This window comes from Ziziphus jujuba, chromosome 11 (assembly GCF_031755915.1).
Source record: "Ziziphus jujuba cultivar Dongzao chromosome 11, ASM3175591v1".
NCBI lineage: Eukaryota > Viridiplantae > Streptophyta > Magnoliopsida > Rosales > Rhamnaceae > Ziziphus > Ziziphus jujuba.
This window is the reverse complement of record NC_083389.1, coordinates 20,698,004-20,770,092: the sequence shown is the minus strand read 5'-3', so window position 1 is coordinate 20,770,092 and position 72,089 is coordinate 20,698,004. Positions and strand designations below refer to the sequence as shown.

The 72,089-nt window shown below is 29.8% G+C and overlaps 2 protein-coding genes and 1 long non-coding RNA gene across 29 annotated transcripts; 2 read left to right on the top strand and 1 right to left on the bottom strand.

Moving 5' to 3' along the window:
- The first annotated feature begins 18,999 nt into the window (after positions 1-18,999).
- On the top strand, positions 19,000-34,212 carry LOC107433005 (protein DETOXIFICATION 21-like). Of its 6 annotated transcripts, none has more exons than XM_048465025.2 (10): positions 19,000-19,231; positions 24,265-24,339; positions 28,048-28,329; positions 30,451-30,992; positions 31,522-31,608; positions 31,760-31,816; positions 32,484-32,722; positions 32,882-33,000; positions 33,610-33,696; positions 33,815-34,212. In XM_048465025.2, exons 3-10 carry the CDS (start codon positions 28,066-28,068, stop codon positions 33,902-33,904), a joined length of 1,485 nt encoding a protein of 494 aa, XP_048320982.2. In that variant the 5' UTR covers positions 19,000-19,231; positions 24,265-24,339; positions 28,048-28,065; the 3' UTR covers positions 33,905-34,212. The 6 variants fall into 6 exon arrangements, with proteins under 6 accessions (XP_048320982.2, XP_048320983.2, XP_024922291.3 ...); XM_048465026.2 differs by having other exon boundaries at positions 27,972-28,329; XM_025066523.3 differs by having other exon boundaries at positions 24,217-24,339.
- A 149-nt stretch (positions 34,213-34,361) lies between these two features.
- On the bottom strand, positions 34,362-39,897 carry LOC107419158 (uncharacterized). Of its 22 annotated transcripts, XR_009634850.1 has the most exons (13): positions 38,467-38,752; positions 38,215-38,277; positions 37,993-38,048; positions 37,779-37,868; positions 37,495-37,561; positions 36,929-37,012; positions 36,806-36,847; positions 36,517-36,674; positions 35,580-35,816; positions 35,227-35,303; positions 35,091-35,136; positions 34,874-35,002; positions 34,362-34,794 (listed from the first exon to the last, which is right to left on the bottom strand). It is a non-coding gene; the product is annotated as an uncharacterized LOC107419158 (long non-coding RNA). The 22 variants fall into 22 exon arrangements; XR_009634832.1 differs by having other exon boundaries at positions 35,227-35,816; positions 38,467-38,751; XR_009634841.1 differs by adding an exon at positions 39,711-39,897 and having other exon boundaries at positions 34,874-35,816; positions 38,171-38,277; positions 38,467-38,510.
- A 9,093-nt stretch (positions 39,898-48,990) lies between these two features.
- LOC107432997 (protein DETOXIFICATION 21) lies at positions 48,991-52,719 on the top strand. The gene is made up of 8 exons (XM_048466058.2): positions 48,991-49,278; positions 49,615-50,156; positions 50,416-50,502; positions 50,652-50,708; positions 50,950-51,188; positions 51,299-51,417; positions 52,343-52,429; positions 52,551-52,719. Exons 1-8 carry the CDS (start codon positions 49,012-49,014, stop codon positions 52,638-52,640), a joined length of 1,488 nt encoding a protein of 495 aa, XP_048322015.2. The 5' UTR covers positions 48,991-49,011; the 3' UTR covers positions 52,641-52,719.
- Positions 52,720-72,089: the final 19,370 nt, after the last annotated feature.

Genomic DNA, 72,089 nt, shown 5'->3' with positions numbered 1-72,089 from the left:
TTATCAAAATTTATTTACTAAATAATATAATAAATAAATTAATATAACCCAGATATAAATAATTGAAACTTAATAATAAGCCAATTAATATGTCATTATTCATAAAATAAATTATCATCTATATAATTTGATTTGACAAACATTTTTGTAATAGTGCTTTAGTATTAATTGTTTTATAAAACTATGTAAATAGTAATGCTTTAGTATTAATTGTTTTATAAAACTATGTAAAGAGTAATAGTATAAGTACCATATTATTTACCACATAATGTACCAAATTATGAGTGAATATATTACTGAAGTAATTTTAATGACTCGTCTTGAGAAAATATCTTAATTTGAATTTTGGACTTTTAAATTATTAAGTCTGACTTTCTTTAGAGATCTAATTAGGCTTTGATTCTTATACCATAGCGTAGAGTTTGTCAATATTAATACATAGATCGAAGATATACCTAATTCTGAGTTATGGTTAAAAAATTATGATTTTAAGAAGTTTTGATTATTAGTATTTTATTTGTATCAAAATAAATTAAGTTTTTATCCGTTAGTAACTCAAAGGCCTATATATACTTGGAAAGCGCACCCTAGCTGGAACAAACCTAAAAATAGAATAATTGTCCATAAACAAAACCCCTGTGAACATCTTTAAACCTATCCAAAACCAAGTCAACCTGCATATCCACAGATTAATAGTTTGGATTCGCTGAAATTGATCGACTTCTGGCTATCTAAACACCACACAGGATGGACCATAATCTTCCATAAACAAAACCCATGTGAACATCTTTAAACCTATATGAATATCCACAGACTAATAGTTTGGGTTTGTTGAAATTGATCGACTTCTGGTTGTCTAAACACCACATAGGATGGACCATAACCTTGCCCATCCCAAGACCAACCAATCAAAAAATTTTTGTAGCAAACCAATGGGCGATGCCCAAATCGACATCAGGAAGCCATTGCGACACCACCTCCATTGCGACACCACCTCAAGTAGCTGATGAGTTGGCGATTTTAGGTCATCCCACACACCTATCCTCCCTAAGTTGGACTCTTTAAGCTCGGATCCAACCTTCGTTTGTCAAAATTCTTCATAGTTTGAGAGATCCATCAACATAAATTTTGGCCGAATTTTTCAATGTGATTTCAAGCTAACGTTGATATTTTTGGACTGAGATGGGAAAACAACTATATTACCCATTTCTTTGGCTTTTCATTGATATACAGTTTGTAAATTTTAGACATCATTTGATAATTTTTCTATTTTTGAATTATTAATTTAATAACAAATAAAAATTGAACTATACTTTGACACAATTAGACAAATTAGACAAAATTAGAAGTGAATTAATGTAATTAAATATTAATAGGACCATAGAAAGGTTCAATTTCAAAAAATTGGTTTTCAAAAAGAAAAAATCTCAATTTTGAGTACAGGGTTCTAAGAGTTCACTATATAATTGGACCCTTCAATGCCAAATTTATGTAATTTTAGAGTTGTATAAAGTATTTTAAGATATTTAATATGCAACAATGTCTTAGATTTGATTTTTGGAGCCTAAGGAATGTCTTATTATATTATAGATACCGTACTGAGATTGAAGTAACCTTACAAAGAAATAGAAATGGACATCAACAGTATCTGTGAGTGTATTATAATTTTAAATGATTGTATGCATATTAGCGCAATATATATATATATATATATATGTATGGTTTGATTTAAATGCTTATCATATATATATATGTGTGTGTGTGTGTGTGTGTGCTTTTTTTATATGAATTATCATTTCATATGACTTTTGACAAGTTTTTTAAGTGATTTTAAATTCTTATGAGTTCATGGTGAACTTGGAAATCTTTATATTAAATATCTTGGCATTTGAATTGATGTTGTAGTCTTTTGGAAAATATTTGGTTTTAATAAAGAAAATTGGAAATCTATATTTTGATGCATATATAAGCATTTTATGTTTTAAAATGCTTAAAAGTGGTTTATGGTAAATTATACTTCATTGTTTGTATTTATATTTTTGCATGAAATGATAATGAGAAATTTTTGGAATATTTATATAAATAGTGGGTTTGAACTTTGAATATTAAATTTCAATTTATGTTACTGTATTTGCTTGGGAAAATAGGAAAGATTTTTAATGAATATTATATTTTCGTTTTTAAAGGGTGTATTATACAATACTAATGGTTCTATTTTATGTTTAGTTGTGCGTAGGTTTCATCATTCTATATATAGTTGTGATATAAGAGAATGATAATGAGTTGTATACTATTCTTTCGGAATGATGATGAGTTGTGTGCTGCGATTGTCATGGTATGGGAGAATGATGATTAAGTTCTGTGTCATTCCCTTATTATGTAGATTTCTTTGTATCTCTTTACTATTGTAGTGTTTTAGGGTGCCTTACACCAACTAGTAGTGCTGGAAATATTATATGGTACATTGTATAATTTTCTAAGGGATATACAAATAATAGTGGTTTTACGATGCTTTCATTATTATCGCTTTTATGATTTTGACTATATTGTTTATTATTCATTATTAAATTTATGATTCAGTTGGTTTTTAATGCTTTAATTATAAAATGTTCATTTTATGATATTGATTTGGGGTGAAAGTTGGATTTTGTGAAATGGCTTTTGAGAAAGGAAACTTTTCAAAAGAGTGAAAAATTTTGAAGTAAATTATTATTTTATTTCATTCATTATGCTTGTCTCATAGTTTTATGTTTTTAAATTGTTCCCTAGGCCTCAACCAATAGTTTATGTGATGACTAGTGTGGGAAAGTATGGGGCACTGATAAACTATCTTGTGTCAAATCCCACAATGCTTAAATGTAGATCAAAGATAATCCAAATGTAATAACAATTACTCTCATAATGCCGAAGCTTTTTTAAAGCAGTTGGCTTCAAGATTTGAAAAAACTCTAAAGTTAAACGTATTTAAATGAAAGGCATCTTAGGATGGGTGACTTTCTGAGAAGCTCCGATAAAAAAATCTCATACCATATAGGGTGGTTAAATTAGGAATAATATCGATAAAGAGTGACTGATCTGCTAATGGAGGTGGAGTGTTACAAATGGTATTAGAGTCTAAACTCGACTAAAAGTATACTAGCGAGGATGCTAACCCTATGAGGGGTGGATTGTGATGACCAGTGTAGGCCGGTGCGAGGTACTGACAAGCTACCTAGTATTCAATCACATATTGCTCAAGTGTAGATCAGAAGATTATTCAAATGTAATAATAATTACTCACATAATGTAGAGGCCTTTTCAAAGCAATTGGCTTCAAGGTTCAGAAAAACTCCGAAGTTAAGCATACTCAGGTAAGAGCAATCCTATGATGAGTGATACCCTACTCTAATATCGACAGAGAGTGATAGATCTATCAGTAGAGGTAGGGTATTACAAATTATGTCCATCACGTCTAAGCATCTTCATTGTTTGTATGTCTTTCACTGCTGATGTAGTAGTCTTTTCTTTTGACTCTAACGACAATAAATATTCTTTCTTTTGCCGGATTCTGATGCACACATTATATTGAACACTTTGATATTTTGCATTTGTTCATTTATATTCTTTAGATTACTTTAATGATTAACATAATATATATGACTACTATATTATTCTTTATTAATGATTTTGCAAAACTTCTATTAGAAAATGTTGTGACATTTTATTTATACTATTGGGCAAAATCCAAAATACAAGAAGTTTTATTAGGTTTTCGGTTGGAAATTTAGTAGGGCTCCAAAATGGGACCAATTCGTGTCTAAGAAGGACCCAGGAGCAATCCTATCAGTAATGCCAAAGGTATCAAATAAATCCATCAAGATATATGTCAAATGTCATATGTCAGTATTTTATTCGTTAAATCTTAATATAACCTAGTTATGAATAAATGAAGGCAGTCAAATATAGATATATCACACTTTTGCTACCTTTATTATCATTCATGTAATATTTTGATCCCAGAAAATGCTCCAAATTTGAATTTTTGACCAAGTTTGACTAGGGTTAACAAAGTGGGTTCCACGGTTGACTTTTTACTACGAGAAGAGTTTTACATTGGTCAAGGTATCATGGTAAAGTACTTATCGATATGAGTTCGTAAACTAGTAGTACGCCAAAATCAAAGTTGAAATTAGAAAGTTATGGTAAAAAAAGTACAACCTGGACTGATAGGCGAGCCTGGGTTGACTTTTTATCTATATGGATTTTTATGTTGACTTATATACTATGTGATAATGCTTGTCCATACGAGTCTGTAAACTAGTTGCAAACTTAATTTAGACTTATGGTTGAAAAGTTATGGGTCTCTAAAATCATACCTATCTTTTTTAGGACTAACTTTACTGGTAGTGGAATATTTAAAGGAACTTATGATTTGTGCCATCTATCACCAATTGGAACATGCCATGTGTCACATTTAGAGAGAAGCCGTATGTCATGATCGGAAAGAGCCATGTGCCCTTTGAACAAAAATTTACTTTTTTCTTTTCTTTTTTCCTCCCTTGCCCCCCTTCTCACATGCAATGAGGTTCACCCCTTCTCTCTCTCTCTCTCTCTCTCTCTCTCTCTCTCTCTCTCTCGACCTCATCGGATTCTTGACTTTTCGGCTGACTGTGCATTGCACACACCGGATGAAGGTGGAGCCCACAAGGATTTTGGTCGACAACTCGAAAATCACGGCGAGCCGTCGCCAAACGTGCCTAGGTTGGGCATCTGCCGCCTCCCAACCACCTCTCGGCCAAATTGATCCCCATCCCCACCATTTTTGGACCTCTTGCGCTCGATTCTGAGCTCCATTCAACTTAAATCCCTACCATTTTAGAGATCTGGTGAGCTGAACTTTGACTGAGTTTTCTCAATCATTTTCCAGTTGCCATCGATAATGTTAAGCGCAACAGAGGTCAATCTTGTGTTAATCATCTCTTTAGCTTTCCATTAATACCTTGTTTGTAAATTATGGTGATGTATTTAAAAAGTTGCCATTTTTTAGTAAATTTTATTTTTAATGTGACAATTGTGTTAAATTATGTATATGTGTACATGTTCATGTATAGATATGTGCATGTATGTTTGCAAATGCATATTCTTGTATATATATATATATGCATATGTGGGTACTTCTTAGGCATGTTGTAGATGTATATGTATGCATATATATTTGCATATGTGGATACTTCTTAGGCATGTTGTAGATGTATATGTATGCATATATATTTGAGTATATGAATATATATATATATATATATATATGCTTGTTAAAAGAATTGGATATATATGAATATATATATATATATATATATATGTGTGTGTGTGTGTGTGAGCATATGTGATTATGTATATGTATATATGAGTGTATATCAGTATATATCTAATTATATATATATATAGGATGATTCTACCATCCGGACTATCCGCATGCAGACCAAGAGAAAAGACGAGTGTTTTTGGAAAAATCATCATCTTTTCTCTGTCTATGTGAGAGAAAAGACGATGGTTTTTGGAAAAACCATTGTCTTTTCTCTTGGTCTGCATGCGAACGGTCTGGATGATAGCCGGACTTTACATATATATATATATATATATATATATATTTGTATAAATATGTAAAAAAGCATGCCTATACTTGCTAAAAAGATTTTGTTTATATGTATATAACTATATATGTGTGTGTACATATATATCAATGTATATAGATGAATATATGTACTTGTGTACATATAGATATCTATCTATTTATTTTGGGCTATTGAAAATTTTGAAAAAAAAATTGTATATATTTTAAAATTTTAGAAAATTATTATTTAATTTTATTGTGTAAAATTTATGTGATATAAATATATTTGTTACATAAAAATTATATTTATGATTTTAACAAAATTATTATGGTAATAATTAATTTTATAGAATTACCGAATTTATATGGTTATTTAAAGTAAATATGGATGGAATTTTATAGGTTTAAAAAAATGTATCAAACTAGTGGTATTTTATCAAATTCCGGTATTTATGATATTGTAAATTTTATAATTTCTAGATGCACCATGCATACTGATGTTCTATTGTGTATCCATGATTAACGCATAAGTATATATGACCATCCTATGAGAGCCATGCGCAAGTATATATCAATCGCCCCACATTGACCGCAGGATTCTTGATTATTATATTATGATTTAGCGCGCAAGTTATATACATGGTCGTCCTTTGTGAGCTGTGGTGAGTGAGGGTTGGCAAGTTGTTTACACATTGAGTATTAGTCCTCCCCCCTTTAGCAGCAAGATGGCTGTTTATCATGGATTAGGGCACACTTATATATAACCATCCTGTGGGAGTCATGGGTCTGAAGATTGGTAAATATCTTGCAAAGTGAGCATCAGCCACCCTTCCCTCTATCAAATGATGACTGTTTTAACCATGGCATGTTATTAGCAATTGGTGCCTCGAGATGCTTGGAATATCGAGTACTATCTGACAATACGTGTGAGATCCCACATCGGTTAGGAAGGAAAACGAAAAATGTCTTATAAGAGGGTGTGGATACCTTTCCCTTAAGAGGCCTTTTAAACCCGTGCAGGCCTGGCCCAAAGCGAACAATATCTCATGCGGGTGGTCTGGGCTGTTACAGTTGGTATTAAAGCCAATACCTGGATCGGTGTGCCAGCGAGGACGCTGGGCCCCAAGGGAGGTGGATTGTGATATCCCACATCGGTTGGAAAGGGGAAGGAAGCATGTCTTATAAAAGGGTGTGGATACCTTTCTCTTGAGAGGCTTTTTAAAATCTTGCAGGCTGGACCCAAAGCGGACAATATCTCATGCGGATAGTTTGGGCTGTTAAAGTTGGTATAAGAGCTAGTAACTGAATTGGTGTGCCAGCGAGGACGCTGGATCCCAATGGGGGTGGATTATAAGATCCCACATCAGTTAGAGATAGGAACGAAGCATGCCTTATAAGGGTGTGGATACATCTCCCTTGTGGACACGTTACGTGGTCTCACAGAGATACGTAGAAAACCATGAGGGGTAGGATTGGGCTCACCACCTAGCTTCCAAAACGAACAATATCATGGTTAGGCCCAGGAGATCGGGGCTAGTAGGACTGGCAGGTGAAGAGGTGAGATCGCTAACCACTATGATGCAGTTTTAAACCCATGCGGACGGGGCCCAAAGCAGACAATATCACATGCGGGGGCTATAATAGTTGGTATCAGAACCAGTACCTGGATGATGTGCCAGTGAGGACGCTAGACCTCAAAGGGGGTGGATTGTGAGATCCCATATCGGTTGGAAATGAGAACAAAACATGCCTTATAAGAGGGTGTGAATACCTTCCCCTTGATAGGCCTTTTAAAACCGTGCGGGCGAGGTCCAAAGTGAACAATATCTCATACGAGTGGTCTTAGCTGTTATAGTTGATATCAGAGTCAATACCTGGATCAATGTGCCAGCGAGGATGCTGGGTCCCAAAGGGGGTGGATTGTGAGATCCCGCATCAGTTGGGAAGGGGAGCGAAGCATGCCTTATAAGAGGGTGTGGATACATTTCCCTTGAAAGGCCTTTTAAAATTGTGCTGGCTAGGCCCAAAGCGGACAATATCTCATGCCGGTGGTTTGAGCTGTTACACTACTGGTATATCGTATAGTGCATCAAGTATCTTTTTCATGTATATGTAAACATATATATATATATATATTATGTTATGTCCATATGCACCACACCATAAAGGGATAACGATATGATTCGTCCTATGAATAACTTAGTCTTGTAACTTTATTGCCTTACATATGAGATAAGTGGGTCGGACGGCCATTATAAGCAATCACCCCGGACTATATTGGTAGTAGTATACTTACGATAGTTGACACTATAGAATCGTACATTGGCATGTTATATGATATATCGAACATATCTCCGCTATAAGTGTGCAAATTTCATAGTATATTTATAAATTTTAAAATTTTATTTTATTTTATTTTTTCTAGCTATAATTATGATTTTCTATTATTATCACTATTTGTTGTTGTTGTTACTATTATTATTATTATTATTTTCTATTGGATTATTATTATTATTATTATTTATCATTGTTACTATTATTAATTATTATTGTAGTTGTTATTATTATTTACTATGATTATTATTATTATTGTTATTAATATTGTTATTATTATTATTATTGTTGTTGTTGTTGTTGTCATTACCACTGTTGTTATTATTGTTATTATTTATTATTACTATTGCTATTATTATTTGTGAATTTATTACTGTTATTAATATTATCATCACTATTATTGTTATTGTTATTACTAATATTAATATTATTATTTATTACTGTTATTATTATCATGGTTAGTGTCAACTGTATACTTATCGTATTTGTCTGAATGGACAAGTATGGTAGCTTTAGAAAAAATATTGTAGCATTTGGACAAGTATAGTAGCCTTTGGGCAAATATCATAAATTTTGGGCAAGTATCGTAACCTTTGAGCAAATATTGTAGCCTTTAGGCAAATATTATGCCTTTTGGATAAGATATAGTAGCTTTTGAGTAGATTACCCAAACTCTTAAGACGTCGTAAAATAAGTGGGCGTGCCCATTTATCTCCATGTTTCTTACTTAACTCTCAAGAAATAGCTCCAAATATGTTCATAAACTTCAACTTTTATTAAATATTCTTTAAGACTTTAATTAAAGCTTTTCTTATAAAAAAAAGAATAAAACATATAAAAAACAACTAAAAACTTAAATTTAGATATGCTACATTAGTGAGCCCAATACTCAATATTCGATAACATTGGATTAGTTTAAAGTTACAACCTTGCTCTAGAACAGGTGGGATTATTAGAATTATACTCTTAGAATAAGCTACTCCATTGATGAAGATCCTTGATTAATGATGCTTATAACATTCCAAACTATCGCATTAAGTAATAAAGCCCATTTAGCTGGTTATTTAAATACATGAAAGAGTCCATTAGTTAGCTCAAAGGTGTTTATTAAATCTTAGAAAGCTAAGGTTAGCACCTATAAATTTACCATATTCTGACCTCCAGCCGTATAAAGTTTTATATATTATTTTCCAAAAATTTAAAATCTTAGTAAAAAAATCAAATACCTTAAGAGAAATAGAAACCAGGAGGTTTCAATGCGTTGCTCATATTAATCTTCTTGTTTCCTTTTTGATCGGGTGCATTTACTTGCAAATCCATCACTTGAAGAATAGTTTGGAAGGTATTATAATTTCAAAAAAAAACTTCTTTTTTTTTTTTTTTACTCTACTAATATATACTAGTATATAATAAAATACATATATATATATATCACATGCTTTATTTAATAGTACAATATTAGATTTTGCTGTATGATTACTATAATTTATACTCACATATTAAGTTTATACATGTGGACTAATGTCACAAAACAGAATGTCGTGTTGATAACGTGTTATAAAAGAAAGAACAATGATAATGGAATAGAACATGTAAACATGTGAGTAATTATATTATTCTATATATCTTAGAGGGAAAAGCAGGTTCTATTTATAGATTGTTGCACAACATAAATATTTACAATAATATACTGATAATTAAACTAGATAATAAAAATAAATAGACAGCAGAGATCCACAATTGATAATATGGTAACAAATTTGTTATTTTGTTGCTCATCACTGTCTGAGTAGTTTATGACTTCTACTACCAATGCTAGGGATAAATTTTGAATGCTTCTAGAAGCACAACTCCCTACCTCTCACAAGGTGGTCCCAACCCCTCTCGGGAGCACAATTTATTTTTTATAATGTTTGTGAGTGGCTGCAAACAGCAAGCAAAGTCATGGAAAACATATGAAATACAATGTTCAATCGGATAAGGCTAAATTCAATCCACGTGTCTGACTATGGGTGAGAATATAGAACTCTAGGCGATAAATACACAATTACGATGAATACAAAATTAGATATATATTTATTTTGGAATTGTTTTTTATAATTCTTTTTATTTGAGTTTTTTATGTAATAAAAAACTATTTTAAAACCAAAAAAAAAAATATTGAGTATTGTAATTTTCTTAACGGGAAAAAATATTGAGTACTGTTGCATGCATCAAATTTGTTTAAGAAACATTATGTTACAATAAATTGTTGGTTTAAAAGATAATATATATTAAAAATGAATAAGTAAACCTTTAAACAAATAAATAAAATTTAATATAACTCAATCAAACTATTTGTTATATTATATTGGTAGATAAATAAAATCAGTAAAAAAAAAAATTGATATTTCTAATATTATTGAAAAATATTTTAAGTAGTTAGATAAAAGAACCAATAGTTTGAAGAAAACTATTTGTTAAGGAAAGACTTATGATCTCCACGATATGAAATCCAAAAATAAAATGTATTTAAAAAATTTTATTTAACTTTTAGGAGATCCGAAAACAAACATCAGGATGTCTACAACAATAAAGCCATAAAAATTGCAATTTATATTCTTTTTTAAAAAAATAAATTAGAAAAAACTTAAAAAATATTATTCATCACAATAGATAATCGTTATTAATAAAACTCATATAATATCTGACAATTTAAGTGATTGTGCAAGTAAGTTAACTTTGCTAGGTAGGTTTGATAGTGAAATATAAATACATAATTAAAATGCTCCAATGGTCCCATATTGATCATTGCTTAAACTAATCTTTCAAAATGTATATAAGTTGTTACTTAATGCATAAGAGTTTTGATAAGTTATAGGATTTATGAAGAAATAATGTGAAAGATAACATCTATAACCTTAAATCTACATAATTTTTATGATCGAAAACTATAAATGATTGTCTACTACAATACCTCTTCATAAATTTTTTATCTTATTATATCTATATATATATATATATATATAATCAATCTTAATGCATATATATATATATATATATATAATTACATTAAAACAAGGACAATTTCATTTTTCATGATGTGTGTATGTATGTGTGTCATTGATGATATTATTGTTATTACTTTTATGACAATTTCAATTCATCACCGAATGAAAATTTTAATTTATAAAAGAATTTAAAAACAAATCAAAATATAATAATTTTAATGAAAAGTAAAATACTAAAATTAAAATAAAACTGTTATCCGATAAACTTTCCGCGGCAATCAAGAAAGGACAAGTGCTTTTTGATAGCCCCAAACAATTTAATGAGTGTTTAGAAAATATATTTTTAAAAAATGACAAAAAAGAAAAAAAAAATTTAATAAGACTGACCCATTCACCATCTCATTTATTTTTGTCGTTGTTTGGTCATTAATTAAGACTTTTAAGCAGGAGATTAGAGCACCACCGTTTCATGTTAGGGCTACCATAACATGAATAATTAAATATATATTAATTATAGCATTGTAAATTCATAATCTATATACATATATTTATTAAATTTGATATATTAATTTTTTATATGCAATTATTGAAAACATAAAATGCTTCGATCTGCCAAATAAATAATAAAATACAGAAGCAATATCTAATAAATACACTATTCTCTAATATTTTTATTCTCAAATTTTCACCAAATAAATATCATAGATACCTTATAAATCCTAATCTCTATAAATATGTATCGTATTCATATTTATTCCTAATATCTATATATATATATATACAAAAAGTAATTAATAAAATAATAATAGCACTAATAATAATATAACATATATAATAATAAAAATAATAAATAAGCCAATTGGACTTTTAGAGTGAATATATTCTTCAATCTAACAAGGTTAGAGCCAACTAAAGTATTACAGAGGATACAGAAGTTCAATTGAAAAGATTAATAAATAAGTCAGTCTTATTACTGGCATGTATCAATTCTACAAGTAGATTATATGATTATAACTAGTTCACATAAAATATATAAAATTTCATTTATTTCTCTTGTTGTTTGGTCATTAATTAACACTTTTTAGCAAGAGATTATAAAATCTTCATTGCTAATTATAAATTGTTATCTATGCAGCATGAAAATTGATTAAATATTTGTGATATAAATATATAGTTATTTTTAAAATTATTTTTCAATGATAATATATAAAATATTATTTATAGTTGTTAATTAATTAGATATATTTTATTAATTAAATTGACTTTTTTTAAAAAAAATTATTTTTAACAAAACTTTATGATATGAAAAATCCTTTAAAGAATCATTTTAACAATTTCTTTTTTTTTTTTTTTTTGGTAACATTCAGCTTGATAAATATTTAAACAAATCCAGTAAAAATGTTGTTTTTAAAATAGTTGTCTATTTTGTAAAAGTGGAAACAAAATATCTGCTAAATAGACAATGTCAAATGCTCTTATATAGGACCTTGCAGCTAAATATAAACCCCATTTCTCTCTCTCTCTTCTTTTTATTTTCTTTGGGTGGGCCTGCAAACCAATTAGCTTATCTCTATACTTCTAGCCCCTTGTTATGAAACTATTGCCAACATTTTAGAAAAGGTATTGTCACGAATAGTGATTATTATGGCAGGTCCAACCGTTGGTATGCATATTAAATTGTCATAATTCTTTAAATATTATGGGTTTTTTTTTCCCTCTATATATATATATATATAGACATTCAAATAAAATTTTTAATATACAACATTTTTTTTATAATTTTTTAATTTCATTGAATATTGAATTTTAAAATTATATTTATTAATTATTAAATTTTTTAAAATAAAATTTTAATATGTTATTAAATTTATATTTAACCATTTTGAATTTTAAATCTTAATTTTTTATTTAATCAAGTGATAATCAAAGATGGATTTTAATTTAATAAAATAAAATAGATCTTATTTAAAACTAACTAATATATATATATATATATATACATTTATAATTTTACAAAGTCAAAAAAATTAAAATAAAATCAATTAATAATTATATGTCCGCTGCGTCTCTACCCATTGGTACTGATTACGATTTGTCATATATGGCAATAATAAAGATTTTAAAAACAAACTGACATTCCAATATTTATAAGAGATTATGTGTATTGATTAATGAGATTCATTGTAAACTAATAAAACAATGTTTCCTTCTAAAATTTTAATTGATAAATTGTTATTCCAATACTATTGATATTTATATACATGTGCATTTACTTGCTTTGTTTTATACATATACATATTATTTATTGTAGATATTTCTACATGTCCAATATTATTGATATTTCTTCTCAAATAAAAAGAACTTTGTTTTATGTTGTTTCTTTGTCTTCTTTTGCTATATTGGAAACTTCAAACATAAATGAAATACTTATAATATATAATTAATGGATGGACAAAATTTTTTCGAAAAAAATGAGACAGATTTTCCTGCTTGACTGTTTGCTTAGAAATTAGTGAAAAATATGTAGCTGGCATATTTATCTGCCAGAAACTTTTATTAAACACTGTCATAAAATCATTGACCAGGACAAAGGCAAGTCAGAATTGATTCCCAACCATAATTATGTGGCAAAAGATGGCACGATAATTTAATGTGCTCTGCTGTTTCTACTTTGTTGACTTTGCATCAATAAATGAAGTGGGCCGTGGTTCGGTAAGAGCATCTGGGGATCTCTTTATTTTAAATTAAAGAACACATTTTTCACACCAGTGAGCATTTTTGAAAGTAGAGTGAAATTGTGTAGGGTCCTCTAAGATTAATGTTTATTTGTGTTTTTGCAATTGATTGATGTATATGGACTTCATGTGATAAGAAATTATCCCAATCAAGTCTTTCATTCAGCTCACAAGATGCTCAAAATAGCATTTTTACCTTAGCATTTTTAGAGGGAATACTATCTTAAAAGACTTGGGCATCCATATCCATCGATGATAAATCTTAACAATTACCCTCTCTCTCACTCTCTACATTAAGCTTGATTTGACCCCAAAAAAAAAAAAAAAAAAAAGTGATGCGCTACCCTTTTTTTTTTTTTTTTTTTTTTGGGGAAATAAAAGCAATGTCCGACTTGAGCTTTCAAAATATTTTCATTCCTAAAATATCACAACCAGAAAAAAAAAAAAATTTGGTGAATAGCAAAAGAAAAAAGAAAATTTTTTTTTTTTTGGGGGGAATAAAAAAAGAAGAAGAAAAGCTTTTGCCACCTTTTCTTTTTCTTTTTTTCTTTTTTTTTTTTATGATGTATTGTTACTGTCAAAGTCAGTTTCACCATTAAAAATTAGTTTTTAGCCACAAAAATTGATAATACCTGGTAGTTTATTATTATTATTATTATTATTATTTTGTTAAGTGTATCTTGCTTTTTAAAACTCCTGGAAAGCAAAACAATCTTATGATTAAAAATTCAAATAATCATGTGAAAGGTCAAAATAGAATGCCATGGTAGCAAAACAGTCTGCTGGTTTGGTGGATTTTATGGTGCATAGCATAGAGCTATGGATTATTTTGTGACCCCAAAAAAAGAAAAAAAAAGAAAAAAAAAGATTTGGATTATTTTGATCAATTTCAAAAGTCCTGTGTGAGGTCTGCTAGCTCGGTGGATTTCAATTTTATGGTATGTAAAGGCTTTGGATTATTTTGAAGAATTTCCGGAAGAAATCTATTGTGCTCTGGAGCTCGAATTTGAAAATGTTTGTGAAAATGGATCGACATTTTGATTGGGTGGCATATGTTGCACCCATTTTGAAGATCAATACTATGGGGGCTATGGATGGTAACTTGGGCTGTGTGTGACTGCCACGAAGAAACGTCTTCTTTTACAGTTGTCCATGCTAACTATGCAGTGTATTGGTGATGAGGAGGGTATGCAACTGCCATTCAACCTCGGGTTCGAAAATTACTATTTGCTGGCTATTGATGGGATTTTTTTTTGTTTTTTTTTTGATAAAGGGCTATTGATTAGACTTTTTTTTATTTTTTTATTTTTTTGATAAAGGACTATTGATGGGACTTGGAGACTGACAAGAGCTTTATGGTTAATGGTCCCGTTCCCATTGTTAAGAAGAGTAATTAAAAGCTGCATTTTTTTTACTCATCGTACCAATAATTATGTTTGCACATGAGCTTATAAAGGTGGAATTAAACTGCAACCAACTTGTTATATGTTATTTCGGTTTCAGATTAATATATTTTACCTTTTTCTTTTTTTTTTTGCTTTTTTTTTTTTTTTTTTTGAAAGAATGTTAACCTTTTCCTTAGTAAATAAATAGAATGCCGTTGTGGATAAGTAACAAAAACAAAAACAAAAACAAAATGGTAGTTGGCAAGGAATTTGTAAATCCCACGTTTCTTGCTTTTTATAAAGTGAATAGAAATGCAAAAAATAACAATTTCTAAAACAAGGACAAAAGTGAAACGAAAGAACATGGCTTACAGCCACAAACGTCTATTGCGTAATCTTATTATATATTAAAACAAATAAAGAAAAAAGGTTATATATTTGCATTAGTATATCTTTTTTAATATTTCTCGTTTTGCACTTTCGTGTTTGATTTTGATTTTTCTTTTTCAACCAAAACCAAACGTTTTAATCTATAAGCAATACAAATGTCGGCTACAGTTTACTTTTGGCCATTTGGATGTAGCTTTCATTCTTTGTGAATGACTCAAAATATATATATTTTTTTCATCTAATATTTTAATTTAAACTTTCACATTTAAAACAATTTATTTTTGAAAATTTAAAACTAAATGGATTTAGACCTTCTTGATTCAATCTTAATATAATACAAATCAATCAAAACAAATTAGTTATTTTCATTTTAAGCTAACTTTTTTATATTGTATTTTAATTTTATAAAATTAAAATATCCTAACTAGATAATTACTTCAATTTAGATCCTATTTAGCATAATTTTTAAAATATAATTTATAAAGTTTAAAAACAGCTTATAAGAGTATTTGTACAGTTTTTTTTAAAGAACAATTTAAGGTTTTCAAAAGAGCTTGTAACTAAAACAAATAAATAAAGTATAACTTTGTATAATTCTTCGGAAGAACTTTGCAAAAATGTATATATATATATATATATATATAATTCTTCCAGAGCAGCCGAAAAAGGATAGTAATAAATTGTAGGGAGCAAAATCTTAATAACTATTGATAAAGCTTCCCCCCTCTCCTAGAGAATTATTGGTGAAGGTAAAAGAATTTTTATATATAACCATATATACATATAATCCAACAATTTTAAATAATTAAGTTTATTTATATTTAATTTAAAAAGTTAAGGATATTCTCATATGAACATTACTATGTATACAATAATCAGAGATTAATGTGCAAATTTAGAAAATATTATACTAGAATTTGTTGCAAAATGAGAGGATATAAAATACAAGAAGGTAATTATTTATTTAACATTGTAGGGTTGATAAAAATAATTAATAAAATAAATGACAGTATATTTTGTTTTATTTTATTAGGATAAACTAAACTATTTTACACTTACATAGACTATTGAAAATAACAAATAAACCCCCTCGACTATAATTATAATTATGCATAACACATTACATCCTTTAAACCTATTAGATACTAAAAAATATTTTAATTTGACCAAAACAGAGAAAACCTTTTTGTCATATCCATTATACCGTTTTTCAAAATAATTTAGTCCAAAATTATCTTAATATTTAAAAATAATATTATTTTTTTCAAAAACTATTAAAAGAATATTATTCTTTAAAAAAATTTAGAAATTTTAATATTGATATTAATAAAATGAATTCATTATGGGCGTCTATGTAATTTTAAATTTTAAAATTTTTATAGATTTTTTTACAAGGGCATTTTCTTCTTGATTTATAATATTTTTAATAATTTGAGGGTTTCTTTTTTTAATATCAGTGGATTAGCTGTAAGTATCAAATAATAGAGGTTTTGTGTAATTTATCCTATTCTTTATGTATATTGTGTTACTATATAATTTTTATTCTTTTAAAAAGTTGATTAAATTATTTTTTATTCTAATTATTTATATTAAAAGTTTTCAAGAAAATGCCTTTAATCAATTTATTTATCTTACACTGTCATAAATTTGTTTTCTTTCAGCCCAAAAAAATGTTTTTTTTTTTTTCTTTGTCTCTAGTCTTCAACAAATATATGCAGTAACATTTCCTTCATATTCAATTATGGTCAAGCTAACTCTTTTTCCAAAATTACTTATCAAAACATATTTCTTAATTAGTAACTATTTTTATTTTTATTTTTCTTGATTAGTAAATTATAATAAAATATATAATCTTTATTTTTAAAGCCAATAATTAATAATCATAAGCCAAATGATGAGTTACGTTTAGGGAGTTAATCAAATTCTAAAAGTAGCCAATCCACCATAAATTCTATTTAAGTCAATAAATAATTATTTAATATACAACCAAAATTCGCTCAGCTGCTGATAGCTACTACTAGTAGGGATGGGCATGGATTGGGTTGGTTCGGTTTTGGACCGAAATATAATCCAATCCATACATATCGGTTTTTCTAATTTACAATTCAAACCAAACCATTGAAACATTAAATCCAAACCAAACCAAACCATTTATGATCGGTTTGGTTTGGATTGATTGATCGGTTTGAAACTTACTAATTTATAAATATATAATACAAATAAAAAAATTTTCAAATATAAAATATAAATAATAAATTATAATTATCCAAACATAAAATACAATTAGAATAATACAACATAGTCTACAATGGAAAATAAAGAAGAAAATGTAGCAAATGATACACATCATGCACTTATTAAATAGCAAACATTAATGTCATCATCTCACTCCTATAAAATCAAATTAAAATTGTTAAAACAAATAATGTAAAATAATACATTTATCAAAATTCATTCACTCAAGAATCAATGCATAATTTTTTTTTTTTTTTAACCTTAAAACTTTGGTAAATCATAAGTCAATCAACGTTGACAGGTTCATTAATTTTAGTTGATTCTGTAAGCTCTACAAAGATCAAAATAATAAAATTAGCAATAAATTATATTTAAACATTTATATATATATATATATATATATATAAGTAACAATTGGATACAATATATGTAGATATATATATATATATATATATATATGATGGGGATGTAAAAATATATATATATATATATATATATATATTATGGTGATGGTGATGGACTGGTGGTGGGCGGCAACAAAGGTAAATGTTTAGTTTAAGGTTATAACTTACAATTTGATTTGGGATTTGGGATATGAGGATGTAAAAAAAAAAATATATATATATATATATATATTAAAAATCAATATATAAAAATGGAGAAAAAAATTTAAAAATTAATATATAAAAATGAAAAAAATATTCTAAAATTAATATATAAAAATAAAAAAAATAAAAAATATATAATTTTTTAGTTATATAATATATTATTTGAATTGGATTGGATTGGATTGGATTTATATTTCCAATCCATAAGCAATCCAATCCATACAATTTATAATATTTTGAACCCAATCCAATCCAATTAATGTAAAAATCCAATCCAAACCGTTAAAAATGGATTGGATTAGATGAATTAAACGGATTGAATTGGATTTTGCCCATCCTTATTGCCTAGGAACCATTCATTATTAAGAAATAAATAGCAAAAAGACAAGCTGTAGGCCAGACCCCAAAATTTGTTTGTTTATACATGTCCTTTTCTCTTTCTTCTTGTTGTTTTTTTTCTCTTTTTAATAAAAATTACTAAGTCCATCGTTCTTTACCAAATTTGAATTTTCAGCCTTTCATTAATTCTTTTTCTGACCAAACCTAATTCTTATATAATAATATATAGTTTTTATTTTGTTTTTCCTTGGTCTCTCAATATGTATGGCTGAATCTGCACCACGACTCAGGCTCCGTGCCCGACTCTATGATACTATGTGTCGCCACTTCATTGTCAGATTCCTTTTCAAAAACAGACGTCATTACATTTATATATGTACCGCCATACATACACTCGTCTTTGGCTATCTAGTCGGTTTCATTTTGGCGAAAATTTATATATATATAAATTTTCGCCAACGTAATTTCTTTTTCGCTGGCCATATGTTGGATTTTTCAACCACACTATTATTTATAACCTCCGGCAAACTATTTACCAAAAAGAACTCCGGCATAGTCTAAGAGACCAAACAGCAAACACCGTCCGGGTCTCTCTTCGCCCGCTAAGTCGCTTCAGTTTCTACCTGTAAGTCTCTCTCTTTTATATATCCAGTCATATATATGAGACTATGCGGCATTTGGTATGTTTTATTTCATTGATTTCTTTTATGGGATTGGGGTATGAGTTTGTGATCTTTTTATTTATTTATTTTTTGTTTGTTTGTTTGTTCTAGTGTTTGTGCTTCTCTGCTTATATATTGCTCAATTTTCCATTTTTTTTTTTATGGAAAAAGTGTTTTGATTTATCAATTAAAGTGTTTGTGAATGAGGAATTGCATAAGAGTTTTTTTCTTTTTCTTTTTTTTTTTTTTCTAAATTGGGTTTTGACCGGAGAGAAAATAAATAATATTGATTAAAAAAAATTAAGAAAAGCTTCTGGTTCTCTGCTTCTCTCGACTCTTATGTGCTGTTAAGGATTTCTTCCAGAGAAATAGAATACAGCAAGTAAATACAATAAGGTGTCATAGATAAAATAGGCAATTTTTAATTTATTTATTTATTTTTTTTTGGGGGGGGGAGAAAGTTAGTGATAGAAGTCGAGTAAAAGATAGAATCTAGGAACTCCACTTTAGTCTTACAGGTAAAAGTATAGGTAAAATAAACTAAAATTAAAATACAACACCTTAGCTCTATGCTTTGAATTTGGTTAATCTATTTCCATAAAATGAAAAAATAAAAAATAAAAAATTGCTTCATGTACTGTAAATTATATTTAAATTATTTATTTTGTTATTTTTGTAAATTGACCAAAAATATGGTGTTCTATATTCTCTATTTTGCTTATTTCCATATTAAAATAAAAATTCCAAATATATGTATATAAAAACCTGCTATAATAAAATGTTTTTGGTTGCATGTTTTTACTTAAAAATTGATTGCTATCCCACTCCCATCAAGGACACATAAGTAGAAGACAAAACACTCTAGCGGCAAAGTCACAAATTACTTTAATAAATGCCTAGTGTTCAAATTTAATTTTCCCTTTCTAAATAGTAAAACTAAAAACATTAAATTTTGAAGATAAAGATATTAAATGTTCATGTACATTTGTTCCGAAAAGGAGACCAATGCAAACATTTCACCTATTTTCGTAGGAAAAAAAAAAATAGTTTCACTGATAACCCAATGAATAGAATCCAATTTTTGGCCCGTGAACAATTAATGCCACCGAAATTTTAACATATATTTTAATAGTCATAAATATTTGTTCGTCGACTAGTGCCTTAGAATATAATTTCTTCCTGTCAATTATAAGTACATTTTGCATTTTTTGGTGAAATAACCTCCTTTTGGCATTAATGATTAATCATATAATCCGTTTCAATTATTTATGCTTAATAACTTTTCGTTCATCTCAAGCATTTTTTTTTTTTTTGGGTGAAAAATCTTAAATATCTTGTTAATGCTTCGTTAATGTAGTTACGGTTGAAGTATAGAAGCTGGAATTCTGGATGAACATATGAAACATTTTTTCTTGTTTGACCATGTACTTAAATTTTTTTTCCTAAAAGAAATAATTACTTTGCATGAATAATTTAATGTTTTTAAATCTCAAAAATGGTTTTTCAATGGAATTAGCATTTGTGGCATTGCTATATAGGCTGTCCAAGGCGACATTAATTTATTTTCAATTAAATTCTTTCTTGACAAGAAGCAAAACTAGAAAAAACAACATAAAAAGAAAGTTTTTTTATTATTTTTATTTTTTCTAATTAAAAAAAAAATTCTATACAATCTCATTTTTTATACGGTATTATTTAAATATATAAAAAGTATAAAATAATCTATCATATGTTTAATATCTAAAACATCCATGATTTATAAAGTTCTAAAGCCAAACCAAAATCACAAGTGACAACTCAAATTCCACAACGTAATACAAAATCTAATGGATTTAAAGTTACTAACAAACTCAAAATCCACAGTTCCAAATGTCTTTAAAATTGTTCAATCATGTCCTTAAATGTTTTTAGTTTTCTAAAACTATGTATTTTTCTTAAATGTTTGGTCAGTCGTAATTTTTTGAATAACTTTGAATATGTTTGATTATGTATTTTTTAATAGATTCAAATTTATTCAATCTATACATCCAAACATTTTTAAAAATATATATTTTAAATTGTTCGGGCGTAGATTTCTGTACAATTTTAAATATGTTTGATTGTATATTTGCTAACATCTTCAAAGTTTTCTAGATCCAATTAATTGAACCAAAGATGTAGTTGGTAAACAACTAAAAAAAATCAAAATCAAAATCAAAATAATTACAAAATAAAATTTATCATTGCTAAATGAAAAAAAAAAAAAACTGAATACAATTTATTGTTTTATGTTTTTGAGCTTCCATAATTTATATAATTGTTATGTTTGCAATCTTAATTTATAACAGAATATGAGTTAGATAGTTATAAAAATATATTGCATATATTTTGAGAGGAAAAATAATATTATATAAAGATGTTATTCAAATAGGTTTAATTAGTAATGCCCTTTACCATTTATTGTTTTATGTATGTGAGTTTCCATATTTTGTATAACTGTTATGTTTTAATCCTAATTTGCCGGAATATGAATTAGACGGAGAGAAATAGATATTTTATATACTTTAAGAGGAGGAATAAAATTGTATAAAGATATTATTCAAATAAGTTTAATTAATAAGTATCTTTATTAATAATTTTTAATAGTGGTAAGAATATAATTTATAATGGGACTATATAATTTGTTTGGTAATGTAACTAAAATTTCTCAAAATTAAATTCTTTATTTTGATCATGATTAGAATTTAAACCTTTTTAAAATTTTATCCTCATTGCAATGTCATTTTTTTATACAGTATATATTGAAATTTTAAGAATATAAATTTCTACATTTCCATGTAATTTATTATTTCTTTTAATGCCATTTTACACCAATACCCTCTAGACTTATATATATATATATATATATAAATATAAAATATCCTCTAAGACTTTCTTTAGAAAACTGATTTTTGATAATTAGTTTGTTGGAAATTAATTTTTATTCTATATATTTGATAAATAATGGAAAATATTTGCATATAATTTAATTAGTTTTGAATAATAAATTAAGAACAAATTTGTATTTAAAAAAATAATAATAAAATGGTCTCTAACTTTTCCATATATTTTTGCCCGTATATATCTATATAGATACACATATAGAAATTTAATTTCTAAAACCCATGCTTTTTATCTCCAAATAAACATTAAAACACTTAAATAAATTAAATTCATACTAACTTTATTATTTATGAAACCATATCTAACTTTTCAAACTTTAATTTATAAACCTTTTTTTTTTATATATGTTTCTTTTGTTTTTTTTTTTATTTATTGAAACGCTGAGCTAGATAGATATTTTTGTTTTTTGTTTTTTGTTTTTTTTTGTTATTTGTTCGGTCTTGTTTTCATTTTCATTTTATTTTATTCTTTTTTTTGGCAATAGAAACTAGTAATAAATTTTTTTGAGAGCAACTAGCAAGAACTAGATTTCGTATGTAATGATTATTAAATTTTCAAAAATAATTACAGAATAATTTTTTGATTACAGTGTTGGGAGATAGGGGAATTTGAACATGAAAATGAGGATATAAAAGTGTTTTCACAAAAAAAAAAAAAAAAAAAAGTGTTGTCATTTCAAATAAATAGTAATAAACGTGAGAACGCCGCGTGACTCAGAACTGTTCATGAACAGTGACAGGGTAGGTAGGAAATATTTTTCCTCGACACAAGTCCCAAATTGTTTTTGTTTTCGCTTTTTGTTTTTTTCGCTTTTTGGTTTTTGTCGCTCTATTTTATTTCTTTTTGCCTAGCTGTTTTTCAAAGTAGAAATCATGGATTTTTGAAGTTCAAAGTTTCGATGCCACTTCCGTTCTCAATGTAAGAGCCTTCAAAGAACTTTTTAAATAAAAATCATATTTTAATCAACAGTATCTTTCAAGATAAAATATAAAATAATAAAATAAAATTTTAAAAGGTCTATAATAGTACTTTTCATTTATTTATTTTTCATAAATATTTGGTGCTATATTTACATTTTTTATGTAAATTATTTTTTAAATATTTATATAAAAATATTAAATTTGATGGAAATTAAATAAATATGTATTTTCAGTATTTTTAGTTTATGATAATTAATCTCGATTATATATATTTTAAATATAATAAAAATGTTTATTTTTCATATGAAAAAAATAGTAATTTTGAACTTTTTGAAATGAATGGCTATTCTTTGAAACGAGAGAATAAATATTTTTAAAATTTAAAATATATTAAATATAGTAATTGTTAATTTTATGAAATAGCTATTTTTTTTTTATATTTATTCTGCATCAAACGTATCATTATTTAGATTGATGGAATAAGTGGGAAAAGAAAGGAAAATATTCAATTTTTTTGTTTGGATTGTTAAAATTAGTGGAATGGAAAAGATGGAGAAGGAAATGAAAGAAAACGAGATGATTAGATATGTATATTTTAATGAGTCTAGCTTTGAAATAAAAATAAATGAAAAGGATTTAATCAAACTTTTGAATATTTCAAAATTATCCTTGTTAATTAAAAGTTAATTAATTGAGATATTTTCTATGTAAAGTATTTTTATAAAAGACATAAATTGCATTGGTTATTTTTTTCCTGTTGCTTTCATTTTTATTGAACAACAATTATTATAAATAGTTTATTTTTTCTTTTCTTTTTCTTTTTATTTACTGATTAATAAATATTTTATTTTCTTTTCCTTTCCTCCCTTTAATCCAAATGTAAAAGAATTCCTTAAGGATGATATACAAAATTAATTATTCAATGCCTTTATGGTACTTATAACGGATAATAATGATAAGTACCTCTATAATATCAATGTATAAGCTTTGCTTTGGTTAGTAGTGAAATTCGTTAATTTTTTTATTTTTACAGTTCAAAGTAAACTTTATACAGTTCAACTATTAATTTATAAAAAAACTTTTGACATTTTTATCTTCTTCGATAGGCTTAGGTTTGAAAATTTTATGCAACACCTTATGGTCACTGTCGGCAGGAGCATTACTGGCGGCTGTAGTGCAGTGAGGGTCAGTCACATACACCATCGCCACAGCAGCCACCTATATCAAAGGTGCATGCTAGACCTTTTTTTATTACATTATATTATATTTTTTGAAGAATTCTTCAACCTTCTTTAGATTCAATCTCCTCCATCCTTACCACCAGCCACTGGCTGTGGAAATAATTTCGTGGCTTGCTAAGGCTCTGTCATGCAAGCCGTCAATGATTCTTTCAGCATTGTGACTTGTTAGGTGTTTTATCGACATCAATATATAGAAAATATTGGAAAAAAAAAAGAAAAAAAAAAGAAAAAAAAAAGGGGGCCTAGTGGCTATCGTTGTTTTGTGTTGATGAGAAGGATGCTGACCGCTTGCCGAATGTTTCCCATAGACACAGTAGGCTGCCAGCGGCTGTGGTTATTGGTTTGTGAAGAAGAGTATAAAACCCATAGAATTAAGTATTTCAGGATTGGGAAGCAAAAACATAAAAAGTGTCTAAGCACTTTATGGTAAATATATAATGAAAGGATATAAAGTTAATTTAGAAATACAACTTTTTTTTTTTTTTTTTAACCCCCAGAGCAAAGCCAAAATTTGATTTCTCCCTCTAATATGGAAAGTGGGGAAAAAAATTCGGGCAGGAATTTAAAACTTATTTTGTGTTAAAAAAAAAAAAGGGAAATAGTTGTCTTGTCATTCAAAGAAATAATGGGAGGATACAAAATCTTTTAGTTCAATTTGATTTAACATGTTATTTTAAATTTAAAACAATTTATATAAAATTAAAAAATATTTTTAGTATATAAATATTAGTATATAGAAAAATAAAAAAAAAATTGAAATAAAAAAAGTAAATATTTACAAAACTATCATCCTGATTATGAGAGTTTAAAATAGATTTAGCAACGTGTCATATTTAATTGTGTTCGTGTAAAATTTAGTTGATCCAAACACGATCCGTTAAATTTGAGTATAAAAGTAAATAAATTCAAATTCATTTGATAAATTATTATTTAATTCGTCACTTGATCCGTTAATCCATTAACAATAAATACAAATTTAAAAATTTAAATTTTTCTTAACTTTAAATAGTAAAATAATATTTTTAAAAAAAATTTACAATTTTTTTATTTTTAAAATTAAACTAAAAAAGAATAAATTAATTCATATTTAATAATAAATTAAAGAATTTTAATTTATAAAATTTATGTGATTATAAAAATTTATTTGTCATGTCACTTAAGTGCTTGCACTGTACACTTCATAGAGTTAAAATGAATAAATATGATTATTCTTACATAGAGTTAAAATGTAATGTAATTTTTTTATGCATTGTTATCATTGATATGCTATTTAATTATTAGTTTTTTTTATAATTATTTATAGAATTAGAATGAATGTTTATAGCTAATAAAATTGTTGTATAAAATTTGTTCAATTTTAAACATTGAAAATCAAATTGAATTGTGTAAAAATTAGATCCTATCTGATTTGATACAAGTAATAATCCAAACCGACTAAAATTTAATAGATTGGATTTTTTTTTTTTTTTTGGTGACTAAAATTGGATAGATTAGATTTTTTTCTTACTTTTCAATTGATTGAACAATCCGAAAAGCTAACCTATATTGGATTTGTTTGAACATTGGCTACCCAAGTACGTCTCTAATTATTATATAATTTTTGAGTAGGAATTCCCTCAATTTGTTGATATATTTAAATAGAATGATGTTATTCGCTACAATGTCTTTTTTTTCTTTTTTTATTTCTATGGGTGATAAATTCGTTGTTGAAAATAATGATAAGTGAAGGATTATCAGTAGAAAAGCCACCAAAAAAGTTGATTGGTTGATAAATAAAAATCTGGCGGCGAAATTGAGCGCCAAAAGGAAAAACTTACTGCAAAAGTAAGTGCGATGTTACATTCTAGCGACAAAATAAAAATTAAAATAAAATGTCACATACCAGCCACGTCAAAAAGGAGAATACGACAAAAATAGAAAAAAATGATAATAAAAAAAAGGAAAGGATGAAAAAAAGATAAATAAATTTTAAATTAGGCCAAAATATTATTAATTTCATGCAAAACTATTAAATAGTTACAAATATATAATTCCTCAAACTATATAAATATAAATAAGAGATAAATGAGGCTGATTCAATTGATAAACCATTTTTTTTTACAACTGATAAATTATGAGCTTAAAACATTGATATAAAATGGTAAAATATTGTAAACATAAACCTTTCTCCGAAGATGTATTCTTTTGTAAACTCAAATGTCTAAAATAAAAAATTAAAAAAATCTATTATAAAATATTTTGTAATTATTAAAATGGTTTCAATAGTTTTTATGATATAAAAAAGAAAATCCAATTTGTCTTTTTGATATTTATTATGTTAAAATGGTTAAAAAAAGTTCCAATTTGTCTTTGTTATATTTATTAAGTTGCAGAAAATTTTCTAATTATTAAAATGATTTCAATAGTTTTAATGACAAAAAAATCCAATTTGTCCTTCTTATATTTATTATGTTAAAATGATTTCAATAGTTTTTATGACCAAAAAAAAAAAAAAAAATCCAATTTGTCTTTATTATTTTTATTATGTTGTAGAATTTAAGATATTTTCATTAAATCGATAAATAATATGATATGGTTAACCAAAAATAATAAACTGTCATAATTATCATTTGTTCATTATCTTAGTTATAAATGTATCATGTATTTGATGGTTGTGAATGTTATCCCCATAATTTTTTTTTTTTTTATATAAATCCACACTACCTTGAAACTGTATTGCATATATGTATATGTATATGTAAAATTTTGCTTTAAAATTAACGAATTGAAAAATTTTAATATATGTATTCTTTTTATAGATGACAATTATTTTATTTTAAAATAGCAAGACTATGATTTTAAATCCGGAAATTTCAACGCAAGAAAATAGGTGAGACCGAATCATCAAATGCAGACAACCAGAAAAAAAGATAAATAAATTTTTACTTTTTATTTTTTTATTTTGACAGTATGGATTCAAACTTAAAATCATTATTCAATGACTTTTTATCTGGGCTTTCCCCATGGGGATAATGATACATAAGTTTAATTTACAATCGAAAATAATAAAACGTGCATATGGTGGTGATTCTTTTTCAAATAAGAAAAATGTAAAACTTATTGCACACAATATTTTGAAATTTTAGGTTGTACTTGAAAATTAATTTTTAAAATGACTAATAAAATAAATGTTTTGCTTATTATGTATGAAGCTGCAAATATTTGTTTTTAAAAATTAAATCTTTAAAACTTAACTAGACTATTAAACTGGACAGAGTAACTTCTTTGATAAAGCATAGGCAGATAACCATAACATTTCTATGGGAGAGACTTTTTCACTTCTGGCTTAAAACCTATTCAATTCATTCAGACTACATTCCCAAAAAAGACAAATTGTAAACCATATGAAAATAATAATAATGATAATAATGATTATTCTTTGGAATGAAGTCCTGATGGAAAGTATTTCCAAGACAAATGCTATTTGACAAAAATTTTCTATAAATGATCTAAAGAATAAATGATTGTCTTCAATTTTCCATTACTGTTTTGGTATAAAGAATAAATGATTTTCTTCAATTTTCCATTACTGTTTTGGTTATGAGAATGAGACTTTTAAGACCTGTCATTCTATTATGCAGCATTAGATAAATCCGGCTAACACCCTCCATATAAACATCTATCACTGAAGTTTGTAAGTTTGCAAATAATTGGCAGAGAAAAAGGAGCTAAAAAATGGATGGAGAAATTAATGAAAAGCTTCTTGGAGGAGAGACCCAGGCAAAAGAAAGTGTTGATGAAGAGGTTACACTAAAGGAAAAACTATGGAGTGAGAGCAAGAAGATGTGGGTGGTTGCTGGTCCTGCAATTTTCACCAGATTCTCCACCTTTGGGATAAATGTCATCAGCCAAGCTTTCGTTGGGCACATTGGTTCTACTGAATTAGCTGGATATGCTCTTGTAATGACCGTAATTGTGAGGTTTGCGAATGGTATCCTGGTATGTTTCCTTGCACTTATATGGTACTATTTGCCTATAGCCTTCTTCATCGAGTGTTATTTATTTTCCCTTCTTGTTCTTGTTGAAATCTATGATCAAGGTCGCCCTTAATGCATTCAATGGCGGAGCCAAGGGGGCAAAATTTTCTTTTTCTTTTTATCTATATATATTATACTTATTGAAAAAGTATTACAACATGATATTTAATATTTCATGTCAAACAACATATATTGTTTCTATATAAATACCAACTTAATTTTTTTTAACAGAATATTTTATCATAAAATTAAGAATTATTATGCTTTCATTTAGGTAATCATACAAGTTTTAGAGTATAAGAACTTGAGTGATTTTTTTTTTCCTTTTCCAAAATGATGATTATAAAATATATGTGAACTTTTTTAATATTGTGAAACTAAATCCATACCAATAAGATTAATGACGAATAGTGAATATATATCGCTATATTGAACTCAGAATATCTCACTATTGAATATGTGATCACTGTCATTGACATAGTGGAATCAAAATTCATTTGAAATTTTCTTTTAATAATGAAACAATTCAAACTTTTTCAATGATCCTTAAGAGCACATCACCACAATATACTTATTTCATTGCACATAAAAAAAATACTTTTAAATCATACCTTATTTATTTTGGAAATGGATATCCCTTTCACTTTTTTTTTTTTTCTCATTTTATAGATTGGTACAAAGAAAGAAAAAATTGTAATAAAAAATATACATTTCTTTAAGCTAAAAAATATTGTTCTTCAATTTGAGTTTATTCTCAAGGTGCTTGTATAAATGAAAAAAAAAAGAAAAAAAAAAGAAGAAATAATAGGGATGGAAGTGTTAGGAGAGAAATTGGGTAAGAGAGAATGGGAAAGTGAGAGAGTAAAAGGAAAAAAAAAAAAAAAAAAAAAAAAAAAAAAAAAAAAGGAGAACTGGAAGTCTTCCACGTAATTGGGGAAAATTAAGGTGAGAGACAGAGAAAGAAAGAAAAAAAATATTAAAAAACTTATAAAATAGTAAATCTAAAAAAGTATTTAAGAAAATTTACTACATTTATGTGGGGACAAAAACATGAGATTTCAATTGATACACTATATCTTCATATCATGTGAGGTAATTTTCCAAATCAATGTGGGGGCTGCTGCCCCCACTGCCCCAACGTTGTCTTCGCCAATGATATGCATTTCTGGGGTACTACTTCATATTTGAAGGTGTTGGATACGATGGAGATTGATCTAAGTAGAAAATGAAACGCTAAGATACGGATGCTCGCAGGAATACAGACCTAAAAAAGTGATATTATTGTTTTCTAGTCAAATGATAGAAAAATGGATAGGTCTTGGTCCTGTTTATGAATTTGCAATCCACTGGATTTAATTGAAACTATTGATCATGTACTCTTTATTTATACAGCTGTTGATTATATTTATATCATTTGATCAGTACTCTTTTATACAAGATCATGTTTGAGTTATGTCACATATTGTTTTCAAGTTCTATCATTGACCAACGAACTAATTTTAAACTCCCCAAAACAGATGCATTTATTTTGAAAATTTTCCAATAACTATATTGGTTTTGTTCCTTTTTTTTTTTTTTTTTTTTTTTTTTTTTTTTTTTTTCAAATTTAAGTTTTTCTTAATAATTTCGAGGTACAAAATATTCAGGATTTTCAGCTTGCAAGAAGATAAATGGAAGGACTTTTAGTTAGTAATCCTTTGGTTGTAGGGGCCACAACTTTGATGAAACATAAAAGCTATCGTACTGGCCTAGTGCTAAATATTATGCACCCATTTTGCTTAATTATACTTTATCATGTTACTCAAATTCACAACTACAACTAGATACGAAGAAACTATAGAAGTTAATGTTTTAGAAGCCAACAAAGCCTATATTTGTACTTTGACAATCAGCGTTGATTAGACAATAGGCCTGTTATGACCTATGTAATGTTGCACAAATCATGAAGTACATTCTGTATTCTATAAAACAGTCAATGAAATCATGATTGCTTTGGTTGACTTAATGTAAATAACTTCTAATGCATACTAGTCCTGAGTACTCCTAAATATTTAGATTGTTTAACAAATTTTTTAATGTGCAGTTGGGCATGTCTAGTGCTCTAGAAACACTTTGTGGTCAAGCATATGGTGCCAGACAATACCAAATGCTTGGGATATATCTTCAAAGATCATGGATAGTTTTGTTTTTCAGCTCAATCATCCTTCTTCCTTTGTTTATCTTCACGGCCCCAATTTTGAAACTTCTAGGCCAAGAAGATACAATCTCAGATATGGCAGGATATATTGGTCTCTGGTTCATACCTGTCATATTTGCCTTCAGTGTGTCCTTTACCTGCCAAATGTTTCTACAAGCACAGAGCAAGAACATGATCATTGCATACTTGGCAGCATTTTCGCTTGTGCTCCATTTGATTCTTTCATGGCTTTTGACTGTTAAATACAAGTTTGGGGTTCCTGGTGCAATGGCATCCACGATGTTAGCATATTGGATTCCCAACATGGGTCAGCTTTTGTTCGTTATATGTGGTGGTTGCCGTGAAACATGGAATGGTTTCTCGACCTTAGCTTTTAAGGATCTCTGGCATGTTATCCAACTTTCTCTGTCATCTGGTGCAATGCTGTGGTAATGACCTTTTTTTCTCATTTTTTAGTTCTTACGTATGCATATTGGTTGTTGTTATAATCATTGCCAAAAAACAGTCAGAGGGCTACTGTCAAAATAATGAGTAGCACACAATTGATTTAAACATTGCCTTACGTATAAAATAAAAAATTCTGTTCTCTACAAAGAAATATCAATACATACGCTAGCTTTGAAGTGATTGCATAGCTATTTATAATATGAAATTATATTAAGATTGCTATACTTCCATGATGACTGGCTAAAAATTAAATTAGGAAGCTTTTGAAGAAAGTGGTTTTAGTGCATTTCCATGTAGAATGCATATGCTGTTTCTGTTTACACATAGAAACTTACACAACACTGGCAACATAGAGAACAGAAACTATATTTTTGTCTTTTCATAGAAAATATAAATAAAATAATAAACTTGTGCCATGGTAGATATTTCTAGGCCTAACACAGAAAATATGATGGTTTACAATAACGGATCTTGAGTTTTTGAGTTATTTTTATGTTTTCCTTTTGACAGTCTTGAGCTGTGGTACAACACAATTTTGATTCTTTTAACAGGGAACCTCAAAAATGCCGAGGTTTCAATTGATGCTTTATCTATCTGGTAATATTTCTGTGAATCTCCTTTCCCTTTCTCTCTTCATGTAATTATTTTTTATTTTTTATTTATTTATTTCTTTTTCCTTTTTATTACTCTGATATGTTCAACTACATAATTTTTTTTTGTTTTCTTGTTTTACAAACGGTTCTTGCAGCCTCAACATAAATGGCTGGGAGATGATGATATCCCTTGGTTTTTTGGCTGCAGCAAGGTAATCTTCTTTAATGAATTAAACCTATTCAATCTACTACTGCTTATTCATTCTAGAATAATATAACAAACAAGAATAGACTCAAAACACTTGTTCTGTTTTAGAAAGAAACTCTCAAACAATTAGCTTATATTCCAATACACCTCCTCATGCGTAAACCCATTAACAGGAGGAAAAAAATTGGACCTTACACATGCCAAACAATGCAAACAACTATTCAAAACCAGATCCAAGCTCATATGAAGTGGGCCCAACCATGTATATTAGGCTTATGTAGTTCTCTCTGAAGTCTTGCCCTCTCTGAAAGACCAACTGAACTGACTGATATTCAACGCTTATCAACCACATTCTAACATCGTTGCATTTATAACTTCTCGAAGACTTGTAATTAAATATGACATTTTCACCACGTTCTAGCAGTATTTAACTGGCTGTTATATTTAACTGATCAACGACATTCCAGCATCTTTACTGCAAATCTAAAAAATGCTGGGAATTTTTTTATTTCTTTGATAACTTTATATGTTAGTTGAATTCCTTTTTGCTTCAAGTTTTTAACCAGTTGACTGAACAGCAGAAATCCCATTGTAACTTTTGGTACATCCTTACATTCTTCTTGTAGCAATCTGTGTGTTTTCATTGTTCTTAATTCTTTAATACATGGCAGCGTTCGGGTTTCAAATGAGCTTGGAAGAGGTAGCTCCAAAGCAGCGAAGTTCTCAATTAAGCTGACAGTGTTGACTTCATTATCCATCGGCTTTGTGCTTTTCCTAGTTTTTCTCTTCTTGAGAGGAAGTCTTGCTTACATATTCACCGAAAATGAGGCGGTAGCTAAAGCAGTTGCCGATTTATCATCTTTATTGGCACTGTCTTTACTATTGAACAGTGTTCAGCCGGTGCTCTCGGGTATTTTTCCTTCCCTTTTTCACTATCAATGGATGGTTATCTTTAACCTCAATTTTTAATCTCATGATAATAAAAAAAGTGGTCGGTCAAGCACATTGAAGCCATAAAATTTCCTAAATTAAATCTCAACCATTCATCACATGCCAATTTCATTGACAGGGGTTGCTGTTGGAGCTGGATGGCAGAGCACTGTAGCATATGTGAACCTAGCTTGCTATTACCTTGTAGGAATCCCTGTTGGGCTTGTGCTTGGTTATCTTTTGAATATGCAAGTAAAAGTAAGCTATATTCTCTCTATTCTTCTGAATTACTTCCTTGCATTTTTTTGATAAATCTTGTAAGTTTCAAGTAATATTATGAATTTTAGTATAGTTGGTAATTCTCTGATTCGAAAGTCTTGGATGAATTTTTATTTGGGATAATGCCTATCTTATTCAGGATATGCGTTTTATGCGAATATCTTGAGAGGATATACGTTGTTTTGGACAAAACTCTGTCCATTATTTTCGCACCAAAGAAAAATTTTTAGTATGGTCATTGGTATAATCAACCTGAATAGATTTAGTTAGTCTGCTAATGCACTTTTCTATTCAACAAACTTGATGAACTAGGAAAAACATTAATTATTTATGCTGGAGAATTGGAGTAGCTTAATTTCTTCCTCATTTTTGAATTATCTTTTTGAATATAATTACTTCTTAATTTACCTGTATTTATGTGGTTTCATTTTCATGCTCAAACTTATACGACATTCGATGTTTATATGTATATAATGCTTATACTTTTACAAAATAATTAACTGCAATTTACTTCATTCTATGATCTTTTGATTTTCCTTATGTTCTTTTGTTAAATACATTCATTTGTGATTATAATCTCTGATGTAGGGTGTATGGATTGGAATGCTATTCGGAACATTTGTTCAAACTGTTGTACTCCTCATTATCACCTGGAAAACTGATTGGGATAAACAGGTTGAATTTATATAGATTCAGTTTGGTCGTTTGCTTTTTCTACACAATTATCTCAATGTTTATCTTAATTTTTTGAATCACATAAATAGTTATAAAAATTGAAATGAATCTTTTGCAGGTAACACTGGCACGTAGTCGTGTTAACAAATGGATTATAGCAGACAATGACGGATCAAACCCCAGGACTTCAGATATATGTGAATCCTAAGTATAATATATATATATATAATGAAATTCTATGGTGCGGACGGATCGCTTCGTATTATGATATAGATAGTTTCAAAGACGAGGATTTTTTCAAAAAACATCATCAATAGTCACTACTAAAAAATTGCTTCTCAATAACCATTGATTTTGGTTGAAGAAAGTCATATATTGGTTATTAAAAATTTTTAGCAACCAGAAAAACATGATCATTGCGTGATCGTCTACACGTTGTAACAACAAATGTTTGGTCGTTAAAACTGAACAATTTTAACAACCAGATTTTGTTATTTTGATGATCAAATTTTAATCTCTGAATATCTCTAAAAAAGTAATATTTTGACCAAATTTGATAACATAAAACTATATAAATGATCAATTTTATAATTATAAATGACCAATATTATAGTCACTAAAAACAATATTTAGAGACCAAATTGTTTGGATGGTGAAAATACTTACAGCAACTAACACAGTAGTCACTTTTGGTCCTTCACATATTCAAAAATAATTTTAATCACCAAAAATTGGTCACCAATGCTCTATATTCAACAACCAAGCTCTAGTCTCTGAATGCTTTATGTTTAGCAATCAATAAGGATGGATTTTCAGGAACCAATGCAATTATTTTAGTTATTTTCTAAATTAATTAATAGTAAAGGTGCAAAAGTATACAATATATAAAGCAAATTAGCAAATTCTTAAAACACCAAGGCTTTAAATATTTATAAAACAATATTTGTCTTTACATGCATATAATTGTCATTAGTACATACTTAAAACAATCGTTTTGTTAGTGGAGGAGACAAATCTTGCGTTGAACTCTTCATTGCATTAATTTTAAACATGTGCTCCATTGATTAAACTTGACCTTGCTCCTTAAATTCCTGAAATCTAAAGAAGTTTAAATAACAATCAAAATCAAATGAAAAGCAGATTAGACACTGCAGCAAACACATACAGATATACTGACCTATTGCCTACGCTTCGTAGGAAACTCAGAAAGAACATCTTTTTTAAGTCTGCGAATCATCAATGTTGCTTTCATCAAATTATGCAATTCTTCATGGTTACTTGCACCTAGATAGATTCCAAATACTCCCTGAAAGATCAATAGCAGCGACAAAATTTATAAGTGAAAGGAATAGTTTTAAATTAAATGCTTCAGACACCCTTGCAATATCGATTACCACATTCATGGACACTTGTAAATACATCAGGATACAAGGCTTCCAACTGCAAAAGTTTGCACAAACTCACAAAGGATTATTAAAATACCAAACACCATTGACATCATATGTATCCTAAATGAGCCACCAGAAATACCTGCTTGAATAATTCAATTGGCCAAGACAAAGCAGGAGTTCCAATAAGTTATCTTGCATATTGAGCTTTCTGAAAGTCTACTATCGAGGAGATGAAGATGTCAAGAGAGAGGATCAAAATATGCAGCTGTCCCACTAAAAATTTATTCTATTGCATTGTGGACCAAAAATGACCATTCAAAGTGAAACAAACAAAATATGAAATGTAATGACTAGGTTTACAAGTCAACTTTCTTTTTTCTGGCCTTTTAATCATATAGTTTTAAACTATTAAAAGGATGAATTTGTGCATCATTTATTTAACTATGGAACAGCAATGAAAACAAATTTAGTATTCATGTGTACTTTATTTACCTGTTCTATTTATTTGAGATTCAGCATGAATCTATGGCTGAAAAGGAATGGTAGTAGATTAATGTGATTGGGCTCGCAATTCAGTACAAAGGAGAATCAGTACAAAAACATGTCTGGATGCTGGTACTACGTTACCATCATTGATCAAGAAAGAAATACCTTTATAACTGGAACAAAAGCAGTCGTTCTCTTTGCTTGAGCATTTTTCAAAAAGTGCAACTCATCTGCAATCACAACCTGAAAAATAACACGTCATTGCTAGCAACATATTCTATCATCATATTAACAAAGAGAAGAGGACTTTATATTAGAACCAGCATGGTGGCATGCAAACATGTCTAGGTTTGCTTACATGCAGTTACAGAGGATCTACTTGTTCTAACTTCTGGGCAGAAAATATTATGTAGTGTAAAAGACTTTCAATGTCAAAAACCATCCCAAGTTTGGATGTTTGAAATTGTAAATAGGAGCAATTCTAAGGTATTCAAGATTGGGATACTATATATTAGGATACTGAAAAATTCTTGACAATACACAAATACATTATACCATTAACCAAAAAAAGAAAAATATGACCCTTCAGAAACTACTAAATAATTGATTAAAAACAAGAAGCTTTCAATTTTTTTTAAAGATGCATTTACTCATCCATCAAGACATTTCCATTTTCAGGCTTTTCAGCCAACTTTACACATTTTGCCCCAGCAATGTACTTGGCATCCTAGTGAAAATCAACCTAATAATTTTGATAACATTTTCACTCAATTAAACACACAGACATACTTCCTCATTTTATCCAGTTTCCACTAGTTCTTCTAGTATCAACTCTTTAGTGTTGCATATTGGGTTATTGGTAAAAGTATGAAATGATATGTAGATTGCCAACATAAACAAAGAGAAAAAATTCCACAAAACACAACCATTTGACTGATCTTACCTTAAAGTCTAATGCCATTAGTAAATTCTGCAATTTAGGGACACCACATCATACGAGATGATATTAAATAGGCCATCAAGATGAATGATTCCTTAGGAGTTTGAGGACATTATTGTGAATCCTCCTCTGTTTGGTCCCCCACATTGAGACAAAACAACCTGGTCACAACAACTTGTTAGCGTAAAAGTTAGGATTTAGTTTGATCTTTTCAAGTTCCTGTTAAGAAAAGGTATCGAAGCTGCAAGCATCTGTAAATAATCTAGCTAAATAAACAAATGACTAGAATTACAAGAATATCAAATGGAGGAATGTCCAGCCATTGTTGAATGATCTGCAAGAACGATTAAATACATGCCCATTAGGTTAAATCAACCTTCATAACAACTAAAATAAAAATTGATAAAGCACTTACAGAAGCCCATTGTAAACGCAATGAAGATGGCGCCATTATAAGAACAGGCCATGAGTCACGAATGCATGAAGCTACAGCAATAGCCTACAAGATCCATGTTGAATTGCATGTTAAAATTAAATTTGCCTAACAATGAAATAATTTTCAATTATAATAATAAAATATCATGCTTATAAGCATGTATTTATTTAAGGTACAAAAAGAGTTCACATGAATAATAAATTACTTGTCATATCGGTCTAAAGGACATCAAAGGAAACAAGATTATTTACTTACGAAACAGAATTGCACAAAAATAGATGTCAATAAATGTATAAACCTAGCAACAAATATTGAAACACAGTCCTATAGAGTATGAAAAATATATTCTTTCATGAGCTTACATCCCATTTTGCAAATTATACACATGCCATCCTTCTATATTGAAGCACATGGTTTCCAGATCTCTATTTTATCAGCAAATTATTCTACCACACTATAAAAATGCAAATATAAGGTTGTATACTAATACATCTACTACAAGCATAATAGAAAAGACAATCTATGCCAGAATAAAAAGCATTTACCTTGAAGATCTGGAATAGCAAGAGCTGCAGCAATGGCACGGTGCACCAAGGGATCTAAGTTCTTTACCTATAAAGTTTTCTCAGAAAAAAAAAAAAAAAGAATGATGAAAAGCAATCTAAAAAGATTGTACATTCGAAAAATGGTACACACACAGTGTAAACTAATTAAATAGGAAATGCTAAATCTTGGTCAAGCTCTTGGGTAATAACTGAATTCAAGGGAATCCTGATCTAAGACAGACCAATATTGCAGTAAAAATTATGGAGAGAACACAAGTTATCACCTGAACTTTAGCACCAGATATTTCACTGAGTTGTTTTTCCACCCATGACAATGACGATGCTGGAGAAATCCATAACTTGCATTTTCAAAACTGTTACATCAACCAAGGCTTCCATTTCACAACATTTCAAGCAACAATTGGAAACACAACTATATAAACAAAGTTCTACAATATATTAAAACAAATAACCTCTTAGAGAGGGGAAGAAAATGACCTTTCTTTCGCATTCCAAGTGGCCCTGGGGATCCTGCGGAATGCATCTACTACTACCTGAGTAACATAAAGCAAGGTAAAACATAAATCAAAAGCATAACAAGAGTTAGATAAGTGATGGAATTGTACATTCTATTGAAAAGCAGAAGAATTACAGGGTCAATGGTAAAAAATACAACCTTCCAAAATCACCACTTAAAACCATGCAAAGTGTGTTACATACCAATTGCCTGGCTGCAATATCAAGAAATTAGGACAAACGAGGTCCCAAATGAACAAGACAAATCTAATTAAATCACCAAAAGAGCATGGATGGATATTAGAACAAGAAATAGACAAATAAATTACAAAAATGGTAAAATTAGCAACGACAAGATTTGTGACTTGGTAGTTTTAGTTACACATTGAAGAAGAATGAGAAAGAAACCGAACCTAATACCTAAGTAGTAATCATCAAGTAGATGTATCAACTTACTCTAGCAAGGTCACCAAGTAAGGCAAATCCACTCTGTCGGACATCTGAAGCCTCATCCATACAACATTGCAAAAGTAGATCTGTCAAATTACTTTTTGAAACTTGAAAATTTTCAAAACACAACTTCAAGAAGAAGCACACAAATATTGAGCATATTCAAGTAGTCATAACTCAACACATGGAACTGAAGAGTATGGATCACTCGAAAAGGATCTATTAACCTAACTGACCTAACCCAATCTAAGCAGGTTGACTTAGGTTGGATAGGTTGCTTGATGAGGAGGAGGGGGGGTGTGGGGTGTGGTTCGGGGGGGGGGGGGGGTTGGTTTGGTGAGGAGGAAAAAAGAAGAAGGAAAGAAAGAAAGAAAGAAAGAAAGAAAGAAACTACTGAAACAAGAGAAGAAATAACCAAACTATACAAAATCAATTCAACCATAGTCCATCATGTATATATATATATCATATATTTTATAGATTCTGTAAAACTTTTAAAAATTAATTTTCACCGTGAATTATATACTTATCTTAATTTTCTGCTAGTTTTAACCACAATTATCAAGTCCATATTATATTTCATTTGGTCAATTGTTCATTTCGAGCATAAATTACAAAGTTCATCCAAATTTGTGTCTCTAAAGTTTGAATTTAAAATTAAAAGAAGTCTAGGATTTTTAGCCCAAAACCGACACCCGCACAAACCAAGACAACCATGAAGGCTTTTGAGTGTGTTCAATTTTTCATATTTGGGTTCATTTTGTTGAATTTTAGCATTAAAGCAAGAGATTAGTCTGATTAGGAATATGGCAAAAAAACTCAAAAGTACTAGAACAAATGCCCACTCTCCATAGGAATTTCCAAAGCTCATACAGAATGACTACAACCATGAGTATTGATTCTCATAAAAGAGATATAATTGGCATTCCACCAAGACATATCTAAAGAGAATGGAGAAATGAAAGCTAGGCACCATAATTGCCCCCCCCCTGCTGCACCCCCCCCTGCTGCGCCACCATATTGAGCATATTCAAGTAGTCATAACTCATAACACATGGAACTGAAGAGTATGGATCACTCGAAAAGGATCTATTAACCTAACTGACCTAACCCAATCTAAGCAGGTTGACTTAGATTGGATAGGTTGCTTGATGAGGAGGAGGGGGGGTGTGGGGTGTGGTTCGCGGGGGGGGGGGGGGTTGGGTTTGGTTGGGGGAAGGAAAAGAGAGAAGTAAAGAGGTGAAGCACACCTGAAAGGCAGCGAGAGCGGGATCATCCGTCGGTCGGAGAGAGAAGAAACTCGTAAGCTGCTATAGAGGAGGGGGATGACATTGTTGGAGTGACGAAGCGCTGCAGAGTCTCAAAAGGGGCTAGAGCAAAATGTTGTTTTGACTAGAAGGGAAGGAGGGGAAGGGCGGGCAAATTTCCCACCAAGCCAAAATGAAAAATTGATTTATTTGGCAAAACCCAAAATTAAAAGTAAAAATTTTATATTTTATATGATAAATAAATTAATATAATTTTATATATATATAATATGGGCTTTCAACATAGCATTAATTGATTTTGTTAATTCACTAAAATAGTATTAATGCTATAGAAATGGTTAATCTAATTAATTAAACGTAAATTTTAACTAGTATTTTTTTATATATAAAATTATTATTAAATATATAGTATGTAATAAATCTAAAATCGAGCCTACAGTCTCGGGCCTATCGGTGATCGACTTCCCTTACCACCACATAACTTCAAAAAAAATTTACAAAATATATTTTACTAAATGGGTTGCACCGCGAGCTTTTCGGATTGGACCAATTAAAATCCGGATCACCAACTCTAACATGTATAAATTTGTGTTTAAGTATATATTACTAATATATATGTCTGTATATGTATACGTGTAATATTGGCTATAATAGTGACATGTTAAGTCCTATTCCAAAAAATTTTTAATTTTTAATCATGTATCAAGTAAAATCACTTTAATAAGTCCATTCTTTCATAAAAAAAAAATACGTTATATTTTAAGGTAAAATATTCCCTCATTTTCTCTTTTTCTATGTATATAGTTTTTCATTATATAGGTTAGAGAAATCAAATTAAAATATTTATATAAGAAAATAATGATTATGCCATTCATGTTTTTTGAATGAAATTTATATAGTTTGCTTTCCTGACAAATATCTTTTTTTATAATGAAAATTATAATAATATGGAAAATACTATTTATAATCAATGATGACCATTATTAGTAATGTTCGTTATAAACTGAAAATAATAAAATAAAATAAAAAACCAATTAAATTGAAACCAATTGAAAATTGAAAAAAACTGAATGCCATTAAAATGTAGGCGGTTGTTCGTATTGATTTTTCAAAGCCAATAATTAATTGAACCAATAAAAAAGTAATAAAAGAACCAAAATTGACCAACCAATAGTTGGATGCTCTTCAAAATACCAATATTGATTTTCTATCGAATAACCTACTGATCAAAATTTTTCATTAAAAAACTAAACCAATTAAATATAATTGTTGAATTTACTTTTATCATCATTAGTGATATATTGACATGACAACTTAATAGGCTACCTTTAAGCGTTTACTTTCCCATAATATAAGAAAATTAATAAGTGCAATCAATTAATGTTTGCCAACTCGGCATAGGTCCCACTAATAACTAATGGTGGCAAATAGTGCATCTTTATTTGTATGGGTACATTATGATGATATCATTTTCTTTTTCTTTTATAAACCAAGAAAGAGGGCATTTTAATATTAAATGTAGTTGAATTTAAAATTTAAAGGTTCTCATCAATGACCATTGTTATTTAGACTATCCCAAAAGAGTATTTAAACAAATGATTAAATACTAAGCTACATGGTTAATTGGTAACTTATAGCTTCCATATATCAAATATGGCTTCTATTATAAAGTGGAGGAGAGTTCCTATTTTATCAAAGTTATATATAATATTGTTTATATCTATAGCTATATTTAAAAGATAAATAAATCTATATATGTAGATATGTACAATATTATATACATGTTCACACATGTGTCTATATATATATATATATGAATCCAAATAAACAAGTACCAATTATAAATATGTATATATATATATATATATATAAAAAGAGAGAGACAAGTAGTTATATTTTTTTAATATTATATTCTAAATAATAATATATTATGTTATATGACTCTCAAATGACCATTTTGTTATCACTAAAAGGTATTATCCTTTATTTTTAGTATATTTTTTTAATTATTTATGTTATCACTTGGTTGCTCATGTTTAGTCGTCAAATGCATATTATATCATCATTTTTTTTTTAATTTCAAAAAATTTCAACTATCAATCTTTTGTTTACTCATGCAACATTTTAACAATAAAATCTTTTAGGTTGCCTAAGGTGTTATGTTCATATTCTATCCATAAAAAAAAAAAAAAGTGAAGTCTTATATTAATATTTTTATTACATTATTTTAGTTACTACAACTATATATAACAATTATGCTGCACCAAAAGTTGCATCTAGTAAACAATTTATTTGTGCTCTTTTTAAGCAACCAACCTGCATCTGCTCACCCATTATTAGTATTAGTGACCAATTTATTGGCTACTAACATAAAATTTTAGATGACCAAAGAATGGTCACCAATCTCATGCATTTATATTTACTTTCATTTTTAATTACTTAGACTATTAATAGCTAAACTATTAGTCGGTGATAATTAATTTCAGTGACCAATACATAATTGGTAACTGAAAAATCTTCTTCATGCTAAAAAAAATGTGGGAAAAATTTCTCATTCTCACATTGAGTAAACAAAATTTAATTGGTTCCTGAAAATTAAGATTTAGTGACCAATCATTGGTTATTAAAAATGGTATCTTACCATTCTTTCAATATGAGATACCAAAATTTTTAACGACCATATTATGGTTACTAATGTTTACCTTTAAGGACCAAAAATTTTGGTTACAAAATATTCGATCACTGATTCCCATATATATATATATATATATTTTTTTTTTTCGGTAGTGAGTAGGCAGATTCTATATATATATATATACAATTTTTCTATTAAAATATATATATATATATATATGTTTTAAGAACAGGGGTGTTAATAAAATTACATGTTTCAGTCTGTCTATGGTGTGGACGGTCCTTATGCGGACCACAGTATTGGTGGCGGTTTTTCATAATATTGGTGACGATTTTCTAAGAAATCGTCGTTAATACTATGAAAAATCGTCACCAATACTGCAGTGCTCATGCGGACCGTCCTCACCATAGAATTTCCGTTACATATTTACCATTTTTAAAGGTACACGTGTAAGTATAGAATAAAACATGCATTTTTTATAGTATATTACTGTGTATAAATATATATGATATTTAAATTTTATTCCATTAAAACCTTTTGCTCCTTTTCTTTGGAGGTTCTTTTCTTAAATTTTGTCTAATTTTCATAAAGTGTTCTCACTTTGGAATGAATAATTTACCACTATGTTGTAACATTTTTCTATTAAGTTGTATCCCAAAAATTGAAATGATAAATATTTTATGATTTTTTTTTTTTTTTGGGTCATCTATATGTTAAGGCAACCAAAATGAATTTTGTTGACCGTTAAACATGGTATCTTGATTTACTTTTATCTCCTTAACCAAATCATTTTGCTTATTGAAAATAGGTGAGTCTATATAATGAAATAGGTGACATAAATAATAATTTTAATATGTTTGATAGTAATTTTGAAACTGCAATAAGTGCTAACAAATGAAAAAAAAAAAAAAAAACTCCGTGTTTGGATAAAAAAATTAAGAACCAAGAGTAATTTGTTTCTTTCAACAACTGCTTTTACAGTTTCAAATTTTGTGATCTAAAATAATAGAGTAGCTAGAATTGCATATAATGGTGACACCACCTCACCTTTTAGCTGTTCTAAATTGTTGTGTGAAACGTATACCTTATAAATAAATAAATAAATAAATCAAAATGTAAATTAAATGTTTTATAATCATATACCACATCATACAACGATAAAATAAATTATGTAGATCTACAAAATATTTATTAAATATTAAAAAATAAGTGATCTGCTACACCGTTACATATAAGTTTTTGCCTCACAAAGGGATTGATAATTGATGTGTATGATTGATTAGTTTGTTTTAAACTAAAAGTTAATATGATAAAAGTCAATCTATGACACTGGAAAATGATGAAGTGAAGTATCCCAACTTGAATTAAGGGTATTATAAGAAGACAAAAAAAGTTTTAAATTTAGCGTGGAAGAGCTAAAAAGCCCTGTGGAAATAGTGCTGCATATGAGAGGAAAGAAAAAGAAAAAAAAGAAAAAAGAAAAAAGAGGAATTATTGCACATTACTACTATGAAATTTCAGGATTGCATGAATTGAATTTCGATATTTCAAATTTATTGTAAATAAGTTCAATTGCCCAATGAAGACATTAAATGATGTTAACATGTGGACGCATGGTGATATCATAATTTGCTTTTCAACACAAAAAAAAAAAAAATATTTTTTTCATTTTATATTTATGATTTTTTATTTGAAAAATTGTATCCATTTTAATTTAATTTAAATTAGACTTGCAATGAAATTAAATATTTTTTGGACCTAAAATTAGAATAAAAAAAATAAAACATTTATTTTATTAGATCCAAAATTAAATAAAATAAATCAAAAATTAATAATAAGTTTTTTATGTCCCAACCATAAAAAAATAGGCCAAAAAAAAAAAAATTGACAAAGATAAAAAAAATAAAATTGGAATTTTTCATCTAATAAAAATATTTTTATTTAATAAAAATTAAATAAAATAATTTATTAGACCAAATATTAATAATAATTTTCACGTCCAAACCATAAAAAAACTAGACCAAAATAACAAAATTAAAAATTAGACAAAAAATTAAAAATAAAAATGAAATTGAAATTTTTGATCTAATAAAAATATTTATATTAGAATAAAATAAATTAAATAATTTTATTAGACCAAATATTAAAAATATTTTTTTATGCCAAAACCATTAAAAATAAAACTTAGTCAAAGCAAGAAATAATAATCAAAATATAAATAAATCTTAATTCTTATGCTTTTTTTATTTTTTATTTTGGTCTAATAAAAATAAATAAAAATAAATTTATTATTACTGATTTTATTTTTATTATTATTTTTTTCATTCGGTCTAATAATTTGGTTTTATTGTTTTTAGATTCTCATATTTTTACGCAACAATGGTCGATTCTATTTATAGTCTTTGTATGGTTGTCTATTATTTATAGAATCGAGTGACTAGCAAAGTTAAATTTTTTTTTTTGTCTAATTTTTGGTCTACTTTAATTTTTTTTTGGGACCTTTTTTCTTTTATGGTTTGGATATAAAAAATTAATATTAATTTTGGTCTAATAAAAATTAATTTATTTAGTTTCTGGTTTAATAAAAATATTTTTATTAGATCAAAATTTCAATTTTATTTTTATTTTTATTTTTGGTATTATTTTATGTTAAAAAGTATTTAACTACTTTGGAAATTTAATTTAAATAAAATAGAAATAGATATGATTTTCCAAATAAAAAAATCATAAATATAAAAACAAAAAATAAGAAATTTTTTTCAAAAAAATATATTTTTATATTTTTTTATTGAAAAAGAAATTGTAACATCAACATGCTGATATTATTTAATGGCAAAGTTAACCTTATCAACCAATTGAATCGATTTGTAACAAATTTGAAACTTTAGCATTCAATTTATGCAATTTCATACGTTAGAGCTCAATTCGTGTAACCTAGAAATTTTAGGATATTAATGTATGATTAACCTAAAAAAATAAAGGCAATTTTTGTAGTATGAAAAAATAGAAAGAAAATAGAAGAAAGAAAAAAAAAGAAAAAAAGAACACACACACAAATATTGTGAGAGGATGAGACAAATGTAAAACATAAAATAAAACAAAATAAAAGAAAAAAAGCACTTTTTGCGTTATCCCGACTTAGATTACATTATCTCGGATATCAATATGCTGATATTATCTAATGGCGAAGTTAACCTTATTGACCAATTGAATCGATTTGTAACAAATTTGAAACTTTAATGTTCAATTTACGCAATTTCATATGTTATAGCTCAATTCATGTAACTTTGAAAATTTAGAATATTTGTTTGAGTGAAACACGTGAGGGAGTGAATTTGGTAAGGACTTATTTTATTTTTGCAATATTCATACTAACATAGCAGATTCAAGGTTGAGAAGAGGAAACTCATCATTAAGGATTAATGAAGAGGTGTCCGTAGGATTTAAAGTTGATTCCTGAGCTATGGGGAGTGGTGAGCAAACACACATGAGGGCTGTCTCTGAGCAACTACAGTGGATGAATGCCCAATTTGACTATATAAATCAAAGCATAGACAAAATAAAAACAACCCAAGGAATACCGAATACAAGGCTTGATGCTCATGGAGGCCAAGGTCGAGAAGGCTGAGGGCGACCTAGAGAAGAATTTTGGAAAGGTAACTTTGAAGATGAGTTGGAGGAGGAGTTTGATGAAAATTTTGCACTCCAAGGATGGCAAAACCGTGGGAGGCCAGCAAGGAATGAAGATGATGATATTAGGAATATCAAGGTAAACATACCACCTTTCATGGGAATAAGCGATCCGAAAGCTTACTTGGAATGGGAGGAGAGTATGGAGATGATTTTTGATTGTCACAACTATTTGGAGGCCAAAAAAGTTAAATTGGCAGCAATGGAATTTGGACGTTATGCACTTCAATGGTGGACTAATGAGCAAAACACCCAAAGGAGAGTAGGTGATGAATTGATCACTAGATGGCGACAAATGAAAGGAGTCATGAGGAGGCGATTTGTACCATCATATTATCATAGATTGCTGCATCAAAGACTTCAATCTTTATCTCAAGGAAGTAGGTCTATGGAGGATTATTACAAGGTGATGGAGATGCTTATGATGAGATTGAGCATGAATGAAGATAGAGAAGCAACCATGGCAAGGTTTTTAGGTGGTTTGAATCGTGAGATAGCCAATAAACTAGAATCGAATCAATATGTGGAATTGGAGGAGATGTTGCATGTGGCTATTAAATTAGAGCATCAATTCAAGAGGAGGGGTGTAAGCTCACGGTTTGGGGGTGCTTCTAACAGCGGGAGGTCAAATCCAAGTGGCTGGAGAAACAATCCCATCTAGGAAAACAAGCCAAAGTTGAAAGTTGGAGAAGAAAGTTCAAATCGACCAAAGAGAGAGGCTAGAACCGAATATGTCCAAACACCAATGAATGAGATAAATTTGATCCTAAACCTTCAATGTCCAGAGAAATTGTTTGTTTTAAGTGCCAAGGACGAGAATACATCGTTAGCCAATGCCCGAATAGAAGAATCATAGTGTTAAAGGGTAATGGTGAGCTAGAATCGGAAAGTGGAGATGAAGCCGAGCAAGAGGAGGAAGACTTTGAGGTGAAGCCGAAACCTTGCATGCATCCAATGCCGAATTAAATTTGGTTTATAGGAGAGTGCTAGCTGTATACAAAGATGAGGATCAAGTTCAAAGAGAAAACATCTTCCACACCTAATGTGAAATCCAAGGTAAGATTTGTAGTATAATTATTGATAGTGGAAGTTGTACAAATGTAATAGTAACATTGTGGGTGATAAATTAGGCTTAACAACTACTAAATCATCTCCCATACCACACCCAGGTGCTGTGGGATTTGACTCCAAGTAGCCTGCCAGTGCCTCTTTGATAATAATGTCCCAAATTTAGCCACCACACCTAGTATGACAATTTGTTGTTAAGAATTTCCTAGGAGGTCACCCATCCTTGGACTATTCTAGCTTAAGCATGCTTAACTTTGGATTTCTCTTGAACCCTAACGTCAACTATTTTGAAAGGTCTCGATGTTATTAGAATGACTATCATTAAATTTGTATCATCTCCCATACCATTCCTGGGAGAAGTGAGATTGGACACTAGGTAGCTTGTTAGTGCCTTTTGCACCCATCTACATTGGTCATCCCAGCATTAGATTTAGATTGAAATGTTCACATAACAAACCCAAACTACTATGCTTGGCAAAAAACACCAATTTGTCTTTCATTAGAAAAAAAGAAAAAGTGTCTGTCTTTTCACTAGTCAACTTTAACCTTAATTACTCATTTATTAATTAAGGGATATATTCAATTTAGGATTTGATAGATTTAAAAAGAGTTATAGATTTTCAAGGTCTTTGTTGATTGTCATAAAGTTTCATAGGCTCTACACAGACTTGAGAGGAATCCTAAATTAATCCAATGAAATCCTTGGTATGGAAGTTAGAATTGAAAATCACTCTTTTTTCATATTTTTCCTTTTAAAATCCCTCCAAATTCATCAAAATCTTTTTTTTTTTTAAAGCCTTTAAAGTTAATGACTTGCAAATTATCCCTAAATTTTTTTATGTAATTCTACAAAATCATAATCAAATAACCTTAGATTTTAATAGACTTTTAAAAAACCTCCTGAAATCATAATTGAATACTCATAGACTTATATAGATTCTATTATAATCTTTTAATTGAATACGTCTAGATTTTTAAAATTTGTTAAAATCTATTAGATTCTAAGTCGAATACACCTAATTGAAAAGGATATGAAATTATATACTGATGATAAAAAATGTGATCCATCAACAATCATCAAGAAAATTAGCTAGCGGAGCCATTTATAGCATAAAACTAACTTTCAATCTTTATTTGTTTTGCTCTTTGTCCAAAAAAAGATCTTTCTTTGTATAGCTTATGCAATTATGTAATTGCCTTGTTTAATGGACCTGATACATCTGTATATGATAAAACAGCCTCATTAATGGAAATGTGAACGGGCAAAAATTAATCTGTAATGAAAGAAATATACACAGACATCATAGAAAAAGTCTCCATAATGCAATTACAGAAAGTTGGTCAAGATTATGTGGCAAGAAAATAAATACAGTGAATGTCTACTTTTAGATGTCGATTAGACTTTGGACTTGCCAAACATTAATTACCGTGTATATGTTTAAAATATTTTCAATATTAAAAATAAGAAAATAAATAAGCATATATATATCATTAATTAATTGTGTTTTGGACAAAACATTTAATTTTTTTATTTAGTTTTTAAGAAAGGACTGAATGTTTGGAAATTGATTTTTAATTGAATGTCCATTAAAGTAGATTTTATGTAATACAAACAACAAGTCATTCAAATTTATATGACATGTAAATAGCAATCCACATCCGCATTGAAAATACTCTAATTTGAACAATGGAATATATATTTAACGTTGTCATTCACATCATTTCTTCAAAATCTTCAATTAGAAGGCAAGCAAATAACCTAAAAACACAACTTTTTTTCATCAAAAAAGAATAACAACAAATAATATTTTTTCCTTCAAGAAAGCAATCCTTTTTATGTTTTGTACTTAATTTGAGACCTGAAGGAGTTCAAAACCATTGTACTTAAAAATGGAAGAAGAAATTAATAAAAGGCTTCTTGTAAGAGGAGAGATTCGAGCGGAAGACATAGTGGATGAAGAGGTTTCACTGAAGGAAGCAATAAGAAAGGAAAGCAAGAAAATATGGATAGTGGCTGCTCCTGCTATTTTTACAAGATTCTCCAATTTTGGGCTAATTGTCATAAGTCAAGCTTTCATTGGACGTATTGGTTCTACTGAGTTAGCTGGATATGCTCTTGTATTTTCTGTAATTGTGAAGTTTTCTACTGGAATTTTGGTATGTTTTTTCCCTTTCTCATACACCTATTCATAATATTCAAATATTCAACCACAATTTTGGTTTCAAATCATTAACGAGTTCTCTACGAGGACAAGAAGGGAAATTTTGGTTTCAAATCATTAATGAGTTCTCTAGGAGGACAGCTAGGGTAATGATTCTAAATTTGAATTCCTAGATCCTCAATTATCATAAAAAATTATATGTATAAGTCACTGTAATTTGAGAGATAGTTTGCAGGAGAACAATACTTCTCCTAAATTGTCCTGAGTGCTTAGAATTTTCTTCTTCTTCTTTTTATTTTTTATTTTTTATTTTATTTGAATATATGTGCAGTTGGGCATGTCTAGTGCACTACAAACTCTATGTGGTCAAGCATATGGCGCAAGACAATACCACATGCTAGGAGTATATCTTCAAAGATCATGGATAGTTTTGTTTTTCAGCTCGATCTGTATTCTTCCTTCGTTTATCTATACGGCCCCAATTCTGAAGTTTCTTGGGCAAGAAGAAAAAATATCAGAAATGGCAGGATATATTGCATTATGGTTCATCCCCATCCTATTTGCCTACGGTGTGTCCTTGACCTGCCAAATGTTCCTACAAGCACAGAGCAAGAACATGATTATTGGATACTTGGCAGCATTTTCAACTCTGTTCCATTTGATCCTTTCTTGGCTTTTGACTGTGAAATTTAAGTTTGGGATTCCGGGTGCTATGGCGTCCATAATATTAGCAAACTGGATTCCGAATCTTGGTCAGCTTATGTTCATTATGTGGGGTGGGTGCGGTCAGACATGGAATGGTTTCTCATCCTTAGCTTTCAAGGATCTCTGGCTTCTTGTCAAACTTTTTGTGTCATCTGGTGTAATGATATGGTAAAAACCTCTTTCGTTTAGACTTTTGTTATGTCATGATTGTAATTTTTTGTCTCAACATTAGTTGTCGTTAAAAGGTGCTTTTGGTTTTGCAAATGCTGTGACAAAACTTTAAACTAAAAAGACTTTAGTCAGAGCATGATTACCATAGTTTAGTCAAAACATAACTTTCTTCTTCTTTTTTTTTTTTTTTTTTTTTTTTTTTTTTTGGGGGAAGGAAAACAAATATTTAACTCTTTTTTTTTTGGTTCCTTAATAGTGTAGAGGCCTGGTACAATACAGTTTTGGTTCTTTTAACAGGGAAGCTTAAAAATGCTGAAGTTTCAATTGATGCTTTATCCATTTGGTAATCTTCTCCACTCCTTTCCTTTACAATAGAATTGAATATTCATCTATTCATATTTTTCTTCATTTGTCCCCCCTTTTCCCTTGCCCTGATGTGCTCAACTACGTATATTGTAATATCTATTATTCTGTGAATAATGTTTCTTGCAGCCTAAACATTGATGGATGGGAATTGATGATATCGCTTGGTTTTATGGCTGCGGCAAGGTATGTCATCGTCGCCATGATCTTCTTCTTCATTTTAGGATTATTAAATTCTTTTTATATTAGCTGGAAGTTGGACCAAGTTGATCCGAACATAATAGTTTTTTTTTTTTTTTTTTTTAAGTAAACTTTATGTCTTGCTTGCTTATAGTAGCATAGCTTAGTTATTAATTTGTAAATAATATTGTATCTTATAAATAAAAATTTTCACTTAAATCTTTGATAATGGCAATTTGCTTTCTAGTGTTCGGGTGTCGAATGAGCTTGGAAGGGGTAGCTCCAGAGCAGCAAAGTTCTCAATTGTGATGACATTGTTGACTTCATTAGCAATTGGATTTGTGCTTTTTCTAATTTTTCTCTTCTTGAGAGGAAACCTTGTTTACATCTTCACAGAAAGTAAGGATGTAGCTAAAGCAGTTTCCAATTTGTCATCTTTGTTGGCTCTCTCTTTACTGTTGAACAGTGTTCAACCAGTTATCTCTGGTAATCTATCCCAATCTTTTTTACTTACTATGAATAAATAAATTATTATTTTAAACATCAATTCTTAGCAATTTTTAGCACATGCTAATTAATATCATTGACATATGCAGGAGTTGCTGTTGGAGCTGGGTGGCAGAGCACTTTAGCATATGTGAACCTAGCTTGCTATTACCTTATAGGGATTCCTGTTGGCCTTGTGCTTGGTTATCTTTTGAATATGCAATCAAAAGTAAGCTATACTCTACTCTATGACCTTCTGAATTAATTCCTTACAATTTTTGGTGAATCTTGTAATTGTCAAGTCTTATTTTTTTATGTGGCATGAGGGTTAAGTCTTATCTTAGAGTTGGAGTAATTAACTTATTAGTTAACTGTTACTTGGTTAGAGGGTTATGTTGTGAGAGTATTATAAATAGCTAAACACCAGTAGTATGCACAAAGAAGAAGAATGAGATTCACAATTAGAATCCAAGAGCAAAAGAAAGATTGAGACATATTAGAGATAATTAGTTTGCGATTTTTCTGAAGATATCTAAGATTTTTGTTTTCTTCTTTTGTTTGTCTTGTGATTTAGATTCTGTAAAAGGAAAAAAGGTGAGGACAATTGCTTGGTAATGTGAGTTTTCTGTGTGATAGAGAAAACCGGTAGGGCAATCTTTGCCGGATTGCTTAGGGCTCTTCGAACCTTGGATGTACTTTACATTCTATAATTGAACCAAGTAAATCTTTCTGTTTAGTTTGTGGATTTGCTCTGTTGTTGGATTAGATCATTATTCGACCTTTTGCCCAGTCAATTGGGTTTGATTCTTAGGTAATTTCCATATACTTTTGAATGAACTTATAGTATATGAATTTAGTTACATTTCACTGATACACTTATCTATTGAGCAAATTTAAAGGACTAGAAAAACGTCAATTCTTTATGTTGGAGAATTTGAAATTCTTTCTAGCTCTTCTCATTGTTGCATTTAAGTTGTTAATAGAAGTAATTCTTATAATTACTGGTATTTAGTGCACAAATTTATAAGAAGTTGGCGATGCGTATACGTATATATAATTCTTGATATTAACTGCAAATTGCTTTATGATCCATCATTCTTACTTATTTTCTATTATTAAATCCATTACTTTTGTGGTCATAAAATTTCATGTAGGGTGTGTGGACTGGAATGCTATTGGGAACATTTGTTCAAACTGTTGTAATTGTTATTGTCACCTGGAAAACTGATTGGGATAAACAGGTATATATATATATATATATATATAAATTTAGGTTGCTTTGGCTGCTTGAATTAGCTTAATGTTAATCTAAATTTCCTGGCTCGTACAACAAGCTATAAGAATTTATATGAATATTTGCAGGTAACACTAGCTCGTAATCGTGTTATCAATTGGCTTGTAGCAGATAATGAAGGATCAAACCCCAAAACTTCAGAAACATTTGAATCCTAAGATTTTTTTTTTTTATTCAATTGTAAAGCTTATGCTCTTTTTCCTTGCAGGTCTTTTCTTAATTTTTGTCTAATTTTCATGAAGTGCTCTCACTTTAAAAATTTTTATTTACCATTATGTTGTAACACTTTTCTATTAAGTATTTGTTTTGTTTTTTGTTTTTTGTCTTGTGTTTTTTTTTTTTTTTTTTTTTTTTTTTTTGGGGAACATTACAATTGGAGGAGGAGGATTTTATCAAGATCAAAGTTTGAAGCTTAGAACTAGATTTATATTTTCAATGGCTTTTACTATTAAACTAAGCCTACGAATAAAGTTTTCTCTTAAATTGTAACCCAAAAGTTAAAATAGTGTACGATTTTTTTACTTTTTATTTTACTTATTTTGGAACATCTATATGTTAAGGAAACTGAAATGAATTTTCCTGGCTATTTATTTTTCCTTAAATAAATATTCTTGACTATTTTTTATTTTGTTACATATATATATATATATATATATATATATATATATATGATATGTATATATTTTACAATAGAATTTTCTGGACTGTTGAAAATGATATCTCCCTTAATTGCATTTTTTTCGGTGTAACCAAATTTTGCTTATTGAAGATAGGAATGTCAGTAAAAAATAGAACCAAATATGGAATATAATTAACATGATTTTTTTTTAATATAAATTGGAGAGAGGATTTTAGTACCTGGCCTAATCGAACTGAGAGCCTGTTTAGTGATTCTTGATGATCATCACTTACCTCTATAAAGTGATTTTCGAAGAATTAACGAATCACCTAGTTGATGCTTCTGTAGAATCAATAGGTGATTTGTCTAAAATAAAATCACTAAGAATCACTTTTAGATTTTTTTTTCCCCAAACACCATAAAAAGTAATTTTATCTCTTTACTATGCTTAAAAATCACTTTAAAAATACTTTTACGATCTAAGGTTATCATCAGTGGTCATTCTCATTAGGGTTGTTCCAAAGGGCAATATGAATTAAATGAAAGAAAGAAAGTTGCGATATTATAATATGAAGTTACACCATCAAAGTTTTGGCATTCTCATTGGTCATTGTATTAAGTAGTCCGATGCTTTTTATTTGCTGCTTTCCATATGAATTATGCTTAGTTGAAAGGGATTTCTATTGATTTTATTATTTAATTATTTTTAGGTAAAAAGACTAAAAGATAAAGTTTTGATACTGACATTTTATGAAACTTAATGGAGCTGAGCTGCTGATTATCTATTTTGGACATGATATCCATAGGCTTGAGTATTTATTTTGAAGATTTGAATATTTATTCTTTACTGTATTGAAGATGTTGATATTCTACTCAACAATTGTTAGGACCCTCCTAGAGTTATCTGTTGGAATCGTAGGATAGCCCTGATTAAGGGATATTCCATCGGAATTTCCACTTCCCGAAATATTGTCTGCATAAAAAAGTCACTCCAAAAGTATACATCTGCTTAGTACAAGTTTTTACAAATTTGCAGAACTTCGATAACAATAGCTTAGGAATATAAATATAAGTAATAAATAATAAATCATAAGTACCATTTTATATGTCAGGACATCTCTCGAAGTTTCCTACCTGAACCCTAAGATGGCTCCTACCTAAACCTTAAGTTTCCCCAAGTTTTTATCTAGCATAGGAAATATATACTTCTATAAACTCATGGCCGCCACTCCTCCCACTTACTACGATCTCACAATTTTACAGCACTTCGTGAATATATAGACACATAAATATAAATGAAAAGATAATAATAATAATAATAGTAGTAGTAGTAGTAGTAATAGTAGCAATAGTAGTAGTAGTAATAATAATAATAATAGATAAACATAACCTTGGTCCCAGACCCTAAATCATATAGTCTACTAAATCATATAGTCTACTTTTCAACACCTGGGAAATATACAGATACAAATTTACATTGTTAAAAAACAATAAGTTATAAGATATCCTTAAATAAAATAAATTACATTAAAATACGCATATAGAAATAATACTTTAAATTGAATAATTAAAGTCGCGACAATAATTTTGATAACACCACAACTATCCAAAAACAACATAAATATATATTTTTCTTTATACATATACACATAAATATGAATATGTTACAATCTCTCAAAGGATTTGAGTGACCTACTTATAGGCTAATACATCTGTCTGAAAGCTAATACACTTACTCGAAGGCTTATATACCTGCATGAAGGCTGTCATATTTGTTCAAAAGCTTTTATACCTGCCCTGAAGGCTGATACACTATCCAAAAGCTAATACACTTATTCGAAGGCTCTTATATCCCCCCAAAGGCTTATACACCTGCCCAATGGTTTATACACCTATCCCAAGGCTCATACATCTGCCCAATGGCTGATAAAAATTTTTTTTACCAGCATTATGTGAACCTTTCCCTACTTTATAATGTTACACATATACTTCCAAATCCAGAATGGCATCAATTCAAACAAACACAACGATCATGCAATTGACAACAACAACAATAATAATAATCAAAATTAGATAAAATAGAATTAAAAATGATAAATACATTACTTAAACTGCATATTTGTAATAGAATCCACCCTATGTACCATATGATATACCAATGCATGGTTCTACGATATTAGTTGTCTGTAGGTATACTACTACCAATATGGCCAGAGGTGGTTACCTATAATAGTCATCCAACCTACCGATCTCTTAGGCAATAGAAATACCACACTAAACCATTCATGGGCCAAACCAAGTCGTTATCTTGATATGGGATGGTATACTTGACGCATAATATAATATATATATACATCGAAAGAATACCTGATGCACTTTACGTTAAACTAGTGTTGCCAAATGATGTTTGGCATCCTAAACACTACATGACACAAGAGAAGAAGAAAAGGATGTGCATGTGGCCCATTTTGTAACAACCCGTCCCGAAGTACACCGAAAATTTCTCAATTTTGACCAAGGTTGATCGAGTTTGATCGTCGTTGACCGAGAAAGGGTCAAATGTTGACTTTTTTCTCCTAATGGAATTTCACATTGACCGAGGTACCGTTACGAAGTACACATTGTCACGAGTCCATAGACTAGTAGCACATTGAAAACAGAGTTACGGTTTGAAAGTTATGAGCAAAACAAGTTGAGGTCCAAACTGTCCAAGGGGTGCCGGAGTTGACTTTTTGTTCATGCAAAGTTGAGCTTTGACTCATGCATAGTTATGAAGTACTCGTCGATACGAGTTCATAGACTAGCAGCACGTTCGATTTGGACATGTGGTTTGAAAGTTGTGGAATTGTGAAGTTTTTCCGAGACAGCATTTACTATTTATGGATCTGTATGTGTGTGAACAGTGGTGCCACATGTCAAAAAAGTGGACCCACCCACGAGTGCATAGTGGCACCCACAGGAATTTTGACTGGCTGAGAAGGGGAGAGAGGAGAGAAAAGAAGAAGGAGGGGGGAGAGAGAGAGAGAGAGAGAGAGAAATCCAACCGGCCAACCGCTGTTCACTCATTTTCGGCCACCAGAACAGTACATGCACCACCCTAGCTTGAAGCCCACCTAAAAACCGGCTGGCCAACCAAAAATCACGGCCAACCGACAGTCGACGTGCCCGGATCGAAACTTTTTCCGGCAGCGGCGCCGATTACTTCAAACCCAGATTTCTCTCCATTCTGACCTCCGTTTGCCTCACCGCTGGTCCCGTTAAGTCACCCATTCCCTGATCTACCTTTCCATCAAAAATCACGGCCAGTAGCTACCGGACGTGCCCCGCGGTGGTGGATTCCGGTGACCACGGTGGCTCGTCAGGAAATAAACTTTCCGGCGAGTTTCCAGTTGCACCGCACATCCTTTCCCACTAATTCTGACCCTCTGAACCCAAATCCGGTGTCCAATTTTCTCAATTCTTAATGGATTGTGAGCATCGAAGGCCTAAAATCCGAGAGCTTTCCGGCGAGATTCAGATCACCTCGGGTTCGATCTTCGGAAAGTAAGACTAGATTTGTAATCCTCGTTTCACAAGCTTTGATTCGGTATATTACTCATAAATTTTGGTTAACGTTTGTGTTAAACCCCCCGGGTACCGGGTATTATTTATCCGAATAAAATATTAATTTATTTGAGTTGTGTAATATTGTTGTTCTAGGAGCACGTGTGCGTCGTAAAATTGATCCCATGGAGGATCTTGGGTTAATTACGTGCTCGAGGTGAGTGGTCCACCTTCAAAACTATTTTGAGGACTATTAAAAATATATATTTTGTGTTATTTGAAATTATGAAAAATAAATGTGTTTGATATTGAGAGGAATTGATATTTAAAATTTATAATGTCAAATTATGCTTGATTAATATATGTATTGTCATTGAACTATATTTTGGGATTGTGAATATATATATATATATATGGTGCTAATTGAATTTATGAAAAATGTGCTATATATGTTTAATATTTAAGAAATTGTCATTTGAGCTTATGACAATGATTTATGTTGACTTAGTGCATGTATTGCATTAAAAATTATATTTTGGGTTTTTAAATAAATTATGTTTTAAATTGTTATTAAATTTATTTTTGAATTTATGATGCCAAAAGTTTATTGATTTAAGCATATATTGCAGGGAAATCATATATTTGGTTTTAAAGAAGTTATGGATTTAAATTATGATCGATTATTGTTAAATTTATATTATGGAATTTATTGCGTATGATAAATGTTCTTATATAGATTTAAGCAAATATAAAATTTATGTAATTTTGATATAAATTGATTCTAAGATTTTGAGAAAAATAATTGTATTAAAGTATTGAGTTCAAAATCCGTATTTATACGTTTTATTATTTATGGATTAGGTTTTCATGGTGTTGAAAATTTGTTATATTTAAATGGATGGATTTGAAATTGATGAATTTTAAAGTGATGGATTTATGTTGAGAATTAAAGAAAAAATGTGGGATTGTGAATTTGAAAAATGTTATAATTCCCACGGTGAGTTTGCAAAAATTGTTATTTTTTTTAAATAATATAATTATTTGTTTTAGACGCACTCATACAGTACTGGTGTTCTGTACTGTGTATGTGGATGAGCGCACAAGTGATAATGTCTCCCGTGAGTTGCCATCGGACCGAGGGCAGGCAAGTTTGATATTGGCCATAAGCCGCCCTCCTTCATGGCCGGGTTGATGGTTTAAGCAGCGGTGCTGTCGGGACACCGAAGTGACCGTATACAAGTTTCTCTCTTTAACCTCCCGCCAGATGGTGCTCGGTACGCTGTGTATCATAGGACATCACTGGTATATAGTGTGGTGCGTCAAGTATTATTTTTCAGATATAAATTTCAAATCCTAAAGTTTTAAAGCAGCATTTAAATTAAATGTATTTATTTTGTTTTATCATCTATTTCCAACTAGTATTTTCTAAAATGTATTTTTTCATATTTTATGTCATTTATTTTAAATTAATGTTTTTAAAATGCATCTTGCCATAAAAATATTATATAGGTTGGTTGAATATTTCAAAATGAATATTATAGTATTTTTCTACTACTTATTTTATATGATTGTTTGTAATTATTTAAATTATATTTTTGACACTGTTTATTTTGATTTATTAAATCAAATTTTATGAATTATATATTGAATTTTACTTTTATGTTATATTTCTTTAATGCAAGTATTCTAAATTTGTTTTATTATATTTTATTCGTTTTTGGATTATTTAAATTTTTATTAAATTAATTATTCCTTGATTTTTGGGGTACAATTATTGGGTTTTGTAAAAATGTTTTAAAAGGGGAACTTTTCCAACTGAGTGAATTGTAACTGTTTTTGAGAGAAAATATTATTTCAAATATTTATTATAATTATTTATTTAATTGTTTGGCATTGATTAATTAAATCTCTTTTATTATTATATTATTAATATTATAATTATATAGTAGATAGGGTCATTCACTGAGATAATTTGTATATCATGTTTTTAAATTCCATTCCCCTATGTACAAGAATTGGTAGATGTTCGTCCGGAACGAGCTTAATCTTCGTTGTTGTCGTATTTCAAGGAGTTCTCTTTATTTTCATTTATTTCTATTGTAATATTTCTTTCATCCTTATTGTATAACTTCCATACTTAATTGTACTTTATGAAATTCTGTATACTGTCTTGGACATTTATTTATTAATTATGCACTGATTTCCTATTATTCATTTAGAGTGCTGCAAATTTGTGAAATTAAATTGTAGTAATGTAGGTGGAAAAAGATGTTGTATATAGAAGTGTGTTTTCAGTGCAGGAAATTATGGTAAGTTCATCCCTTAGGGGAGGTTCTACCGGATTTTCCATTGGAGGGTCCGATAGAGTTTTCTTGGGATCAGGACTTGTCTAAGGTTCCGGTGAGGAATTTTAGATGGGTCCTGACAGTTGGTATCAAAGCTTTAAGTTATTGTATTCCTAAGGGACTGTGCATTGTTGTTTGTCCCATCTGCGTCTATTCCTTTGTTTTAATCATCTTAAAGCGTTCTTTCCCTTTATCTCGAAGCAGATTCATTGCCCGAGTTGAAATAACTCTAATCTTCGAGGGTGTCAATTAGAATCACCTATCCTAATGGGGAATTCCTATAGCCTAGTCAATGGTCGAGGATTGCCTTTTCTTTATCGAAGGTTAGGTAATGGGGGCAGATCCAATTCTTTGAATCTTTTTGGGATCCGAAGCTGTCCTAGATATAGATTGAGTAGTTATACATCTTATGTTTATAGACCGCTACCATAAAGGGATAAAATTAAAGTGTTTCAGCTTACCTGAAGTGGTGCTTCGTGAAGGAGTTAGGAGGCCTTTACCATGGTTAATTTCTATCCTCGTCTCCAAGGAGCTATCGAAGAATGGTTGTCAAGGGTATTTGACCCATGTGGTTGATGCCCGAGTAGATGGTGAGCGTGGGAAGTGCTCATAGTGGGAAGCAATTCGAAAGCATTTTCCCAACAAGTTACCTGGATTACGACCGTAAAAAGGATATCAAATCACCATTGAATTGGCTTTGGATACTGATCTATTTTCCTTACCGCCATACCGTGTGGCTCCATAAGAGTTAAGGGAGCTTAAAGGCTTAGCTGCAAGATTTGGTGAATAAGGGTTTTGCTAGATCAATCATATCATCGTGAATGACATCCGTTTCTTTCATGGAGAAGAAGGATGGTTGCCTAAGGGTGTGTATCGGCTACCAACAACTTAACAAGGTCACCACCCGTAATCGATACTTGTTGTCGAGTATGGATGTGTGTCGATCAATCTCAAGGTGTCAAGATGTTTTTCCGATCGATTATCAAAAACTAAATGCTTTTCAAAGTGATATTTGAAATTAAAGGTATTTTATTCATGTTTTTATTATTTATTTAAATCAATGTTTTAGTATGAATATCATCTACATTGATTTTATTATTTATCTAAAATTGTGATTTAAAATATATTTTGACATGTTTTTATAATTTACCTTAATTATGAGAGTTTACATAAAATATGTTTTTATCATTTATTCAATTAATGTTTTAAATGTGCATTTTACTATGACTTTATTGTTTAAATTGATTGGATGATTTAAAATAAATTTTATTATATTTTTACTCTTATTTTAAATACATGTTTCAAATGGATTTAAATATTTCTTTTATTATTTAATCGATTCATTTTACTTATTTTAAAATGGTTATTAAAATGCATTTATCGATGTTTTTATTATTGTTTCAATGTGGAATTTTAACAATTGCTTATGCAAGATAAGATATTTTAAACTAATTAAAATAATTTTCTTATTATTTATTATTTCATTGATTTAATTAGTAAATTTTATAAATTATATTTTGATTTTTGATTTTTGAGGAAGTTGAAAATTTAATTTAGGTTGATAAATTGTATATAATTTATGTTGGTGGTATATTTGAAACATATATTTATTATTTGCTTTATGTTATGGTTTTTCCAAGAGCTACTTAAGGTTTAAGTATCGCCAATTGAGAATCCAAGAGTAAGATATCGTTGAGTTAAAAAAAAAAGAGATCCTAAAGGAAGCACGTGATTCAATGTATGTGATACACCCCAAAGATATAAAGATATATCGAACATTCACTAAGTATTATTGGTGGATTGACACGATAAAGGAAGTTGCTGAATTAGAATCAAGGTACGTAAGTTGCCGACAAGTGGAAGCAGGAAGTAGAAATATTAGCGCACTTTTTACTGGTACGAGAGTGGTTCTCATTAAGACAAGTTAGCCAAGCTGTTCGTAAAGCGTATTATGAGTCTGTACAGAGCATCAATTGCCATTACGTCTAATTGAGATTTAAGCTTTACTTCAAGACTATGACGAAGGTTAACAGATACACTTGGAGCGAGACTTAACTACTGCATCGCCTTCCACCTCAGGCCAATGGACAAGCGAAGTACAGAATTTATACTTTGGAAGTTATGCTAAGACTGTGCATTATGTAATGTCGAATGAAGTGGGAATAAGCAACTGCCGTTAATAAGGTCCATTGTAATATTAACTACCAAGCGAGTATTGAAATGTCTTCGCAAGAAGCACTATATAAGAGACAACGCCGAACTCCACAGTGATGAAGTGAAGTGGGTGAGGAGAAGCACCACACGACGACCAACGTGAATTGGATGCGAACACCTACGGATGAATATGAATAAGGTGAAGGTCATCCAAGAGAGTTTGAGAACTGCTTAGGATTGATAAATGAGTTAAGCCGATGTGCATGGAAAATATCTTGAATTCGAAGTCCAAGATTGAGTTTCTTGAAATCATCTCCGTAGAAAAGGGTCGTACGCTTTGGCTGACAAAGAGAGCTAAGTTCTCGTTATCTTCATTTCTACGAGGTTAGCGAAAGAATTTGTTTTGTAGCATATGAGTTAGCATTTTTGGAAGAGTTAACATAGGTATGTAACGTATTTCACCCATCGGAGCTACGAAAAGACATCAAAAACCTGTCGTGTAAAGAGCAACCAGTGTAGATTTTTAAATCATGAAGAATGCGTATGGGTCAATAAGACTATTTTCTGAAGTCAAAAGTCTCGTGGTGAATTAATCTAGTCGAGAAAGCGACGTGGAAGCTCGAGGCACAAATCTGCAATCAATATTCTTATGCGTTTTTGTGACGTACAAAATTTCAAGGACGAATTTTTGTATGGGGGGAAGATTGTAACACCCCGTCCCGAAGTACACCGAAAATTTCTCAACTTTGACCAAGGTTGACTGGGTTTGACCGTCGTTGACCGAAAAGGGGTCAAATGTTGACTTTTTGCTCCTGATGGAATTTCACATTAACCAAGGTACCGTTACGAAGTACACGTTGTCATGAGTCCATAGACTAGTAGCACGTTGAAAATGGAGCTACGGTTTGAAAGTTATGTGCAAAATAAGTTGAGGTCTAAACTATTCAAGGGGTGCTGGAGTTGACTTTTTGTTCATGCAAAGTTGAGCTTTGACTCATGCATGGTTGTGAAGTACTTGTCGATACGAGTTCATAGACTAGTAGTACGTCTGATTTGGACATGTGGTTTGAAAGTTGCGGAACTGTGAAGTTTTTCCGAGACAGCATTTACTATTCATAGATCTATATGTGTGTGAACAGTGGTGCCACGTGTCAAAAAAGTGGACCCACCCGTGAGTGCACAATGGCACCCATGGGCATTTTGACTGGCTGAGAAGGGGAGGGAGGAGGGAGAAGGAGAAGGAAGAGAGAGAGAAAGAGAGAGCTAGAGAGAGAAACCCAACCGGCCAACTGCCGTTCACCCATTTCTGGCCACCAGAATAGTACACGTGCCATCCTAGCTTGACGCCCACCTGAAAACTAGCCGGCCAGCAAAAAATCACGGCAATCGACAGCCGATGCGCCCGGATCGAGACTTTTTCCGGCGGCAACGCCTATTACTTCAAACGCAGATTTCTCTCCATTTCGACCTCCGTTTGCCTCACCGCTGGTCCCATTGAGTCCCCATTCCCCGATCTACCTTCCCACCAAAAATCACAGCCAGTGGCCAACGGACGCGCCGCTGGCTGTGGCGGATTCCGGTGACCATGGCGGCTCATCAGGAAATCGACTTTCCGGCGAGTTTCCATTTGCACCGCCCATCCTTTCCCACTAATTCCAACCCTCTGAACCCAAATCCGATGTCCACTTTCCTCAATTTTTAACGGATTGTGAGAATCGAAGGCCTAAAATCCGAGAGCTTTCCGACGAGATTCCGGTCACCTCCGGTCCGATCTCCGGGAAGTAAGACCAGATTCGTAATACTCGTTTCACAAGCTTCGATTCGGTATATTACTCATAAATTTTGGTTAACGTTTGTATTAAACCCCCCGGGTACCGGGTATTATTTATCCGAATAAAATATTAATTTATTTGAGTTGTGTAATATTGTTGTTCTAGGAGCACGTGTGCATTGTGGAATTGATCCCATGGAGGATCTTGGGTTAATTGCATGCTTGAGGTGAGTGACCCACCTTCAAAACTATTTTAAGGACTATTAAAAATATATATTTTGAGTTATTTGAAATTATGAAAAATAAATGTGTTTGATATTGAGAGGAATTGATATTTAAAATTTATAGTGTCAAATTATGATTGATTAATATATGTATTGTCATTGAACTATAATTTGGGATTGTGAAAAAAAATATATATATATATATATATGGTGCTAATTGAATTTATGAAAAATGTGCTATATATGTTTAATATTTAAGAAATTGTTATTTGAGCTTATGATGATGATTTATGTTGAGTTAGTGCATGTATTGCATCAAAAATTATATTTTGGGTTTTTAAATAAATTATATTTTAAATTGTTATTAAATTTATTTTTGAATTTATGATGCCAAAAGTTTATTGATTTAAGCATATATTGCAGGGAAATCATATATTTGGTTTTAAAGAAGTTATGGATTTAAATTATGATCGATTATTGTTAAATTTATATTATGGAATTTATTGTGTATAATAAATGTACTTATATAGATTTAAGCAAATATGAAATTTATGTAATTTTGATATAAATTGATTCTAAGATTTTGAGAAAAATAATTGTATTAAAGTATTGAGTTTAAAATCCGTATTTATACGTTTTATTATTCATGGATCAGGTTTTCATGGTGTTGAAAATTTGTTATATTTAAATGGATGGATTTGAAATTGATGAATTTTAAAGTGATGGATTTATGTTGAGGATTAAAGAACAAATGTGGGAGTGTGAATTTGAAAAATGTTATAATTTCCACGGTGAGTTTGCAAAAATTGTTATTTTTTAAAAATAATATGGTTATTTGTTTTAGACGCACTCATAGAGTACTGGTATTCTGTACTGTGTATGTGGATGAGCGCGCAAGTAATAATGTCTTCCGTGAGTTGCCATTGGACCGAGGGCAGGCAAGTTTGATATTGGCCATAAGCCGCCCCCTCCATGGCCGGGTTGACGGTTTAAGCAGCAATGCTGTCGGGACGCCGAAGTGACTGTATGTAAGTTTCTCTCTTTAACCTCCCGCCAGATGATGCTCGGGACGCTGGGTATCATAGGGCACCACTGGTATATAGTGTGATGCATCGAGTATTATTTTTCAGATATAAATTTCAAATCCTAAAGTTTTAAAACAGCATTTAAATTAAATGTATTTAATTTGTTTTATCATCTATTTCCAAGTAGTATTTTCTAAAATGTATTTATTCATATTTTATGTCATTTATTTTAAATTAATGTTTTTAAAATGCATCTTGCCATAAAAATGTTATATCGGTTGGTTGAATATTTCAAAATGAATATTATAGTATTTTTCTACCACTTATTTTATATGATTGTTTGTAATTATTTAAATTATATTTTTGACACTGTTTATTTTGATTTATTAAATCAAATTTTATGAATTATATATTGAATTTTACTTTTATGTTATATTTCTTTAATGCTAGTATTCTAAATTTGTTTTATTATATTTTATTCGTATTTGGATTATTTAAATTTTTATTAAATTAATTATTCCTTGATTTTTGGGGTACAATTATTGGTTTCTGTGAAAATGATTTGAAAGGGGAACTTTTCCAACTGAGTGAACTGTAAGGGTTTTTGAGAGAAAATATTATTTCAAATATTTATTATAATTATTTATTTAATTGTTTGGCATTGATTAATTAAATCTTTTTTATTATTATATTTTTAATATTTATAATTGTATAGTAGATAGGGTCACTCACTGAGATGATTAGCATCTCATGTTTTTAAATTCCGTTCTCCTAGGTACAAGGATTGGTAGACGTTCGTCCGGAACGAGCTTAATCTTCGTTGCTGTCGTATTTCGAGGAGTTCTCTTTATTTTTATTTATTTCTATTGTAATATTTCTTTCATCCTTGTTGTATAACTTCCATATTTAATTGTACTCTATAAAATTCTGTATACTGTCTTGGACATTTATTTATTTATTATGCATTGATTTCCTATTATTCATTTGGAGTGCTGCAAATTTATGGAATTAAATTGTAGTAATGTGGGAGGAATAAGGTGGTGTATATAGAAGTGTGTTTTCAGTGCAGGAAATTGTGGTAAGTCTAACCCTTAGGGGAGGTTCTGCCGGATTTTCCATTGGAGGGTCCGGGAGGATTTTCCTGGGATTAGGGCTTGTCTAAGGTTCCGGTAAGGAGTTTTAGACCGGTCCTGACACATTTATTGTTATAAAGGTGCTGATGCTAAATAATATGCCATCCTAGGGCTAAAGCGGGTGACTAATGTCATCACTCTAAAAATACATGCATACCCTTGCTCACTTTAGAGCTTATAGGATGGCTAAATATGACCTGTTATCCTTGGACTATTTTGGGAGGGTGGTTAATGCTATCATTGTAAAGTACTTGACTACCCTCATTCACCGTAGCTCATAAGGGATAACTACATATAACCTATGTGCTAAAATCGATCATATATATGTTGAGAGCACCGATACTATATGATGCATCTATAGACCAACCAATCACGTATAATCATACAATTACAAAAAATGTTTTAAACAAATAGATAAATAAATAAATAATAACCAAATAAAAATAAGAAAAATAACGAACATAATGAATAATCTTACAAATTCCATCAAATCAAAAGTAACTCTTAATTCTTTAAAAATCAATATTCAAGTTAATAACAAAATGCATGAACAAATAAATAAATAATCTTACAAAATCATATACGTGTACTTAATTATCTACACACGCACGCACACACACACACACACACACACACACACACACACACACACACACACACACACACACACACACACACGTTTGCATAAACAAACATGTTTTATTAATATAATTGTTTTACTAAAACTAAAATTAATGATTAACAATTTTGCAATTCAAACATAGGTTATAGTCAAAATTAATGTAAGGAAACATTTTTAAAAAAAACCATATAAACTAATATCTTATTAAATTCTACAACCGATACAATAATTTAAAGTTCACAAAGCGTATATTGGCAATTAAAACAATGATTAAATAAATGAAATTATTTTAATTAAACATAAGCATCTAAACCTTTTGGAAATTTTATAAAATACTCAGTTAATAATAATTTGTTAAATAACACCTTTAAATGCAAATTTAATAATAAATAAATATATATATATATATACATATTTATTTTATCCTAAAATAAAAGTTAAAAAATATGTCATTCATAGTATTGCCTTTTGTCCATCCTTGCTCTACTACAGGGTCCACCGCAAGTTTTGTTTGGTGCCGAACATATATCAGGAATATTATTTAGATATCACATATATTCTCCAAAGGTACCAGAATGTACTAAGTATTTTAAAATTTACTTTCAGTACTTTGGGTTCTTAAAGTTGGATTCTGAGGGAGTCCATCTATACAGTGACCACGAATGACCTATTCCACCAAAATTGAAGGTTTATCCTATTTATGCTCAATTTTATGAAATTGACTATTTCATTAACACCAATTAGTCATCGATAACTTGTATGCAATACATTTCCTAGGGGAAATTTCCAACAAGGACCAATATTTATAGTAATTTTTAAAATTAGCCCAAAAATGGTAAAATTTTAAAAATCCAACCGTAATTGACAAACTATATACCAAATGAAAGATTGCAAGACAAGCATTGAGAATACTTAGCTCAAATGAACCCAATTAATTTATTACCATTGGTTGAAAATTGGTTGGAAAATGTTTGCCAAACTTCAAATTAATATACCTCTCAAACAACTTGGAAATTGAATGAACGAAGGCAATTTGGAACCAGGAGATCCAAAATAGGGAGGATAAAGGTGTGGATAGAAGTAGGTAGGTCAGAAAATGGCCAATTCATAGAAAAACCAAAAGTGGTAACCGTCTACTTCAGCAGCCCAATTTGGTCCCGTAGCTGGCCACAAGATTAATTGTTGGTCGAGATCACCAGTGATTAGCTTCACATGTGGTTCATGCATGTCATGATTGGGTGGTCGAAAAATGGTCAATTTCAACTAGCTTGAAAGAGACAAAGAAAGGGAAAGGGAGAGAGAGGGGGGGGGGGGGGGGGGGAGGAGAGAGAGAGAGAGAGAGAGAGAGAGAGAGAGAAGAAAAAGAAGAATAAGCTAGCTACATGTCACCTATAGATGGGTGACACATGGAATCGATAAAGGAGGTTTGTAAATATCCCTTTACATGATTTTCGATAAAACTATCCAGTAAAATCAGTCCTTAAAAAAAAAAAAAACACAATGTTACAGATTTATAACTTTTCAACCGTAGGTCCAAATTAAGTATGTTGTTAGTCTACAGACTCGTATCGATGGGCACTATATGATGATATAAAAGTCAAAACCATAATTTTTAATGATAAAAGAGTCAACTTTAACCCCACTCGATCAGTTCGACTCGTACCTTGATTTAACCATAGCTTTCTGATCTTAACTCCGATTTTGGCGTGCTACTAGTCTATGAATTCATGTCGATGCATAGTTTTCCATGGTACCTTGGTCGAAGCAAAATTTCTCTGGGAACAAAAAGTTAACTATGAAACCCACATGGTCAACACGGTCAATTATGGTAAAAAATTCAAATTCAGAGCATTTTCTCAAGTAAGGGGCATTACTATCTACCTCCTTATAAAGTTTTGTTCTTGAAATTTAACACATCCAACTAGGAGTAGAACCATAAAAGACTTGCACCTACTGTTTGGACCACATAGTGACATGATCCCTTGACCAATCAAAGTGAGTATGTGCCACTTCCGAACATAACATTATGATAATGGATAACAGTTTGGGTATGTCACCATATACTAAAACCCCTCAGGGGGTAACAAAACCTAGAATTTTGATACCATAACAAACTTACCTATTGGAACCTTAAGATAGCCCCGACTAGGGGAAACCCCATCGGAATTTCAATAGAAATTCTGGCAGCATCACTTCTATGAAATTGAATTCCCCAAATATTCCCTACTTAGAAAACTCACTCTAAAAGTATATATCCACCTTATTCCTCCTCCGCCTTACTACAAGTTTTCACAAATTTATAGTACTTCGATAATAGGAGCGTGGGAATATAAATATAAGTAATTAATAATAAATGAAAAGATGATGATGATGATGATGATGATAATAATAATAACAACAACAGATAAAGATAACCTAGGTCTCATATCCTAAATCATTCAATCTACTTTTCAACGTATAGGAAATATATAGATACGAATATACGTTGTTAATGACAATAAGTTATAAAATACCCTTAAATAAAATAAATCACATTAGAATACACATACAGAAATAATATTTTAAATTGAATAGTTAAGGTCATGACAATAACTCTGATAACACCACCTTTACTCAAAATCAACATAAATACATATTTTCTTTATAGACATATACATAAATATGAATATGTATACAATCTCTTATAGGATTTAAGTGACCTGCCTATAGATGAATATGTCTGCCTAAAGGCTAATACACCTACCCAAAGGCTCATATACCTGCCCAAAGGTTGATGCATTTGACCAAAGGCTGATACACCTTTCCATAAGGGTATTAATTTGAATAAACACATCAATTGTGTAGTTAACAAAAAAAATAATAATGATCATAGTTAGGTAAAATAGAACTAAAAATGATAAATAAATTACTTAAATTGCACATTAATAGCGGAAATGCACTCAATGTACCATATGATATACTAATGCACTATCCCATAATACCAGTTGTTTGTAGATATATTACTACTAATACGACAAGGGGTGATTGCCTATAATGGCTCTCAAACCTGCTAATCTCGTAGATAGCAAAAATAAAACACTAAACTATTCATGGGCCAAACTGGATTGTTGCCTTGGCATGATATGGTGTTCCTAACACATAATATATATATATATATATATATATTGAAAGGACATATGATGCACCATATGATATATCAGTGTTGTCAAGTAATGTTTGACATCCTAAACACCATTTGACAGAAGAGAGACAAGAAAATGACCTGCATGAGGCTCCTTTAACGCTCCAAAGGCGTTTATGTTAAATAACCTACCATCCTATGGCTAAGGAGGGTGTTTAATGTCATACTGTAAAAATACCTATCTACCTTTGCTCACCTTAATGCCTATAAGATGACTAAATATAACCTGTCATCCTTGGGCTATGGGAAAGGTGGCTAAAGATACCATTGCAAAGTATCTACCTACCATCACTCACCTCAGCGCACAAGGGATGAGTTCATATAATCTACGCACTAAAATTAATCACGTGTATGTCGAGAATATAGGTACTACATAGTGCATCCATAGACCAACTAGTTACCTAGAAGCATACAATTACGAGAAAGCTTGACTCTTCATAATTACCTTTCTAAAATCGTAAATAAATGTTTTAAACAAAGAGATAAATATATAAATAAATAAATAAATAAAAATAACCAAATAAAAATAAGAAAAATAATGATATCTAAACATAAATAAATAATCTTACAAAATCATATGCATTTACTTAATTATGTAAACATACACACACACACACACACACACACACATATATATACATGCACATAAATAGAAATGTTTTATTAATATGATTGTTTTACCAAAGCTAAAATTAATGATAAACAGTTTCATAATTGAAACATAGGTTATAGTAAAAAAACTAATGCACTAAAGCATTTAAATAAAACAAAAAAAAAAAAACCATACAAAGTTATATCTTTTTAAGTTCTACAACCAATCCAATAATTTAAAGTCCACAAACATTACAGCAATCAAAGCAATCATTCAATAAATGAAATTATTTTAATTACACATAAGCACCTAAACCCTTTTTGGAAATTTTATAAAATACTCAATTAATATTAATTTGTTAAACACACCTTTAAATCCAAATTTAATAATAAATAAATAAGTTAATTTATGTATATATAAATTTATTTTACTCCAAAAGAAAACCTAGAACAATATGTCACTTACTATACTGATATTTGTCCATCTTTGCTCTACTACAGAATCCACAGCTGGTTCCATCAGGTACCTAACATACACCAGGAATATTATTTAGATATCACATATATTCTCCAAGGGTATCAAAATGTACTAGGTGTTTTAAAATTCAATTTCACTACTTTGGGTTCTTACTGAAGGAATCCAATTATACAGTTACCCTGAATGACCTATTTTTTGAAAAATTGGGGTTTCTCCTGTTTATGCTCAATTTTATGAAATTAAGTATTTCATTAACTCCTATTAGTCATTGGGAATCTGTATGCAATACATTTTCTAGGGAGAACTTCCAATGTAGACCAATATTTACAATAACTTCTAAAATTAGCCTAAAAATGGTAAAGTTTTAAATATTTGACCATAATTGGAAAATTATATACCAAATGAAAGCTTGCAAGAAAATGATTGAGAATGCTTAGCTCAAATGATCCCAATTTGTCATAGATGGCCAAAAAATTGCTGAAACATTTTGGCCACAATTTAAATCAACATAGCTCTCAAATAGCTGGGAATGGAAGGATGAATATCATATTTGGAACTAGAGGGTACAAAATAAGGGTGATAGAGGTATAGATCGGTGTTGGTAGGGTGGAAAATGATCGATTCATTGGAAAAATTAAAGTGGTCACTGCTAGCTTTAGTAGCTCGATCTAGGCGCATAGCAAGCCTTTCGACTGCGAGATTTAGCTGCCAAGATCACCCACAACTAGGCTTTTCCAGCGCCCAGTGCATGTTGTGACCATGTAGTCGAGAAAAGGAGAAGAAGTTAGGCACGTGTCATCTATAGATGTGTGACACGTGGCATCTATTAGGGAGGTTTTCAAATATCTCTTTATATTCTTTTCGATAAAACTACTAGGCAAAGTCAGTCCCCGAAAAATAAGCACAACTTTATAGATTCATAATTTTTCAATCGTAGGTGCAAATTAAGTGTTCTGCTAGTCTAGGTGCGGAAATGTTTTAAAGTTAATCCACATTGATAAATGAGGACCTTTCACACCAGCTACCTTGGATGGTTATAGGTGTTTTATTATCTTCATCGATAACTTCTCTTGTTATGGACACATTGAGTTTATCCTTGAAAAGTTAGATTCTTTAGTTGCCTTTAAGGAGTTTAAGGTAAAGATGGAGTTTCAAAAGAATAAAAAGCTAAAGACTATGAGGTCTGAGAAATGTGGTGAATTTTATGGCAGATATGACGAGACTGGTTGAAACCTAGGGCCACTCGTAATTTATTTACATGAGTGAGACATTGATGTCTAGTATACAATGCCTACTACTCCTCAGCAAAATGGCATAGCTGAGAGAAGAAATCGTTCCTTGTTGGATATGGTGCAATGTATGTTGGCAAATTCTAGTTTATCAGATTACTTGTAGGGAGAGGCTTTGAGGACAACAACTTATGTTTTGAATCAAGTACTGAGTAAATATGTTCCTAAGACCCCTTTTGAGTTATGGTCAAGAAGAAAGCTGAATCTTCACCATTTTTTAGTATGGGGTTACAAAGCTGAGGTCTTAGTTTATAATCTCCAAGTTAAGAAATTGGGTCTTGAAACTATTGGTGGTTATTTTGTTGGCTATTTTATAGGATCTAAGGATTCAAGATTCTTTTGTCGATCTCATGCCACTAGGATTGTAGAGTCAGACAGGACTTTTTATTTTGATGATGATTTTGAATTTGGTGACAGTAATGGTCCAAGGGAGCCCCAATTTAGAAAAGAAAGTGTTTTTGTTCCTGATATTGTTATTCTTGATAAAAATGTTGTTGATCCAATTGTTGATTAACAATAGTTGATCAGGATGAATCCATTGTTGAAGAGCAGGATGTTCCAACTATTACAGATGCTGATGTGCCTTTGAGAAGGTCATAGAGGATGAGGGGATCAGTTTTTCCTAAAGACTA

Bases quoted from the DNA above. Each gene is read 5' to 3' on its own strand.
- LOC107432997 (XM_048466058.2), top strand. From the start codon at position 49,012: ATGGAAGAAGAAATTAATAAAAGGCTTCTTGTAAGAGGAGAGATTCGA. The intron at 50,157-50,415 runs GTAAAAACCTCT...GTTCCTTAATAG, and splicing joins TCATCTGGTGTAATGATATG to TGTAGAGGCCTGGTACAATA. The intron at 51,418-52,342 runs GTAAGCTATACT...AATTTCATGTAG, and splicing joins TTTTGAATATGCAATCAAAA to GGTGTGTGGACTGGAATGCT.
- LOC107433005 (XM_048465027.2), top strand. From the start codon at position 28,066: ATGGATGGAGAAATTAATGAAAAGCTTCTTGGAGGAGAGACCCAGGCA. The intron at 28,330-30,450 runs GTATGTTTCCTT...TTTAATGTGCAG, and splicing joins GGTTTGCGAATGGTATCCTG to TTGGGCATGTCTAGTGCTCT. The intron at 32,723-32,881 runs GTATTTTTCCTT...TTTCATTGACAG, and splicing joins TGTTCAGCCGGTGCTCTCGG to GGGTTGCTGTTGGAGCTGGA.